Consider the following 72,089-nt stretch of genomic DNA (forward strand, 5'->3'; position numbering starts at 1 on the left):
TAACATTAATTTAAATTATAAACATTAATAGTAAATAATAAAAACAAAAAAGTATGAAATTGTATATGAATACTTCTGTATATGTGAAGGCTATAAAAAAGTGCACATTAAAGACAATTTATAAAATGTATATCAGGTAACATTGACAGTTTTCTTAAAAACAACTATCAGATTTACACTAGTTTAACAACAAACTGGAAAACATGGCAGGTTTTAAATATCACATTTCTAAATGTAAAAATAGCAAGTCGAACATACAAAACTTTTTGTTCGTAAAATGTGCGCCAAAAAAAACATAAGATTATATATGAATACATCCGTATACTTGAGGAATATAAAAACAGGTTCATAAGAGATGGTTTGTAAAATTGTAAGTTAAATTACATCGACAGTTTTCTTTAAAATGACTATAATATCCATAGACTAGTTTAAATAGGAACTGCAATCCAAGGCAGATTTTAAATATCACAAGCATAAATTTTTTTAATGTATAAAAAAAGCAGGTCGCACAAACAAACATTCGTGCATTTTCATGTTTTCAAAGTATATAATTACATTGCAACAAAATCTAATTACTTTCACTGGTTTTTAAATTAAGATTGTTCATAAAATCATGGTATATAAAAGTGAAATAAAAATATTTGTACATTTTAAAATGACTGATAATATACAAATGGTTCAATGTTTTCATTGAAACTGAAACACCTATAGCATATAATAATAACCTATTTAAGGAATATTAAAATTTCTTTTTTTAAGAATATATTTGTAAAATGCATTACATTAAAATGCCAGGAAACATTTAAATATAATGCATATACATACAGTTTAAAATGAAGAATACAAATGAATTCAAAATATTCAACTGAAAATTCACATGCATTTTCATCATAACGAAAATATAATTTGTCATCGCATATGTAAATGTGGTTTTCTAATAGCAATATATAGAATGATATCAAAATTAATGTGCATACGAAAAAAATAATTTTTTTACTAAATTAGAAAGAGTAAATAATCCCCAAATCACCGGCCAGTTATAAAAGCTCAGATTTCTTAATCACAAAAGTTTTCAGCATTTCCATTTTTTCCTTCTACTTGAAATGGTCTTCATCCCATGTTTCAGGGTTATCTACACCCAAAACTCTAAAAAGAAATAAAGAAAGAGTCACATTTTCTCTAGAGAGTATTTTTAATAAAATAATATAGATACATGTGAATAAGGATCGTGTAATTGAGGCTGATGTTTTATAATTTGAAACTTAAATATGCTCAATATATGAACCGCAATTAAAGAAATACAGATGAAATTCAAAATTTGATAATTTCATAAAAACTCTCATTTTGAATATTCAGAAATCATGAAAGCTATTAAGTGTATAAAACCCACACACATGCATATTGCTAAGGGAGAGAGTTGCTCTTTTGATGAATTATACCTTTAAACATTTCAATCTGGGCGGGCAACTGGAAAGAAAAGTTGAAAGTTGGTGTGCTTAGTTCAAAGATCATTCACGAAGTACCAAATTTAGCTTGCTGTTGTTTAAAAAAGTATTTACTGTGGTGAATAAATCTATTTATCTGATTTCAACTCAAGAACTAAGTAATACCAGCACTACGTTTTATCTTATAGACTTTTTTTAATACTTGTGTATGGATACTATAACCTGGACTTATAATTTCGCAAACTCTGAGTTATTTATTATTATGCAAAATTGAGCTACAGAAGTTTAAATGTGAAACTGTATCATGTTTTTTCTTTGATATGTAGTCCTTCACAGTGCAATATTGCTTATTCAGAGGAAATGAAGGTTATTAGGGTTTCAATTTGAAACGCTGGTTACCACTGAGTTCTTTGACTCGTTTTTGTATTTCATACCTAATATCTATTCAAATGGCACGCTAGTACAAGGACACAGCGGTTACTATACATTATGAAAAGATACAACAATCTCAGATGAAGGAAGCAACACTTTTAATTAGTCTTCAATAAACAAATTATACCATTCGTCTTTTCTAATTAAACATGATACAATGATAACTGCAGTGAGAACTTCAGGTATTAGCATTCCTTCGGTGTTTTCTATTCGGAGGAACTTCAAACCATTCATATTAAATGGAGTTCCACCCATTGTAGGTACGAATCTTCGGGATGGTGAAATGAGACTATTTTTCATCAATTTTTTACGCACTTTATTAATAATATCTGATCATTATAACTGAACCACTTGCATTTATACCTGAACCACTTGCACTGTACTTTCTTGATATTTACAAGGCGTATATGACTATTCCTGTTATCGATAGGGCAAAAAAAAAAAGCAAAATATTATGGCATTTTATCATATTATTAGACATTCTATTGCGTCACTTTGAAAGAGGTGTACTCGGTTCATTCAAAGCTTATTAGAAGACTATGAAAAACTGGATATTTTCTCCAGGTAGCAGAAGTATATCTGTCACCCTATACGAAACAAGCAAATTGTTTAGAATTGCTTTTATCAAATCTATGACGCATAAAATTGTCATGAAACGGACCAATGTGATAAGTTTTCTTCCATTTTCATCGTGAATTTTTATTTTATTAAGTAATAGATAGGCAGATATTTTATCCATATTTCAGTAAGTATTCAGTCACTGTAGATTCATCAATTTTGAACCAAAATCTTGTGAGTTCAAACTAGAGACATCTTCAATTATATTCATTGACATTTCTCGTAATCTAAACAAACAAAAAACAAAAAGAAAAACAAACAAAAAATTTAAACTAAAACTATCAGAAACCCCTTAATAATTAATCTAACTGGCTTTAAAATCAAATGGTATCCTCGTCCCCCAAATGAAAATGAAAACATAAAAAGAGACTGAAAGAATATTCTGCTGTATGAACAAAAACGTTGAGGAAAAGGTGTCTGAGGAAAATGAATTCCGAATTTAACGACAAATTTTTTTTTAACAAATTCATTAAATAATAGCATGAGGAATATCTTTATAAAGAATGTGCTTACGTTCGGGATGAATTTGTTGAAAAACGTTCGAAACTAGTTATATTTTCGAATATTTGTACACAAAAGACGGAAAAAACATCTATGAAACCAATATATACAAATTAAGAGGCAAATGTTTCTCAAAACTGGAAAAAAGAACTGTTTTTTTTGCTAAAATGAGGAATAAAGCAAAAATCTTTCAGTTTAGAGATTCATCAAATGATTTGCTTTAAAAATTGTAGATAGCTTATATTACCTAGTGCCTGAACTAAGAGATAAGCGTTATTTCTATCCATTCTTTAAATATTGGGGTTCGACTGATAAATATCAAGAAATTTCCAGTTTTTTTCACATTGGTATGCACTAAAAAACTAAAATATTTCTAAATACATAGATTACTAACTCTCTAGTTCAGGAACTGCAGAACATATTGAGGAATACATTCTGCAGGCTTATATCCTAGCCACTTGCTTCCGCGTTAAACAACCCAAAGGTTCGGTTGTCAAGGCAATCAATTCGTACGCGAGAGGTTTGAGTCCATCCTCGGTGTGTCTCTTTATCATTCCCATCTTTCCCTTTCAATTCTTTTCAAAATTATTCAAATAAAATTAACAACTTGCATATAGTTTTAATTAAAATATTTTCATTTTTTATTGAAAAATTAATATTTATTCTGCTAATATTTAAATTATAAATTTTTGAAAAAAAAAGCAATTACAAATATAAATGGATTTTTTTAAAAATCATAATTATTTCAATTAAATTAATAATTTAGAGATAGTTTTAATTAATATAGTACTCATTTTTATGCAAATATAGATAATTATTTTCTTAATACTTGAAATGAAATTTAAATATTAAACGAAAAATAACTAAATGTGTTTTAAAAAAATATATCAAAATTATTTTAATAATATGAATTAATGCAATGTAATGTTGATTTATATGCGCATGTAATTTTAATTAATATGTCACTCATTTTTTTACACAAAAAATATTCATTCATCTAATGCTTGATGATAATTCCCCAATACTTAAGTATAATTTAATTTTTAAACAAAAATAATAATAAACATAACTTAAATGGTTATAATTATAAAATATAATTGCTCACACCATAGAAATGTTTTATTCCAAATTTCTAGAAATTTCTTCTGCAAACGTTGATTTTCAAATCTTTATGATTTTGACATCTTGCAAACTGATAAATTATAACTGTTTACAAGAGAAACGCTTCTTTAAGTAATCTTCTAGCGAAAAACTTTATTTATTTCAAAGATATTTGTCTTGCGATAGAAAGTTGATCAGCAACGAAAGGATACCTTATTATCTTATTAAAAAATTTCAAATATCTGCCAATACATTCAAAAACTTAATACCTGTTTCTATAGTTTCTTTTCGATATTAACATCGGGCATGTTTGCTTTCATATTATAAAAAATTATTAGTTGCAATTTTTAATTTTTAATATAAATACGGTTCCGTTGCGTTAAAGCAAATAATTTATCATTATTAAAATCTAAAAATCATCCTTTAAGATGATAACACCAATTTAAATTATTTATAACCACTAACTTACATTTATAATTAGTTTTCATTTCAAAATTAAATAATAATTCAAGCAGAAGGGTTACACTTACTTTTGCATAAAAATATGAAAAACATATTAATTAAACCTATCTGTAAGTTGTTGATTGAATTTGAATAATACCGGCAGTATAATGAATCTCACACCGGACTGAATTTTCCAACTCGTGCCATCCCTTACACAGCGAAAGTGGCAATTTTTAATATTTCAGAACACGATATAGAGAAAATAAAAAGAAATAAAGAAAATAAAAGCTTTAATAAAATAGACGACTTTAAAAATGTTGTTAAAGTCACGAAATACACCTCAACTTTCCAATTAAATTTTCAAACGCTTCTCTTAATCTCTTACGCAGTTAAATAAATTAAATTTTTCAAAACAAAACTGTAAATAATTTTAATTTAGAAAATAAATAAAATTACATTTCTTTCTGCCAGAAAATAAGATTCCTGGAGATCATAACGAAATAGAAATTACAATTGCTTAGAAACATTAATTGAATCAGGTACAGAGCTCTTTTAGCTACCACCCTACTTAAGACCCATGAAAAAACGTGTTAAGGCGTGATATACGAAAAAATACGTTGCCTGAAAGGCGAGCCACAGTCTGACAGCCACCAACACTTCATTCCTGGGAAAATGCTATCTTACCAAATACCTACTCAGTTGCTGAAACAGATAGAAGTCGCAGAAAGCTAGATCAAGACCACAGCTGAGATAGAAAAATACCTCCCAATGGAAACTTTGCGCAAAAGTCGCATATATAGTTGTGCTTGACGGCAAGTCGTGTAGACTAACAGAATATCAGAATTAATCATTTTTATTGTAGGACGATGTGTACATGGCTATCGCATGTTGCTCCGTACATAAGATGCATGCATCATGCGGCGGATTCCTTCGACACCGAAATACAAAAACTAGTCTAACGGTATGACAGTTGCTTCATTTCCGATGGTTTTGATGTTGAGAAGTAGCTGACAGAAAAATGTATCCAAGTAAACTCGAGGACAATTAATTTCTGGAAAAGCCAAATATTTATCAGTATAAAATCCTGCAATAAAAGATTTATTTCTTTAAAAGAATTTTGAATTTTTCATAATTAAATCACTTACTCAAGCCCTTCATGTTCGGGAGGAGGTTCGATTGGAAATTCAATATCACTGGAACCTTTACCTAAGAACCTAAAAATAGAAACGTCAATTTTAAAACTTTCTATATCAGATAAGAAACACCCAAGCACAGCAAAATAATTTTTATCTATATGAAGTGTTAAAATATAAATTTCAATCAACAAAAAATAGACATGTTTTGGCTAGAAGTCTCATATTAATTTACAATACATTTTTTCAAAACATACTCTGGTTTCTCAAAAGTAAGTGAAAACATAAAATGCTAATTTCTGTATGCATGAATAAATTGTAAATGGAAGAAAAATGCTGGCATAATTACCAGCTTCTGGAAATATGTGTTACTGTTTAGTTTATGAACATGAAAGCATTTTCAACGATGTAACAGCCATGTAAATCACACAAGAAAATAACAAATAAAGAGGACCGATGTGTAAGAAAAATAATTTGTAAGTATTATAAAGGAGATTTACGTTTATTTTTATACCTAATAATATGAATCAAAAGAATACATGCATAAGAATAGTAACAGGGGTTCACATTAAAAATAAAATTCCGGATCCAGGGGCACCGGATCACGCCAGATGCTCGGATATTGGTGACTTATTTCTTTTTCCAATTAATTTGTTTTAGACTGATGCCTGGCGATATTTGAGTAATTCGAATCAAGTTACTCATTGCAGTGCAAATAAATTATTATACTGCAGGAAATAAAGTTTATGTCCTTTCTCGATAGGTAAAACAAATACTGTTTTAATTTGGAGAATTTAATTCTGTAATTGCATTACATCACCCGATAGTTTATGTCTTTTGTTGTGTTCTGTCCAAAGTTATCATAATTTTAGTGAAAATTCTGTATTGAAATGTTCATTATAAATCCAACACAGCAGTCGAAAAGTTTTGTCCGAACGGTTCTGGGGTATAGCTGGCAAGTGCCCAGTTGATCCTCTTACAATGGATCAATACGCTGTTGTGACAGCGATTAAAATGATTTTGTACTACTCTTGGGCAATTATTACAATTTCATTAAATTAAGCAGCATTCTTTGTTAACCACTTAACTGTTTTATCTTCTTTACTATCTAATAAGATGACACCTTCTATTTTGGGAATATTTTCTTATTTTGAATCAAATGGAAATCCATTGAATACTTGACTTATCTATATATTCGAAGTAATTTTAATATTGAATTACAATCATTATGATTGGTTTATTTTTTGCTTACAACTAACAAAATTCGATAAATCGATGCACGTATGGAGCTCGGGCAAAACAGTTAAGCGGTTAAACATACCGCGGGGAGTCTTAGAGAAATCTCATTAATAAATTTTATCCTTTAAAAAAATAAAAAAAGAATAGACTGCAAAAGGGTGCAAAGTAGAGATCGATCAAAATATCACTGCGTTTGCTGATTGCCTTGGTAGCTCTGAAAAGGGGAGTTGAGATGGAAACATTTTTCAATATCTCAGGACGGACTCATCAGTTCAAATAATGTTGGATGGTAATCTAATAAGAAGTAAAATTGTATATAAATATTTTTATCACAACTCTCTATTCTTTATTTTAAAAAAAGGCATAATGTTTCAATTTTCATCAGAAATTCCGGAAGAATTCAGATGGAACAACATCAACTGTTCATCTTCATGTAATATATATTTCTTCTTCATCATTCAATTCTCACTTGAAAAAATCATCATAATCAACTTTGTTAATGAAGAAATAAAACGATTAAGCTATTCCAAGTGGACTGAGGCATTAAAACCAATCACACTCACAAGGATGGAGGCTCGGAGCCAGTGAACAGCAAATTCCAAAAGTTGATATTGGGGTACATCCGTTTTACATTTATTCTGCCTGTCTTATTTCGGAAAATAAGTATTTTAAACAATTTAAAGAAATATGATTTAATAATAATTGTCAAAGAACTCAGCGAAACTGTGTAAATAAAAGCTAAAATTATGGAACTTAAAAAATTAATTAAAAATTCTAATATATTCAAAATGGACCAAGAATTTGTCCGTGGCTTAGTCAAATCGACCGTTGAGGATGGGACGACTAAGGCAATAAATGAGCAATCTAAATTGGCCCGAATCGAGAAGGAGATTGAGCTAGAAAAATTGGAAAACAGTCATTGCCTGGTGAGTGAACAAACGTGCTTTTCCGTTTTGAAAATGTAATAAGAAGTAGTAAAAAACTAACAATTTCTGTTCCTGAGAAAGCCGAAGCATTGCATTTGTTTTTTACTTTGTTAGAGAAAGCATAAATTATGTTCCAAAAGGAATTCCAGTTCCCAAAGGCTTACAAGTCGAGATATTAATTAATTTACTAGGGATTAACGTTAACAATGTTTTAACGTATGCAACTGAGGAAGAATTGTCGGATTATTAAAAATCAAAATAGTTATTTTTAGCTGCATTTCAGCCGATACGTCCAGAATGTCTTAGTACTTTCAAAAATGCTCAACGCTTACAAAATGAATCACATGTACAATTTGCAGCGCATTTAATTACAATTTTAACGGTAAATACAAGGGCAGGGCTCCCTCTATACAACACAAAACCTCGTTTTCAGTGATTGGAGTGCTCCTGCTATCACTGCTGGCTCTATGGGAAGGGAGACAGTTTTAAGGATAACTCTGGAGGCAGCTAAATGGAAGCCGGATCAGTCACTTCAGACCACGATAATCAAATACAGACAAAATCAAACATTACAGAATCTGCAAGAATCTTGATGATAGATCCATGAGGACATATTCTCTCAACAGCAACTGAGACCTCTAAAGTAGTTTTGTAATAAAATTCTACACTTGATTATAGATGACCAATGCAAAATGCTTTTTTAATAAAAAAAGAAACAGAGCGACTTGTTTCTATGACCTTCTGAGCCATACCGCAGTCATCACCCTTAACAGCCAGACATATTATATTAACTCTATTCGAAAATTAATTTCGCTTCTTTACATGCACAGTTAATCAGTCAGTACACACTAAGTTTATTGTGCAAGAATGCTTTAAAATATTATTTCATTTATCTTGGCAAAATGCAATTGATCAAAAGGAGTTGAAATAGCTAAATTATTACTTTTAATAGAAAGGGACAAAATGAAATTTTGTTATGGAGTCTTTACTGTAACAATTTCAAACTGTAAATTATTTTAACTTATCAAATAAATAAAATTATATTTGTTTTGACCGGAAAATAAGATTCCAGGAGATCATAATGAGATAGAACATTATTTCTTAGAAACATTTATTGAATCAGATGCAGCACTCTTTTAACTAACACTCTACTTAAGGCACATTTGAATTGAAAAATGTTTACAACATGGCATTAAGAAATATGCTGCCAGAAAGGGGAGCCCCGCGTGATAGCCACCTGAACTTCTTCGTTTCTGGGAAAATGATATCTAACCAGACACCTTCTCAGCTGCTTAAACAGATAGAAGTCGCAGAAAGCCACATCAAGAAAAGAGGTGAGACAGAAAAATACCTCCGAATAGAAATATTGCGGCAGTAGCCGCATATGTAATTTTGTTTGACGGCACGTGTTGTATGCTAACACAATATCAGGATGAATCATCTTTATTCTCGGTCGATATGTACACGGCTATCGTATGTTGTTCCCCTATTATGAGACGGATTTCTTCGACAATACAGTAACTAGTCTAACGTTGTGACAGGTGATTCTATTCCGATGGTTCTGATATTGAGAGATAATTGACAGATAATTGTAATTATTTTCGAAATTTTCTCAAGTAAACTCTCCAGGACAATTAATTTCTGGAATTGACAAATATCTGTCAGCATGAAGTCTAGCATTAAAATGGTTTTTCATTAGCAGATTTCTGAATTTTTAATAGTTAAATCACTTACCCGTGTTCTTCATCTTCGGGTGGATGTTCGATTGGAAATTCATAACCAATGGCACCTTTATCTATGAATCTAAAAGTAGAAACGTTAATTTTACAACTTTCTATATCAGATTAAGAAACACCGAAGCACAGCAAAATAATTTTTATAATAATACCTCCATGAACAAAGACAAATTATTCAAAACTTTTTCATATTTTAGATAAATATGAAATGCCTATTTGTAAATCGGCTTCTAATAATTCAAACTTTCCAACTTACTGCATACACAACATAAACAATTTTGGAATGTGAATTCATTAGCATTAATAATAAAGAGAGTAGTAACAGGGGTTCACATTAAAAATAACATTCCGGATCCAGGGGCAGGAGATCAAGCCAGATGCTCGGATATTGGTGACTTATTTCTTTTTCCTATTAATTCGAATTAAGTAATTAATTCCTATTAAATTAATTCGAATTAAGTAATTATTTCCTATTAATTCGAATTGGAGTAATTCGAATTAAGTTACTCATTGCAGTGCAAATAAATTATTATACTGCAGAAAATAAAGTTTATGTCCTTTCTCAATAGGTAAAATTAATACTATTTTAATTTGGAGAATTTAATTCCGTAATTGCATTACATCACCCAATAGTTTATATCTCTTGTTGTGTTCGGTCCGAAAGTTATATTTTTAGTGAAAATTCCGTATTGAAATGTTCATTATAAATCCAACATAGCAGTCGAGAAGTTTTGTCCGAACGGTTCTGGGGTATAGCTGGCAACTCCTAGTTGATCTTCTTACAATTGATCAATACGCTGTTGTGGCAACGATAAAAATTATTTTTTACTACTCTTGAGTAATTATTACAATTTCCGTAAACTAAGCAGCATTCTTTGTTAAACATACTGCGGGGCGTCTTCGAGAAATCTGCGAATTAATATGTAGTTAAAGTAGATGTAGATAAAGCAAAAAAAAATCTTTTTGATAAATTTTATAATTTTAAAAAAATAAAAAAGAATAGACTGCAAAAGGGTGCAAAGTGGAGATCGATCAAAATATCACTGCGTTTGTTGATTGTCTTGATAGCTCTGAAAAGGGGAGTTGAGATGGAGAGCATTCTTCAATATCTCAGCAGATTTCAAAGTTCCGAAAGAGGGACATAAGCCGAGAACGGTGGGAACGGAGTACTAAAACCTATAATCCTCTGAAAACATCGAAACTGTAATTCTTCCATAGAAAAATTCATCTACAAATGCCCAATTTACCACGCACAGGTGGGAATAACATCAACTGTTCATCTTCATGTAATATATATTTCTTCTTCATCATTCAATTCTCACTTGTAAACATCATCATAATCACCTTTGTTAATGAAGAAATAAAACGATGAAGCTAATATAAGTGGACTGATGCATTAAAACCCACCACAGCTATATTATATATATCTTTATATATATATATATATATATATATATATATATATATACAGTGTCTCACAAAAGTGATGGGACACTTCTGCTTTACAAAAAGAAACTGTAATAAAATAAATTTAAAAAACATGTACAAATTTTTTTTGTGGATGTGTTTCATACTTAAATTTAGTAACAATTATTACATAATATACATTTTGTCAAAATATTAAAATATTAATTTAATAAAAATACAATTGTTTAGAACGGAGCAAAAAATAGCTCACATAAGCGATGGGACGCCATTAGATATGCAACAAACATCGTCTGAAATATGCAATGAAAATATTTTGGTGGTTTTATTTTTACTCAAAAGCAATTGGCAATAATTTATAAAATCGTCTGCAGTATTTCTCTCCAGTTTGTTTTGGAATTTTTGTATTTTTTAGCTCTGTGTAGCCACGAATGCTAAACAAAAAAAAAACTTCGCCTGAAATTCGAAAATTAGTTATTAATTTGCATATTGAACGTGGAAATTCTATTAGAAAAACTGCTGAAACAATTAACTTCAGTCATTCAACAGTTTTCAATATCATTAAACGATATAAAAAGAATCATATTATTCAGGATAAAAGAAGACCCTGCCTACCATCAAAGCTATCCAATGGAATAAAGCGAATTATCGTTCGAAATATTAAAAAAAAATCTAAGAAAGAGTGCTCCTAAAGATGCTGCTGATTTACAAGCATTATATTGAGTAATTGTTTATCCTGGGACTATTAGAAGGCTAATTCGATCTGCTGGATATCACGGTAGAGTAGCCAGGAAAAAATTCTTCGTATGTGAAAAGAATAGGAAACTCAGACTAGCTTTCGCAAAATCCAACATAAATAAGAATTCTGATTACTGGAATAAAGTTATATTTGCTGATGAGAGTAAATTTAATATATTTGGTTCTGACGGTAGAATCTTGGTGAGGAGAAAACCCAAGGAAGAATTTCGCAAACAGAACTTGGTGCCAACAGTAAAACATGGTGGAGGAGGAGTTATGATATGGGGGTGTATGTCGTCCGCTGGAGTTGATAATCGTGTTTTTATTCACAGTATAATGGATCAGTACAAGTATATTGACATTTTAAAGCAAAATTTGAAATCTTCAGCACGAAAATTGAACTTTCATAACGATTTTAAATTCTACCAGGACAATGACTCCAAGCACACTGCTTTGAACGTTAGACTCTGGCTGCTGTATAACTGTCCTGAAATAATAAAAACACCGCCACAATCTCCAGATTTAAATCCAATAGAGAATATTTGGCAAGAATTGGAATCAAGAATTCGCAAACACACTATTTCTTCAAAACAACAATTACAATCGGTGCTTCAAGAAGAATGGGGTAAAATCACTCCAGAAATCACAAAAAAATTAGTCGAATCCATCCCAAGAAGATTAAATCATGTTTTAAAAGTACAAGGAAATCCAACAAAATATTAAAACCTTTTAAAAAATAAAATTTTTGGATAAATGTTTGATGGAAAAGTAAGTGTCCCATCACTTATGTGAGCCATTTTTTGCTCCGTTCTAAACAATTGTATTTTTATTAAATTAATATTTTAATATTTTGACAAAATGTATATAATAATTGTTACTAAATTTAAATGTGAAACACACCCCAAAAAAATTTTGTATATGTTTATTTATTTATTTTATTACAGTTTAATTTTGTAAAGCACAAGTATCCCATCACTTTCGTGAGGCGCTGTATATATATAAATCCTAATTAATTTCCGAAGTGTTATTGATCAGTCAGTGCATGACAATTCCATAAATGACGAAGCAGGAGTTGAACTTTCATAGGTTTATTTTCACACATATATGGACACGGACATTTCTAAGCTACCACACAAACTCATCACAACACAAAGGACGGGAGAGAGAGTATGTACATGTCGCCGCGTCGGCGTCTCGAATACATCTGGTTAGGGGAACAGAATTTCCCCTTTTCTCCACCGGAGGGAGTCAAAACTCTAACATCTATCTAATAATTAAATTTAAAACATTTTAATTAAATTAATTTAAACAATTTAAAAAAATGTGATTTAATAATAATTGCCAAAGAACTCAGCGAAACTGTGTCAAGAAATGCTAAAATTATGGAATTAAAAAATTAATTGAGAATTCTGATGTATTCCAAATGGATCAAGAATTTGTCCGTGGCATAGTCAAATCGATGATTGAGGATCGGACGACTAAGACAATTAATGGACAATCTAAGTTAGATTGAAAAAAAATGAAATTGGCCCGACTCGAAAGGGAGATTGATCTAGAAAAATTGGAAAAACAATCATTGCCTGGTGAGCGAACAAACGTGCTTTTCCGTTTTGAAAATGTAATAAGAAGACTAACAATTTCTGTTCCTGAGAAAACCGAAGCATTAAATTTTTTTTTTTTTTACTTTCTTAGAGAAAGCATAAATTATGTTCCAAAAGGAATTCCAGTTCCGAAAGGCTTACATGCCGAGATATTAATTAATTTACTAGGGATTTACGTTAACAACGTTTTAACGTATGCAACTGAGTAAGAAATGTCGGATTATTAAAAATCAAAACAGTTATTTTTACCTTAATTTCAGCCGATTCATCCAGAATGTTTTAGGAAATTCAAAAATGCTCAACGCTTACAAAATGAATCACATATACAATTTGCAGCGCATTTAATTATAATTTTACCGGTAAATACAGGGGCGGGACACCCTCTACACAGCACAAAACCACGTTTTCAGTGATTGGAGTGCTCCTGCTATCACTGCTAGCGCTATGGTGAGGGAGACAGTTTTAAAGATAGCTCTGGTGGATGCTGAAAGGAAGCCGGATCAGTGACTTCAGTCCATGATAATCAATTACAGAAAAAATCAAAAATTACAGAATCTGTAAGAATCTTGCTGATATGTCCATGAGGACATATTCTCTCAACAGCACCTGGGATCTCCAAAGTAGTTTTGTAATAAAATTCGCACTTGATTATAGACAAATGCAAAATGCTATTTTAATAAAAAAAAAAAAAAAAGAAACAGTGCGACTTCCTTCTATGACCTTCTGAGCCATACCGCAGTCATCACCCTTAACAGCCAGACATATTATATTAACTCTATTCGAAAATTAATTTCGCTTCTTTACATGCACAGGTAATCAGTCAGTACACACTAAGTTTCTTGTGCAAGAATGCTTTAAAATATTATTTCATTTATCATAGCAAAATGCAATTAATCAAAGGGAATTGAAATAGCTTGATTATTACTTTTAATAGAAAGGGACAAAATGAAATTTTGTTATGGGGGTCTCTACTGTAACAATTTCAAACTGTAAATAATTTTAATGTATCAAATAAATAAAATTATATTTCTTTTGACCAGAAAATAAGATCCCAGGAAATCATAACGAGATAGAACATTATTGCTTAGAAACATTTACTGAATCAGATATAGCACTCTTTTAGCTACTACTCTACTTAAGACCCATTTGAATTGAAAAAAGTTTACATCATGACACAAAGAAATATGCTGCCAGAAAGGGGAGCACAGCGTGACAGCCACCTGGACTTCTTCGTTTCTGGGAAAATGATATCTAACCACACACCTTCTCAGCTGCTTAAACAGATAGAAGTCACAGAAAGCCACATCAAGACCAGAGGTGAGGCAGAAAAATACCTCCGAATAGAAATGTTGCGGCAGTAGCCGTATATGTAATTCTGTTTGACGCCAAGTTTTGAATGCTAACACAATATCAGGATGAATCATCTATATTGTCGGTCGATATGTACACGGCCATCGTATGTTGTTCCCCTAGCATGAGACGGATTTTTTCGATACTGAAATACAGAAACTAGTCTAACGTTGTGACAGGTGCTTCAATTCCGATGGTTCTGATATTGAGAGGTAATTGATAGATAATTGTAACTTTTTTGGAAATTTTCTTCAGTTAACTCTCCAGGACAATTAATTTCTGGAATAGACAAATAGCGGTCAGCATGAAATCTAGCATTAAAATGGTTATTTCATTAGCAAATTTCCTAATTTTTCATAGTTAAATCACTTACCCGAGTCCTTCATATTCGGATGGATCTTCGATTGGAAATTCATAATCATTTGCACCATTATCTATGAACCTAAAAATAGAAAAGTTAATTTTTAAACTTTCTATATCAGATTAAGAAACACCCAAGCACAGCAAAATAATATTTATCTAAATGAAGAGTTAAAATATAAATATCAATCAACAAAAAATAGACAGGTTTTGGCTAGAGATCTCATATTAATTTACAATAATTTTTTTCAAAACATACTCTGGTTTCTTAAAATTAAGTGAAAACATAGAATGCTAATTTCTGTATGTATAAATAGATTATAAATGGAAGAAAAAGGCTGACATAATTACCAGCTTCTGGAAATATGTGTTGCTGTTTTGTTTATAAACATGAAAGCATTTTCAACAAAGTAACAGGCATGTAAATCACACAAGTAAATAAGAAATAACGAGGAGCAATGTGTAAGAAAGATAACTTGTAGGAATTTAAAGGAGATTTACGTTTATTTTTATACCAAATAATATGAATCAAAAGAATACATGTAGAACTTAATTCCTGCTGCAAAGTTTTTTGCAGTTCTCTTTGTCAGTCATGGCCAAATGCTTATCAAAAACGTAATAAAAATTATAAATACTTTATTTATCTAATCTTCTTTTTTAATATTAAAATAGAAAATCAGTAAAATAATACCTCCATGAACAAAGACAAATCATTCAAACCTTTTTCATATTTTAGATAAATAAAAAATGCCTATTTGTAAATCGGCTTCTCATAATTCAAGCTTTCCAACTCACTGCATAAACAACATAAACAATTTTGATATGTGAATTCATTAGCATTAATAATAAAGAGAGTAGTAACAGGGGTTCACATTAAAAATAAAATTCCGGATCCAGGGGCACCGGATCACGCCAGATGCTCGGATATTGGTGACTTATTTCTTTTTCCAATTAATTTGTTTTAGACTGATGCCTGGCGATATTTGAGTAATTCGAATCAAGTTACTCATTGCAGTGCAAATAAATTATTATACTGCAGGAAATAAAGTTTATGTCCTTTCCCGATAGGTAAATTAATACTATTTTAATTTCGAGAATTTAATTCCGTAATTGCATCTCATCACCCAATAGTTTATATCTTTTGTTGTGTTCTGTCCAAAAGTTATATTTTTAGTGAAAATTCGGTATTGAAATGTTCATTATAAATCCAACAAAGCAGTCGAAAAGTTTTGTCCGAATGGTTCTGGGGTATAGCTGGCAAGTGCCCAGTTGATCTCCTTACAATTGAGCAATACGCTGTTGTGACAGCGATTAAAATTATTTTTTACTACTCTTGAGTAATTATTACAATTTCCGTAAACTAAGCAGCATTTTTTGTTAAACATACCGCGGGGCTTCTTAGAGAAATCTGAGAATTAGGATGCAGATAAAGTAGATGTAGATGTAGATAAAGCAAAAAAAAAAAAATCTTTTTGATAAATTTTATCCTTTTTAAAAAAATAAAAAAAGAATAGACTGCAAAAGGGTGCAAAGTAGAGGTCGATCAAAATATCACAGCGTTCGTTGATTGTCTTGATAGCTCTGAAAAGGGGAGTTCAGATGGAAAGCATTTTTCAATATCTCAGGACGGATTCATCAGTTCAAATAATGTTGGATAGTAAGCTAATAAGAAGTAAAATTGTATATAAATATTTTTATCGCGACTCTCTATTCTTTATATTAAAAAAAAGGCATAATGTTTCAATTTTCATCAGAAATTTCGGAAGAATTCAGATTCTTTCAGATAAACCGAATATATATATATATATATATGAGTGTGGTAAATATACTCAACGAGAGGGCTCTCCTCATCCTTCCAATGATAGCCAGAAGCAGAGTTCAAAGTTTCGAAACAGGGACACAAGCCGAGAATGGTGGGACCGGAGTTCTAAAACTTAAAATTCTCTGAAAACGTCGAAACTGGAATTCTTCCATAGAGGAATTCATCTACAAATGCCCAATGTACCACGCACATGTGGGAACAACGTCAACTGTTCATCTTCATGTAATATATATTTCTTCTTCATCATTCAATTCTCACTTGTAAACATCATCATAATCACCTTTGTTAATGAAGAAATAAAACGATGAAGCTAATATAAGTGGACTGATGCATTAAAACCCACCACAGCTATATTATATATATAGATATATATATATATATATATATATATATATATATATATATATATATATATATATATATATATATATATATATATATATATATATATATATATACAGTGTCTCACAAAAGTGATGGGACACTTCTGCTTTACAAAAAGAAACTGTAATAAAATAAATTTAAAAAACATGTACAAATTTTTTTTGTGGATGTGTTTCATACTTAAATTTAGTAACAATTATTATATATATATATATATATATTTATCTTACAATTGAATTTGAACAATTTTAAATAAATTAATTTAAAAAATTTAAAGAAATGGGATTTAATAGTAATTGACAAAGAACACAGCGAAACTGTGTTAAAAAATGCTAAAATTATGGAACCTAAAAAATTAATTGAAAATTCTAATATATTCAAAACGGATCAAGAATTTGTCCGTGGCGTAGTGAAATCGATCGTTGAGGATGGGACGACTAAGGCAGTAAATAAGCAATCTAAGTTAGAAATTGAAAAAAAGGAAATTTACACTTTTCCAGGCGGAGATTGAGCTAGAAAAATTGGAAAAACAATCATTGCCTGGTGAGCGAACAAACGTGTTTTCCGTTTTGAAAATGTAATAAGAAGTATTAGAAGACTAACAATTTCTGTTCCTGAGAAAGCCGAAGCGTTGAATTTGTTTTTTACTTTGTTAGAGAAAGCATAAATTATGTTCCAAAAGGAATTCCAGTTCCCAAAGGCTTACAAGCCGAGATATTAATTAATTTACTAGTGATTAACGTTAGCAATGTTTTAACGTATGCAACTGAGGAAGAATTGTCGGATTATTAAAAATCAAAACAGTTATTTTTAGCTGAATTTCAGTCGGCACGTCCTGAATGTATTAGTAATTTCAAAAATGCTTATCGCTTACGAAATGAATCACATGTACAATTTGCAGCGCATTTAATTATAATTTTAACGGTAAATACAGAGGCGGGACTCCCTCCATAGAACACAAAACCTCGTTTTCAGTGATTGCAGTGCTCCTGCTATCACTGCTAGCTCTATGGTGAGGGAGACAGTTTTAAAGATAGCTCTGGTGGTGCTGAAAGGAAGCCGGATCAGTGACTTCAGAACATGATAATCAAATACAGAAAAAATCAAACATTACAGAATCTGCAAGAATCTTGATGATAGATCCATGAGGACATATTCTGTCAACAGCAACAGGGATCTCTAAAGTAGTTTAGTAATAAAATTCTACACTTGATTATAGATGACAAATGCAAAATGCATTTTTATTAAAAAAAGAAACAAAGCGACTTGTTTCTATGACCTTTTGAGCCATACCGCATTCATCACCCTTAACAGCCAGACATATTATATTAACTCTATTCGAAAATTAATTTCGCTTCTTTACATGCACAGTTAATCAATCAGTACACACTAAGTTTATTGTGCAAGAATGCTTTAAAATATTATTTCATTTATCTTGGCAAAATGTAATTGATGAAAAGGAGTTGAAATATCTAAATTATTACTTTTAATAGAAAGGGACAAAATGAAATTTTGTTATGGGGGTCTTTACTGTAACAATTTCAAACTGTAAATAATTTTAATTTATCAAATAAATAAAATTATATTTCTTTTGACCAGAAAATAAGATCCCCGGAGATCATAACGAGATAGAACATTATTGCTTAGAAACATTTACTGAATCAGATACAGCACTCTTTTAGCTACTAAACTACATAAGACCGATTTGAATTGAAAAAAGTTTACAACATGACACGAAAAAATATGCTGCCAGAAAGGGGAGCACCGCGTGACAGCCACCTGAACTTCTTCGTTTCTGGGAAAATGATATCTAACCAGAAACCTTCTCAGCTGCTTAAACAGATAGAAGTCGCAGAAAGCCACATCAAAACCAGAGGTGAGACAGAAAAATACCTCCGAATAGAAATTTTGCGTCAGTAGCCGCATATGTAATTGTGTTTGACGGCAAGTGTTGTATGCTAACACAATATCAGGATGAATCTTCTTTATTGTCGGTCGATATGTATACGGCTATCGTATGTTGTTCCCCTATCATGAGATGGATTTTTTCGATACTGAAATACAGAAACTAGTCTAACGTTGTGACAGGTGCTTCAATTCCGATGGTTCTGATATTGAGAGGTAATTGATAAATAATTGTAACTATTTTGGAAATTGTCTCAAGTACACTCTCCAGGACAATTAATTTCTGGAATTGACAAATATCTGCCAGCATGAAGTCTAGCATTAAAATGGTTATTTCATTAGCAGATTTCTGAATTTTTAATAGTTAAATCACTTACCCGAGTTTTTCATCTTCGGGTGGATGTTCGATTGGAAATTCATAACCAATGGCACCTTTATCTATGAACCTAAAAGTAGAAACGTTAATTTTAAAATTTTCTATATCAGATTAAGAAACACCCAAGCACAGCAAAATAATTTTTATCTAAATGAAGTGTTAAAATATAAATTTAAATCAACAAAAAATAGACATGTTTTGGCTAGAGATCTCATATTAATTTACAATACATTTTTTCAAAACATACTCTGGTTTCTCAATATTAAGTGAAAACATAGAATGCTAATTTTTGTATGCATGAATAAATTGTGAATGGAAGAAAAAGGCTGACATAATTACCAGCTTCTCAAAATATGTGTTGCTGTTTTGTTTATAAACATGAAAGCATTTTCAACGATGTAACAGGCATGTAAATCACACAAGAAAATAAGAAATAAAGAGGAGCAATGTGTAAGAAAGATAACTTGTAAGTATTATAAAGGAGATTTATGTTTATTTTTATACCAAATAAAATGAATCAAAAGAATACATGTAGAACTTAATTCCTGCTGCAAAGTTTTTTGTTTTTCCCTTTTCAGTCATCGCCAAAAGCTCATCATAAACGTAATAAAAATTATAAATACTTTTTATTTATCTAATCTTCTTTTTTCATATTAAAATAGAAAATCAGTAAAATAATACCTCCATGAACAAAGACAAATTATTCGAACCTTTTTCATATTTTAGATAAATATGAAATGCCTATTTGTAAATCGGCTTCTCATAATTCAAACTTTCCAACTGACTGAATAAACAACATAAACCATTTTGAAATGTGAATTCATTAGCATTAATAATAAAGAGAATAGAAACAGGGGTTCACATTAAAAATAAGATTCCGGATTCAGGGGCATCGGATCACGCCAGATGCTCAGATATTGGTGGTCAGATATTGGATTATTAAAAATCAAAACAGTTATTTTTACCTGAATTTCAGCCGACACATCCAGAATGTTTTGGCAATTTCAAAAATGCTCATCGCTTACGAAATGAATCACATGTACAATTTGCAGCGCATTTAATTATAATTTTAACAGTAAATACAGAGGCGGGACTCCCTCCATAGAACACAAAACCTCGTTTTCAGTGATTGGAGTGCTCCTGCTATCACTGCTAGCTCTATGGTGAGGGAGACAGTTTTAAAGATAGCTCTGGTGGATGCTGAATGGAAGCCGGATCAGTGACTTCAGACCATGATAATCAATTACAGAAAAAACAAAAATTACAGAATCTGCAAGAATCTTGATGATAGATCCATGAGGACATATTCTCTCAACAGCAACGGGGACCTCTAAAGTAGTTTTGTATTAAAATTCTACACTTGATTATAGATGACAAATGCAAAATGCTTTTTGAATAAAAAAAGAAACAGAGCGACTTCCTTCTATGACCTTCTGAGCCATACCGCAGTCATCACACTTAACAGCCAGACATATTAACTCTATTCGCCAATTAATATCGCTTCTTTACATGCACAATTAATCAGTCAGTACACACTAAGTTTATTGTGCAAGAATGCTTTAAAATCACTTATCTTGGCAAAATGCAATTAATCAAAAGGAGTTGAAATAGCTTAATTATTACTTTTAATAGAAAGGGACAAAATGAAATTTTGTTAGTAAATTTTATATGGGGGTCTCTACTGAAAAAATTTCAAACTGTAAATAATTTTAATTTATCAAATAAATAAAATTATATTTCTTTTGACCAGAAAATAAGATCCCCGGAGATCATAACGAGACAGAACATTATTGCGTAGAAACATTTATTGAATCAGATATTTGTGTTTGACGGCAAGTTTTGAATGCTAACACAATATCAGGATGAATCATCTTTATTGTCGGTCGATATGTACACGGTTATCGTATGTTGTTCCCCTATCATGAGACGGATTTTTTCGATACTGAAATACAGAAACTAGTCTAACGTTGTGACAGGTGCTTCAATTCCGATGGTTCTGATATTGAGAGGTAATTGATAGATAATTGTAACTATTTTGGAAATTTTCTCAAGTTAACTCCCCAGGACAATTAATTTCTGGAATAGACAAATATCTGTCAGCATGAAATCTACCATTAAAATGGTTGTTTCATTAGCAGATTTCTGAATTTTTCATAGTTAAATCACTTACTCGTGTCCTTCATATTCGGATGGATCTTCGATTGGAAATTCATAATCATTGGCACCTTTATCTATGAACCTAAAAATAGAAAAGTTAATTTTTAAACTTTCTATATCAGATTAAGAAACACCCAAGCACATTAAAATAATTTTTATCTAAATGAAGAGTTAAAATATAAATATCAATCAACAAAAAATAGATATGTTTCGGCTAGAGATCTCATATTAATTTACAATAATTTGTTTCAAAACATACTCTGGTTTTTTAAAATTAAGTGAAAACATACAATGCTGATTTCTGTACATTTAAATAAATTGTAAATGGAAGAAAAATGCTGACATAATAACCAGCTTCTTTAAATATGTGTTGCTGTTTAGGTTATGAACATGAAAGCATTTTGAACGATGTAACAGGCATTGAAATCACACAAGAAAATAAGAAGTAAAGAGGAGCAATATGTAAGAAAGATAACTTGTAGGAATTTAAAGGAGATTTACGTTTATTTTTATATCAAATAATATGAATCAAAAGAATACGTGTAGAACTTAATTCCCACTGCAAAGTTTGTTGTTGTTCTCTTTGTCAGTCATCGCCAAAAGCTCATCAAAAACGTAATAAAAATTATAAATACTTTATTTATCTAATCTTCTTTTTTAATATCAAAATACAAAATCAGTAATATAATACCTCCATGAACAAAGACAAATCATTCAAACCTTTTTCATATTTTAGATAAATATGAAATGCCTATTTGTAAATCGGCTTCTCATAATTTAAACTTTCCAACTCATTGCATAAACAACATAAACAATTTTGAAATGTGAATTCATTAGCATTAATAATAAAGAGAGTAGTAACAGGGGTTCACATTAAAAATAAAATTCCGGATCCAGGGGCACCAGATCACGCCAGATGCTCGGATATTGATGACTTATTTCTTTTTCCTATTAATTTGTTTTAGAATGGTGCCTGACGATATTGCAGTAATTCGCATTCGCATTACTCAATGCAATGTAAACAAATTATTATACTATTGAAAATAAAGTTTATGCTCTTTTTCAATATGTAAAATTAACCTTCTCGATGCCAGGCGGGCGGTTTAAGAATTTACCCTTTAACATCCAAGTGGGTCGGTTTGGGGCGGCTGCTAGCCGTTTTAGGGGAGATAAGTATTAAAAGCGGCTACTCTACTAAACATTCCAGGTAGTCCCCGTTATCTTCGACAATCGCGGCTTTTTCACAGTAGTTTTGCCTGTGCCTTAGGGCGGTAGGGGTTGAAGAGGATTTAATAAATAGGTTGTTTGCGTACATTTTGTTATTTTGAAAGGGTTTTAGTTTCTATTTTCATGCGTTGTAAGCTCAAAAATTTGAAAGATTTTTATGGCCATTTTTTAAAAATTTTCCACTGAAGTGCTCTGTTAACGATGAATGGTATATAAGGATACATACAAGTTGTTTATTTTTCGGATAAGCATCAGAATAAGCATCATTTTTCAGTATCAAGACTATTGTAATGATATAAACACAAACTATTGCATTGTCACTGCAGCCTATTCACATCGCAGTTTTCTCACAAAATGTGTAGCGACTCTTGTTACTGCAGATGGAAGTCGTTTTACACTCCAAGCGTCTTATTCTGTCATCAAAGGACTGTGGAATTTCTGAGGCCAAGTACACACTTCCGCTTCCAAAATAGCAATAAAAGACTAGAAAAAGAATATGCGTATTCTTTACTGCCCCTTCATAGAGTGAGATAAGTTATTTAAATACTGAGTTCCTTTTTCAAATGCCACTCTGAAAATTTCTCTTCAATTGTGAATTTCTACTCTTTATTTTACGTGCTGGGAATCGGGTTTTTGGATTATCAGAATAATTTTTGTATTGAAACGCTTATTATTTTTTCATTATGAGTAAAAGAAATCGCGAAAATATTGAAGAAGAAATTAAAGCAATTTTACTTGCTTCTGATGAAAGTTACTGTGATCTATCAGCGAAGATGATGGTTGGCCAAAAAATGATACTTTAGCTCAGATCTCTTTTATTCTAAACAAAGAAGCAGGAGATGAAACTAATGAGGATCAAATAAACGAGAGAGATGGAGATGAGGAGTCAAAAAATGTTATATAATTTACTTATTATCAAAAATTTGCAAATGATTCCCTCGTGCGTAAATTTATGGAAATTTAATATGAAACTTTCTTTCAAAATTTTATCATGACTTAATAATAAAGAAAATTTCACATAACATTTTAAAAGCAGATTTTCAACATGACACTTTATACTAAAACCGTAATATTTATGATGAATGTAATAATAAATGTGCTAAATCTTCATGTTTAGTTCAAGAAGAATGTAATAGTGATGAATGTTTTAGTAAAATGTTCAGGCTGAAAACTGAAGAAATGTATTTTCAAAATATATTCCGCTGAGTAATTTTTTCCCCGAATTTTACTTCATAAATTTTTGCATTTCAGTATTAAATAAAGTTTAAAAAATATGTTATCTCATCTATCGAATTGTTTCGTTATATGAGATATATAAAGTTTGACGTAATATACTCCTTTGGTTAGACAAAAATTTTAAAAGTTATATTTTAAAAGATTATTAAAAAAGAGTGGCAAAATAAAGATATTTTTGGATTATATATTTACTCCACATTCTTTTTCGATTATTTAATGTAAAAGCAAGAATGCATAAAGTTTTGGAAACAAAATGTGAAAACTTCTTGAAAAATTTAATTAAAATTCTAAAACTTTTGTCTTAGTATCACTATCGAAAATGCAAAATAATATTTTAGATTTAAAACTTCAATGAAGATAACCGTTTATACTAAAAAAATGAATGCTAAAGGTAATAAAAAAAAATCTTAGTTAAGTGTTGAAAGAGCGTATTATTTTCGAAACGTCTTTCAAAAAGTGCAGTAACATTTTTTTTTATTCAACGAATGTTTTTATTTTGGTATTAAATGAAGATTTAAAACATTATCTCGTCTATCAATGAATTACATTGACATCTATACTATGTAAACAAATGTACTAATTGCATTGATATATGCACAATGTATGTTCTACATTACTATGTAAAAAAAAAAAAAAAAATTACATGCTAATATATGACATATTATTTAATTTGGCAACAAAAGAAATGTAAAAGCCTAATGAAAATAAGATGAAAAGATGTTTTGAAATTGCTAGTAAAGCCAGTTTTTACTTAAATGGTTTGGAAGCCTAACATAAAACTTTAAAAAAAAACCCTGTTTTCTCAATTATAAAATAAATTTCATATTTTTTGTAAAAAAAAAAAAATACCCCACAAATACGAGAGCGAAATGCTTCACACTAAAAAATATAAATACATTAGAAAAAAACTCTTTAGCTGATGGAAAATGATTCTCGTCGTCGAAAACCGCAAGGCAATTATTCAAGGCAGAGCGTCGACAGATTTATTGCCTCGGAGTGCGAGGGGTAATTGCCCCTCAGCTTGGAAGAGTCCATGTCTTCCAGAGACACGCTGAGAAAGTCTGGATGTTAAAGGGAGTGCCGCTTGAAAAGTGCTTGGATGTTAAAGAGTTAATACCTTTCATATTTGGGAAATTAAATTCGTTATTGCATTTCATCACCTAACAGTTTATATTTTTGCCGTTTTCTGTTCAAAAGTTATCACATTTCTAATGAAAATTTTGTATTCAAATGTTCATTATAAATCCAACACAGAAGACGACAAGTTTTGCCCGAACGGTCCTACGGTATAACTGGTGAGTTCTCAGTTGATCCCCTTCTAATTGATCGATACACTGTTGTGATAGAGTATTATTTTTTACAACTGTTGAGTAATTATTACAATCCCCCTGAATTAAAATTAATTCTGTGTTAAACATACCGCGGGACGTCTTAGAGAAACCTTCGAATTAGGAGTAAAAATAATTGTTTAAATGTTGATAAAGCGAAAACTTCTTTTTGATGAATTTTATCCTTTAAAAAAAAAAGGATAGACTGCTAAAGAGAGTAAAGAAAAGATGGATCAAAATATCACTGCATTTCTTGATTGTCTTGATAGCTTTAAAAGGAGGAGTGGTGATATTAAACATTTTCCAACATCTAAGGATGGATTAAACAGTTCAAATGATGTTGAACAGTACGCAAATAAGAAGTAAAATTCTATTTAAATATTTCTATCTCTTCTCTCTATTCTATATAAAAAAAAAAAAAAAGCATAATGTTTCAATTTTCGTCAGAAATTCCGGTAGAATTGAAATTTTCTGGATGATCTTTTAACACGAAAAAATATTTTTATCGCTTAATTTCCATATTAAATATTTCAAACTTCTGGATTTTTGTTATATCATTCATGATACAACTGCTGATGGTTCAGAGATAAAATATATGTATGCGGATATGTGTGGTAAATTAACTCCACGAGAGGGCGTTCTGCATTAACTGTCCATATTCATGTAATATATATTCCTTCTCCATCATTACATTCTCACTTGTAAAAATCATCATAATCACCTTTGTTAATCAAGAAATAGAACGACTAAGCTAATCCAAGTGGACTGATGCATTAAAACCAATCACACTTTCAACGATGGGGGTTCGGAGCCAGTGAACAAATTCCAAAAGGTGATACAGGGGTACTTCCGTTTTACATTTATTCTGCCTCTCTTATTTCTGAAAATGAGTATTTTAAAGAATTTAAATAAGTGTGATTTCATAATAATTGTAAATAGTGAAAATGTGACAAAAAATGCTAAAATTATGGAACTTAAAAAATTAATAGAAAATTCTGAGGTATTCAAAATGGATCAAGAATTTGTCCGTGGCGTAGTCAAATCGATCGTTGAGGATCGGACGACTAAAGCAATTAATGAACAATCTAAGTTGGATTGAAAAATAAATGAAATTGGCCCGACTCGAGAAGAAGATTGAGCTAGAAAAATTGGAAAAACAATCATTGCCTGGTGAGCGAACAAACGTGGTTTTCTGTTTTGACAATGTAATAAAAAGAATTAGAAGACTAACAATTTCTGTTCCTGAGAATGCCGAGGCATTGCATTTGTTTTTACTTTCTTAGAGAAAGCATAAATTATGCTCCAAAAGGTATTCCAGTTCCCAAAAGGCATACAAGCCGAGTTATTAATTAATTTACTAGAAATTAAAGCTAACAATGTTTTAACGTATGCAACTCAGGAAAAATTGTCGGATTATGAATCAAATGAATCACATGTATAGATTGCATCGCAATTAACTACATCCTTTGAATACTACTGTCAAGTAACAGAAATGAAAAAAGATTTTAAAAAATTATAAGATCTAATTCTTACGGATAAATTGCATGAAACATTGGATTTCAGAACGAAAGAACACCTAGATATATGCGAAGAAAATACACGGCTTTCGCCAACTCAGAAAGGTCGCAAATGTGATTTATTTTCTTCATCTAATGGTAAATCATTATAAAAAGTAAGTAATTCTAAAGTACATATTAATGAAACGAAAGCATCAGGGTGAGAAAAGCAAGCGATGAAAAGTGAGTCATTCTGTCAAAACAAAAATCCAAATGTTCAAAGAGAAAGGATTCATTACGTATGCAAGAGAAAGGTATGCACACACACACTATATTAGTGTGGAATGAAAAAAAACAATTTTTGATTCTTAACTTGTAATAGCGTGGAAAAGTTGCCTTTTGGTACAGATAAGATAAATAAAAATTATAAAAAAATATTGGAGTACATCTTGAAATGCAGCAAAGACGTTAAAGTTTCATAAAAACACACTTTTTGAAACTTTTTAAGGATTTTAGCGTGCCTCGATTATGAAATAAAAAGCTTTCATTAGGCATTGTCATATGAATAAAAGTTTAAAAACAATTTTATTACTGCACTGGCACGGTATTGAGTCGTCGCCAGAGCAGTTGTTATTGAGTTAAGGCGGAGATTTGTCTGCGTCCGATGACAAGATCAACCGGATTCATCAAATAGACAAGAAGCGACAGAACTGCCAAGTTCCTGTGCGGTTTAATATTAAGTTCAAACTTTATACAGAAGACATCTGAAGCTGAATGAAATAGTATAGGGCACTCGGTTATCGACTTTCCCCGGCTTCCTTGAGACATGCAAGCAGTGGAAGGAGTTGCGAGAGTGGTGGCCGAATCTGCTCAAAATGTCTGTGGTTCAATCTTAAGAGAAAGACACATAAGAGCAAAAACTGACGCACGTGTGAATTTGCTAAAATTTAATTTAAAAAAAAACTGTTTAATATAGCAGTGAAGTAGAAACAAACATTTTGCAGCTGCAATATTTGATCAAGGATACAGAAGTAAGAAACGCAAAATAGGACATAAATTTTTTTTATTATTATATTTTGTAATTAATAATTTTCTCCAATTGTAATGATTACATATATATATTTAAAATCATCTTTTGTAACATTATACGAACGAAAAATTCATAAAAATATTTTATCAATGTTTATACTTTTTAAAACTATTTACAAACTTTAAGCTCTTTTAGGTACCTCGAAATATTGTTGTATTGCAACCAGAATTTTAAAAAAAAAATTCTTTTTGAACTTAAAAGCTAATTTTTTACCATTATTCCCAAAACTAAAGTCTAAGAAAAAATTTTAAAGACCCTTTTGAATAAATTCCATTTTTTATAATTTTTTAACAAATTTCAAGTTTTTTGAGGCACCTTAAAATAATCCAATATTTCAACAAAATTTTTAAATATTGTTTTTCAACCTAAAAAGCAATTTTTCCGCATTATTACCAAAGTAAAATTAAGAAAAATTTTCAAATGCCCATTTTAAAAATTTTTATTTTTTCAATTTTTTTTTTTTTTTTTTTTTTTTTTTTTTTTACAAATTTGAAGCTCTTTGCAGCACTTCAAGATAATGAAATATTGCAATAATAATAATAATAATAATTTGTTATTGAAATTAAAGGCAATTTTTCCGCATTATTACCAAACTAAAATTTTAAAAAGAAACATTTTAAGGCCATTTTCGTTCCACCCTAATATATATGGCCATATAAATGCTAAAGTTTGTTTAACTGTAGATATATATTAGAGATTTATGCACAGTTCTTTTTTTATTTCTGACATCTTAGCATATCAGTTTTAATCTCGTCAAAATGTTACAGCTTACTTTATTTCTCATGCATATTTAAAAATTCATAAAATGTTATTACATTTTTATTATTGAGGCAATTAATTCATGACTTCTTTAAACAAGAAATTTTCTTTCAGAGAATGTAGAAATATGTGGGAAATATGAACATTTACCAAGATATCAACGAAAGTTCATCAGAATTATTTATTTAACATTTTTGCCTATTTTTTAAAAATAATATAATTCTTAAAAATTTCGTTAGACTTCTCTAAAACTATATTTGGAGGTTAGTCTTATAAGACAGAATCGATTCCCCAAAAGAAAATAAATAAATTGAAAAATTTCGATGTAAGTTAATTAACAGTGCTAATTGCCTCGGATACGAAGTTTGACGGTTTGAAAGAACCTGTTCCCTCGCTTCATTTCAATCAAAATTGCAACGATATGCTGATAAATAAAATGGCGACGAAAGTGTCTTGTTGTTGACGACTGTACCTGCATTCCTAAATTCATTAAATGGACACCTTTATGCATGAAACACAAACATAAAAGAAAGAAAAAATTAAATCCACATTATATGTTATAAACAACTTATATATGCGTGTGTGTGTTTGAACAATATCAAATAGCTGCATGCAAATTCTATTTTTACAATGAATTCTTTTTGAGGTCAATGTATGAAATAAGTATGAATTTTGATTGTGAAGAAATAAATCAGGCCAACGAATTTCAATAACAGTCCTGATTTCAATGCTTTTTCTTTTTCTTTTTTTTTTCTTTTTGGAAATGGACAATATATGCAGAATATATATATTGTGAATGGACAATATATACAGAAGCAATCTGTTTTGTGAAATTATGCTGCTTTACTCGCAATGCAATTAAATTAGACAAGAAACTGTACAACAAAAAGAATTAAAATTTCCAAGCAAAAGATATTCATCAGCAAATATTGTTGCTAATGATAATAAATGCTATAGACAAACTGTCAGTATAAAAATTGTTTTCCACTGAGACATTTCACAGTTTAACCTCTGAGGATAGTGCTCCAAAATGCTCTGTACTGCGCTCTCCATTATTTTAAAAGTAGTGCACAAGAAATCAACAAAGTAATCTCATGTATGGAAACTTTTAAACAATATGAGACGTATCCATATTCTCTGAATACTTGTACAAAAGTTATTGTTGGCAGATGTAAAAAAAAGAAATAAAAACACTTTGAACTCTGCAGCTTTATCTTAAACAAGCAAGGTAAAAATCCAAAATAAGTTAATAAAAATTACATTAATTTGTTTTGAAAATTCTCATTAATATACGACTGCTGCTATACGATATATATAAAGTGCTGTTTACCAATGTTTGGTACAGGATATGATGGAATACATCTATGAACCTTCTTCTTCGATGATAATTTTTCTACTAAAAAAAAGGCATATTTTATCCTGCCCGTCATCTGATTTTCTAAACAAATCTGTGTGATAAGAGATTCACCAAAAGGCATGGTTGCAGCATGAGGGAACACTAACACACAAAAGTAATGGAAATTATACAATTGGAACCAATTCTGTTAGAAAAAATATTTTTTTTCTTGGATACGGAGTTCTTTGAGAAAAATCCCCGCAATCGCTTCATTGCAAAAATTTTATATAAAATATATTTAAATTTCTAAAAGATAAAGTTTACGTAAGAGAAACTATAGGTTGAGGCGACTTTAAACAATATTGAATAATCGTAGCATGAAAAGCTTTTACACCAATAGCATAGCAGAAAAAGTCAGAAGAATTTATTGCGAAGTTTCATCTCTATTTTTCATCCGAAAAAAAAAAAAAATATTTCAAGCAAACACTACGGTAAAGATACTTTTTAAATTAAATATTTCAGATGGATAAGTATAACCAGATTTTAAATGAAATTTAATGAATAAACACAATTTTTTCTATTATTTTTTAAAGTACAAACTTATTTACGTTTATAAATACTTTTTAACAAATATAAAAATTGCAATGACGTTTATTATTAATTTCGCACAACTGCTTCACTTTTTCAAAAGATGATAGGTAATCCTTTAAATGAATGAATTTCAATACGAATCATATTTATTTTAAGGAAATATTTTATAAGCCAAACTTCGATAAAAACAGCATACATAATAATTCTTTCTCTTACCTAAAAAATTTTGGAACGAGAAGTCTATGCATATGTCTCAAGGTTTAGAAATTAGTTATTACCAAAGATAAAAGTTAACACCTTATATATGCATAAATAAAGTCACAAATACAGTTTAAAAACGTTAGTATTAGGCTTACAAAAGATGTTTACATAAATTAAAGTTAACTATATTGTAATATAATATCACAATTAATCAAATAAACTTAGATGATTATTAAATAAAGATTTCAGCTTTGTGAAATTTAAATAATTATATTAATATCGTTAAAAACTAAAAGCAAGCACACATAAACTTCACTTACTCCCATCCTTTTTTATCACTCTCTAACCACTTTTTAGTCATATAGTCTTCTTTCTCCTGTCTTTTCTTAGCCTCCAATTGCTTAGCTACCGACAAACTACAATTATACGGGAAAAAAATAATGTCAACGTTATTAAAAAACATTCAACATACACACAAATATTTTTTTATTGTAACTATGAAAACCAAGCTTTGGTACAGCCAAGTCTAGTAAAGATGAATTCAAAATAGTCAATAAAACAAAAGATTACGCAGAATACACTTACAAACTTAAAATTCATTTGTTAAGGTATGATGTCAAAGAAGGATGCGTATCTGCTGATAGCCATAATATTGAAAGCATAAAAAAATTACAACCTCCGAAAAATGTTCAAGGATTCCTTGGTTCTGTAAATATTTATAATAAATTCATTGATTCGAAAAAATAAGAGAACTTTTATATAATCTTTTGAAAAATGATACATCGTGACAATGGACAGAAGAATGCCAAATAAAAAAAAAGCTTTTAAAATATTAAAAAAATAAATTGATAACTATAAACCTTAGTTACAACTATAAAACCCTAATTTACCTCTTCATGTTTTTTTTGCCTTTTTTTTTTTTTTTTTTTGTCATGCATCTTAAATAGAGATTATAGCTGTTCTAAAACAGGCTGACAGTTCTAGTAAATTAAATCCTGTATCTTATCATTCAAGAACTTTACACCCTTATGAAAAAAATTATTGTATAACTGAATTGGAATATTTAGCAACAGTGGATACTATTGATAAATTTTATTATTATTTACATAGGAAAAAAAATCCATAATTCCTACTGATCATGCTGCTCTTGTTCGGCTTAAAAATGTTAAAAATTTAACGGGACGATAATTTCGTTCGTCTTTAAAATGAAGCATGTATGATAATGAAGTTAAATATCTAAAGAGACCATCTAATGTTGAAGCTGATATGTTATCCAGGCATCCTTCTGCTCAATATCTCCAGCATTCTGTGCATTTATGGGAACTGGATGAGATAAAACATTATAAAATTTAGACAACTTGGATAATACTTAATTTAAAAATCTCAATGATGTACTTGTAATTAAAAAGAAATTTTTTTTTAAAAAAAATGTACCTTTTTGTCTTAGGAGAAATGTTTTACAAAATGTTCATGAAAAATTTAGGCATCCAAGCATTCAAAAATTGATAAATGTAATTACTCCTTAATAATATTGGCCCCATATTACTCAGGAAATTGCAATTTTGTGATGTTTTTTAACTACATAACAAGGAAAAGGAAAAAAGATTTAGCTTTTTACAGGTTGTACCTGCCATAGATCTTCCTTTAGAATGACTTTCTTTCGAAACAGTTGATTGATTTAATTTTTACAAATCAACTAAAAAATTTCTTCTTATAGTGATTGATCATGCAACTAGATAGTTTTAGGCTATTCCTTCCAAAACTGAAAATTCTGAAATATTAATATATTAAACAGGTTTTCCAAATTCAGGTACCTTCCAAATTATTAACTTATAGAAATGACGTTTTACCTCATCTAAATTCAAGCATTTCCTCAGAAATTACACTGTCAAGTATCTGTTAACCTCTTCACATCATCCACAAACTAATGGGAAATTTAAAAGAATTAATCAGTTCGTAGGAACTAAATTAACGTGTAAGGTCAATTCTTCTTCAACTGAAATTCCTTGGACCAGACTTTCAGAACAAGTAATCAATGAATCTAATTTAACATTCCCTTCTGTAACAAAATTTCCTACCGGATATTTGTTATTCGGTTCTTTACCTTATTCTCCTCCCTGAACTCAAAATCAATTCTATCCTCCAGTAGAAAAGTCTAGAAAATTAGCAAAGATAATACTATAAAATATTTTTATAAAAATAAAATAAGATATGATGCTAAATTCATAGATGCTCCATTCAAACCTGGTGACATTGTTATGTTCAAGGAATTTAACTATCCAAATAAAAGAAAATTTTCTCCAGTATTTTCAGGTCCATATGAAATAGTAACTAAACTTTCAGATGTAAATTATGAAATAACTAAACCAAATGCATTAACGAACAAAGCAAATGATATTGTCCATGTGTCAAAATTAAGAAACTTTTCCCCCTGAAAAATTACAATTAAGTCATGAATAATAATTGAAATTAAAATTTTTTTTAAAAAATCCGTCTAATTGCACTCCACCCACTTTTTTTTTTTTTTTTTTCTTTTTCACATAAACCCCAACTTACATTGGCCCATTGTCTACTCTCGTAAGAGTTAATTTTTTCTTTTTCTTCATGATGATGATGTTGTAATAATTGCCATCACTTTAGGTATTCAAACGTAGCAGTCTTTTTGAGACATAAATATAGGGTCAACCTCCCAATTAATTTCTATCTCTTTCTATTTTTATCCCGGATATATGGTTCTCCTGTGAAAGTAAATATTCCTGAATGGGAGTAGAAAGAGAATAAGAATTACATTCCCCTTCTTCATGTCGTTGTTGTGGAGGTCGATGATGGCTCCACAATTCAAATTGGGAAATGAACTAAATAATGCGGTGTAACTAATTAAAATTAATAAGAAATTGCGGTGTAGCTATAAGTGATGAAACTTTGCTTCCATAAAATGCGGCTTATTTCTATGAGAAGGGGCATAGAGTCACCCCGCTAACAACGGTAAGCATCGCGTTCCGAGCTCTAAACAGTTCTGGCGGGTCATGACCCGCGCAGTTGCAAAAAAAGGAGCAATCCTAGAATGGGCTCTTGCTAACTTGGTGCGTTGGTAGCAAAGTACTGAACAGTCGTAATTTTTGATGGGATGGAAGAACAGCGAAGTTAAAAAAATCAAAAGAGCCTTCTCTATACGGCAAGGAAACTGCTCAAAAATATGTGCTTCCCTTATATACATACATGCATGCACGCACTCACACACACATATATATAATGTCAATAAAAAGTATAATACATACATGCATGCATGCACGAAATCACACACATATATAGTGTCAATAAAAAGTATATTCTCTATACAAATGAAGAAAATTAAAGCTGTAGATGAGTTAAAAAACATAGAGGAATACCCTGCAAATTATAAAACATGTTAGACAACATACATGAAGATAAAGTCAAAAGCTAAAATAAGTTTAACCACTTAGTGTATAGTATAAATGGAAAATACTGTTAGCAGTGCTGAAAAAAAAGATCTAATTATTTGATTAAATAAGTATGAAAAAGAAACTGTAAATGGTTTCTTATTAAAAATATGTAAAATAATGATACCAGTTGCCAATTGTAGTAATGAAACTTCCCTTCCTAAAAGAAATTGTATGATTTTGAGAGGAACTTCTCACACCGATTATAATTTTCTTGATATATGAAATCAACAGTATTTCCACTAAAAAACGATGAAACAACACAATGTTACAACTTTCAATGGCAGATTTAGAGAATAAGGTGCCATAGGCGATGATATATTTCTGGTCTCAAAATATTTAACAGCCGATTTCCTCATATTGTTTAATAAACTACGGTTAATATCACATAAATTTTGAGAAGATGGAAAATCTAGATTAATTTAAAATACTGTTTGTATTAAAAATACATTAATGAAGTAATGATAATTAGGTACAAGACACTTATTTAAATAAATAAGTGATGAAAGAATTTTTTCAAAATTTCTTTTATAATTTTTAATAACCTCAAACAACATAATTTGACTGTAATTAAAATGATTCCTTACGTTCTAGATGTATGTTTTGTGAAACCGATGAAATCTAAAGACTTAACTTGAAAGGAATAATATTTCTTTTGTTTAATAATAAGTTAAGAAAAAAACCTGGTAGAAGGTTCAGAAGACTGGCAAGTATCCTTCTTTCTACCGCCTTGAGCAAATTTAGATTTCTGGGAAAAAAAGAAAAAAAAACATTAATAAGGATATTTCCAGTCCTATGTATTTACTTACACAAGATAGATACTTCACAATTACATGTCAGTTTTATGTAAGTAGGCATGATACTTAAAAAATGTTTAATTAATTACAGAAATATAAAAATTCAGCTTTTTTTATGACTTTATAAGTTATAACAATGACTGCAAATATATTAATTGTTCTTAAAAAATTAAAGGTAAGGTAAATTATAAGCAAAATAAATGCACATTGGAAAGAGGGAGTGAGGTCTCATTTTAAGGTAATACAGCTGAAAGGAGTGATTAGTTTCCATAGGTTATTAATGCATCATTCAAGATAATTACATAAAAAGAAGTATTAATAAACAAAGATTTAAAAAATGCATTACATTTCTCTTTATATGATGCATAAATGCACAACTTATTTTCAGATAAAGATAATATTAATTTTAAATTAATTTTCAGATTTTTTTTCATGTACAAATATATTTATATGCATAAGAAATTCACTCCCAGAATGGAAGATGCTGTTTTTTTTTTTTTTTTAATTTTTCCTTTTGCCAAAATTTGAAACTACAAAAAGAATGAAAACAACTTATTTCATTTTGTTATAGGACACCAACATCATTTAGTTAAAAAAAACCAAATATATTCTTCTTCAAAAATATTATTACTTACAATTATAAAAATATTACAGACTTTAAAAGAAATAATTAATAATTCGAGAACATTTTTAAAAAATATAAACACCAATTTCAATAATACTACAATGATCTCATATTTACATTAATATTTATATAGGCAGAAAAAATTTCAAGATTATACCAATTTATGAAGAGAAAAGACTGACTTTTGGGGAAAAAAAAACATATTTCAAAATTATCAAGATGTTTGGAATCTAATTTAAATGCAATTGTTCTGTAAGCAATAATCCATGTTACATTAGACAGAAACATAGATTAGAGTTGCAACTCCACACCACCATTCTCATGGTCAAATATAAACATTTTTTGATTCTCATATGAAGCTATAGATGAGTAAAATCTGCTGCAATTAAGTGTTTATTAATGGAATTGTACATAAAATGTTACATTTACATATTCTAACAAACCATTTCACATGATCTGAAATTTCAGCTTTAATGTCAAAATAAACATTTCAGAAAAATTTAAAAGTATTCAGCAAAACCTGATAGATTTTAGTTATTAAATAATTATAAAATTCATCTACCCTCAATTTCCTAATTCGAAATTCTTTGAAACTTTGTTGTCAATACTGGAAAAGCCAATTAAAAAATATAAATATTAAAGTATAAAATTCTTTCATAAGGGAAAAAGGGACTTCAGAGAAGCATTAGCAAATCATACCACACCAATTGAAAAATTTTCTGGAAGGATGTATTACACAATATAGTACAGATACATATTTCTTGCCATTTAACTAAATTATACAATGCACGTCCTGATTTTTGGGATAAGATATGATGAAAAAATTATTTTATTTAGAGTATTCTGCATTCTTCATTTCTTTCACCTAACGAAATGCTGTTTTAATAAATATATTATTATTTCTGTAAATGCAAAGTTTAAAAAAGAAGTCAACATTATTTGTTCAGATTTTAAAAAGTAAAGGGTAAGAATACTGTACACACAATTTTAGGACCATTATAGTATATTCTAAAATTTCATTTCTTAAAAGGAAGACAATATTACTCAGAAATATGAAATGCAAAATAATTAATTAAACTTTCTGAAGAAAGTTGATTTAGCCTGAAAATAAAATAATTCATATAAAAATAATAGCACATTTTAACCTTTCTGCTGTGAAAGCTTTAAAATATATTTTTGACATCTATTTAAATATTAAATATTTCTCATGTTTTACAAAAGAGAAAAGAGGAAAAAATTATTCATCAAAAGAACAGCCTATGACACCCTAAAAGTAAATGATACCTCATCAAATCAAATAATAATATAAATTCCAACTTCAAAATCAAATAACAGCATATATATCAAACCTTAATAGATAATGTATTTTGAGTATACAATAATACTAAATTTTAGATGTAAACTACTTTTTGTAAATTAATTTAACTTTAAAAAAAAAATTGTTCTGAAATAAGCAATAATTTTTTTTCTCACTAAAGATAACATTTTACATTAGGTATTTTGATTTCTGTCAGAAAATTCAAAGATTCATCAGAAATAGAATAATATCAGCTGTTTTGATAAAAAATAACTTTGTTGAAAAGATATAAATATATTTTTTAATTACCTTCGAAGACGAAGCAACAACATTTGGTTGTACTTCTGTCAAATCACTCTTTTCGATTTCCTCTGAATCAGTTTGGGGGATCCTTATTGGTGAAGCAGAGAAATTCTCATTTGACAAGTTCATCTGAAATGAATATAAAAATTATATTGTTACACATAGTATATAAAGTGAAAAGTTTCATTTTTGCACTCTAATTCAGACTTAAAGAACATTACTTTCGAAAATGAAGCAGCTATATTTGGTTGTCTCTTCGGCAAATCAGTTTTTTGGATACATTTTGGTATAGCACCCCTTTTCTCATTTTCCCGCCTTACCTGAAATAAGTATTGAAATTATTTTACTATACACAAAATAGTATAAGCATAGTATATTAAGATTAAGATTTTATTAATGGAATTGTACATAAAACGTTACATTTATATATAGTAACAACCATTTCACATGAAAAGAAATTTCAGATATAATTTCAAAACAGCCATTTCAGTAAAAATCTCAAAGATTGAAAAACTCGATAGATTGTAATAATTGAATCATTGCAAAGTTCATTTACTCTCAAGTTCTTAATACCAAAGACTTTGAAACTTTGTTGTCAAAATTGGAAAAGTCAATTAAAAAATATCATTAACAAAATCCTACCATGAGAATTGGAAATTTCCAGAAGGATGTGTCACACAATATAAAATAGATGTATATTTCTAGCCTCTTAACTAATTTATACAATGAACACCCTTATTTTTCTGATAAGAGAAAATGCAAAAATTATAATATTTAGACTATTCTACATTCTTCATTTCCTTCATCTATTGAAATGTTTTTTAATAAAAAAATTATTATTTCTGTAAATGTTAACTTTGAAAAAGCATCAGTATTATTTGTTCATAATTTAAAAAATAAAGGTTTAGATTACTGCACACTTAATTTCAATTCACACTTAACTATCATAGTATATTCTAAAATTTCTTTTGCAAAAATTAAGACAGTATCTTAAAGAAATATGAAATGTTAAAATTGACGAAACTTTCTGAAGAAAGTTGAATTAGCCTGAATATAGTATTGCAATGATTTTAATATACATAGCATAGGTGAAATGTATCATTATTATAGATTAACAAAAATTTAAACTTTCCCTTTGAATTAAATTATAATATTAGATTTTTTAATAAGTAAATTATTATTTCTGTGAATGTAAAGCTGTAAAAGACATGAACATTAATTGTTCATAATTTTAAAAGCAAAGATTTAGACTACTGCACACTCAATTTCAGGCCAATTATAGTATATTAAAATTTCTCTTGGTATAAGTAAGACAGTAAATATGAAATTCAAAAAATTAACCAAACTTTCTGAAGAAAGTAGCATTAGCCTGAAATTAAAATATTTCATAAAAAATATTGGCACATTTTAACCTTTCTACTGTTAATGTAATAAAATAAATTTTTGACATTTAATTTAATATTAAATATTTCTCATGTTTTATAAAAGAGAATAGAGTATAAAATTATTTATCAAAGGAACTGCCTATCACAATCTAAAAGTAAATGATCCTTCATTCAAAAAATAATTTAAATTCCAACTACAAAAACAAATAACTGCATCTGTATAAAACCTTAAAAGATAATGCAATTTAAACATACAATAATATGTAAATTTTAGATGTAAACTACTTTGTATACATTAATTTGACTTTTTTAATAAAAAAATATTGTTCTGAAATGTGAACTAATTTTTTTCTCACTAAAGATAACTTTTTACATGAATTATTTTAATTTCATTCAAATTCAAATTTTAAAATTCAAAGTTTCTTCAGAAATGAAATATTATCAGCCATTTCGATAAAATATAACTTCCTTGAAAATTTTAAAAAATATTTTTTAACTACCTTTGAAGACGAAGCAACCACATTTGGTTGCATTTCGGTCATATCACTCTTTTGGATTGCCTCTGAATCAGATTTGGGGACCCTTATTGGTGAAGCAAGCAAATTCTCATTTGAGATCTGTAATTAATATAAAAATTATATTTTTACAATAATAGATAAGTGAAATGTTAAATTTTTACAGTCTAATTCAGACTTGAAGTGCATTACCTTCGAAAATGAACCGGACATATTTGGTTGCCCCTTCGGCAAATCAGTTTTTTTTATATTCTTTGGTATAGCACCTTTTTGCTCATTTTCCCTGCTTATCTGAAATAAGTATTGAAGTGATTTTACTATATATAGCACAGGTGAAATGCACCATTATTATAGATTAACTCAAATTTAAAAATTTAAATTTTCCCATTGAACTAGTTTATAATATTAGCATTCTTTATAAAGAAAAAGTAGCATTGAAGTAAAAATTATTAAAAATATATTTTAATGATCTTAGAAGATGAAATATCAATATCTGATTGTCCTTTGGATATATCAGTTTCTTGGATTTTTTTTCAGTGTAGCATCCCTTTGAATGGTAACCTTGTTCATATGAAATGAGTATTGAAATGATATGGACACATAATGTTTTAAGTGAAATGTTTTATTTTTACAGAAGAATTCTAATTTCTCCCCTTGAACTCTTCTGTTTAACCAAATTATACAATTTGTTTTTTTGTGTGTATAAGAAAAAGAAAAAAAGAAAGAAAGAAAGAATATAGTAAAATTTATTAATATAAATTTCAAATACCTTAAAAGTGCAAAATACCCATTTTGATTGCCTTTGGATAAATCAGTGTTTTGGATCTCTTTCGATATAGCATTGTTTTGCTCATTTCCCATGCTTTTCTCAAATGAATATTGAAAAGATATCATAATTTATAATATTTTGTAAAATTTTTTATTTTCACAAATAAGCTTAAATTTAAAAAAGTGTTTTTTTCTGTTGAACCAATTATAATATTATTTTTCTTTATAAAAGAAGGGAAACATAGTTGCAATAAATACTAAATTTTTTTTAATTACCTTAGAAAAGGAAACACTTGATTGCCCTTTCGATACTAGTTTCTGGACTGGTTTCGAAACAGCTTGTGAAGTCGTTTTTGACAAGGCATCCAATTTTTTGCTTTCCATATTTATCTAAGATGAATACTTAAATTAATGATTACACTTCAATATTGTAATTTCATTGAACATATTATATTCAGGCAAAAATGATCATAATACATTTAATATTCTTATAAAGTGAAAAAACATTCCTTAACAGTATGAAATCTTACAGAAGAAACACAATTTTTCTTTTTCACTTAATTTTCCTGAATTGAAGATTGAGCAAAAAACTTTAGCTGTTAATGAACATCTCAATTTTTTAAAAAGATTTTTGTATATTTTTTAAGCATTCTATTTTAAAGTTCATATATTTAAAATTTCGAAATCACTAACTTTTGCTTTTATGATAGCTGCAAAAAAAAAAAATCATTGCCAAAATCATAAAGCAGAAGTGAAATTTTCAAAAGCAAAAATGAGCCAGAGTGATATTAATAATGCATCCAAACAGTTTTTTTTTTTCGAGCAATGTGAAAGTATAATTCATTTTTTAAACATAAAATTAAATCTTCTTCACTTATTTATTGCAATTTTTGGCATATCTGTCAACTGTTTTCCAATTAATTTTGATTTACAGATTAATCAAATTGATTACATTGATGTTGATTATGATATATGTGTAAAATTTTCATACGCAAAATGCTTATGATAATGCTCATTGCTCATTTACTATAATAATGGGTTTATAAAAAATATAAAATTAGTTGTGAAGTTGCTCTTTTTTCCATTTTTATAGAGCAATCAAAAGACAAGTGTTTTGAAAATTGGCACAATTTTAAGAAAGAACTGCACAATGGGAAGAATTATAAAAAAATCACCAGGACTCCCAGATGTAAACTAAGAATATAGATCCACTTTATATAGAGCTTTGAAACCTAGAGCTATTAAAATATTTACAATAACTCATTTAACAATGATTGGGGGAATATTTTATGAATGGAATGGTGGAAAATTAACACTCTGTTTGTTGGACTCCATACATTGTTATTAGATGATATTGTAACGGGTTTGTTATTGAATACAAGCTATATGGGAATGATTCAAGTATTTTACAATCTAAAGAACTGGAAATAGAAATGATAAAATGAATCAATGTTCCAATAATTGTGAAATCAGGTAAGCAAATACAACGCAAAACAAAATTATCAAAAAAAGATATTAAAAGCTAAAATTCAATAAAACTTCAATAAAACTGATGTCATGGGTGTTTCCACATCAAACGTGCAGAATTTAAGGTGTTAATATATATGTATATAATTTTTAATTCACTCTTAAAATTGTTATTTGCATTTTCTGGGAAAACTGTAAATTTCAATTCTCAGGATTATGGAAAATCTCATTTATTAAAAGTTTTCAAAGTTATTGAAATAGAGTGTTGCCATACTGTTCTGTATTCCCTAGGTATGTTCTAAACTACAAATATAACTTGCATATTTAAAATTATTTATTTCAGAAAATTTTTAATTGAAAAATGATATACATATATAAATTCATTTATGTTTTGCATAAAACTTTCGATGTATCCAATTAACATTAAAAGTTACTGCAAATATTCTCTTCATAACACAGATAAATCAGTAAAAATATACTATTGAAGAAAAAGTGAGATACATTCATTAAGGTTTTTACATGAAGAATGGGCATAAACATCAATTTTTACTTAATTTTGCTCTAATATGGCTAAAATTTATAGCATTTTAGATCAGATAATTAAACTGTATGCCAAAATCATTCCTTTTGATTTTTAGACAGTTTTTTAAAATATAAAACAACTATATAGGAGGTAACCAAATGGAATATTATCATTTATGCAGCTAAATAAAAATTAATAATACAGCTTACATTGCTAATTTTTCTCTGTCTTTATTAAATTAAATAACAAATTAATGTAAAAGGTTTTTTATATCTGAATGTTTTTATGGATATTTAAACTCGGAAAAATTATATAAAAACACTTTAATTGAGATCGGTTTCTGATTCCAAAATAACATCCCAAGTATAGAAATTTAAATGGTTACACTTTAAACTACCAAACAAGAATGCTAAGACTTGTAATTTGGAAATAAATAAATCAATAAATAAAATAGAAAAACACACATGAAGCATTTAAAATTTTACAAGCTTTGAATAGTAACCCTCTTATAATTGAATAAATGCCAACAAAGGTCTCTCCCATATAACTGTAGATATGCATTAAGTAAATTGTACTTTTTTTTTTTTTTTTTACCAAATGAAAAATTATATACTAAATTTTGCGATAATTCCTTCCTTTAAAAAAAAAATCGTGATATAGAGCAAATTGCATCAGTTGTATAATCCAATATCCAATCTGAATGAAATTAGAAATCATTTTATTAAATCTCTGATCAGTTAACAACTTCAGATTATACCTTGCCTTTTGTTTACATTGTATGGGAAAGACATCTCTTAATTACTAATTTTGATCGTCCTGGCAAAGCAATCTTAATATAAAGAAGAAAAAAAATCTCCCGAATTACTGAAGAAAAGGAAACAAAAAATTCTTATTAGTCAATTTTTAAATAATATGCATAGGAATATGAACTTTCTTATTAGAAGTGAATACAATGTTGTTCGTTTTGAAAACATAATTCATTACGAAACAAATCATAAACAAGTAATACTTTAACGGTAAATTAGATTAAAAAAGCGGAAATAAAAATAAGGGGCAATCAATAATATTACTAACTGAATACATGAAATAGCAATACCCGCAGTTACCTAATGACTCCTCACATTTCTTACAATTCGACGATTAAAGTCGCTTGTTAAGTTCGTACAATTTTGCCTCTAATTTTTTTGTAAATTAAGAATTCAAATAATAAGTCTGAAAAATAAACGAAAGAAATTTGAAATTATATCTATATATTTCATACCTTTCAAATCGAGAAAAATACTATTCTCTGTTGTCGAAATATAACCGTTTATAGAAACGAACAAGATTGAGACAGACTACAATTTAAGGTATCGTTGCCAAAAATTGAATTTTTTCTTTGGCGATTACTTGCCTATTGTGGTGAGCCTATTAAAATTAGAAGCGAACATTTGGCGAACTTTTGCGAATTCATCCTGGGAATTCGAAATCTTTCAATTTCGGTACAAGGACGAAAGTCCGATCTGACATCCTGATCCGAAACTCGAAAGGAAATTTTGCAAGAGGTTGTTTTTAGCAGAATGGCAACGAAGTTTTTAGCAAAGTATTACAAATTATATGTGAAATACTCTTTTATAGAATTCAAAATTTGAGTTTCGAAATGAAAAGCGTTAAAATTACCATATTGAAACACGTTTGTCTTAGTGTTTTTATTATTTCATAAATTTTAAAAACTAAACAATGATAAAACATTTTTTAAGCAAAATATAAAAATTAGAAAATATATTCAAATATTGATTTTCCTAGCTTTAGCAGCTACAAACACTCGTATCAATTTCTTTATATTCATTTTATCCAAAATTTCGCTCTCTATGGATATAATTGACAAGCCCGATAATCTCTCCTCCGCCATGGTAGATCGCATGTTGTTTTTTTTTATAATTTCTAATAATTTTAGGTTTAAAAAAACTTTTTTTCCAGTAGCCACCGAAACTGGCAGGGTTCATAAAATCGGTAAACCTATTGCAATATTTGGGAATTTATCGGTAAGATTGTTTTCTTAAATATAAATTAAAGCATCAATAGGTGACTTATTCTCTTTGGTAAAACATCGCAAAGATTTTATTTCTTCAATGAAGTTTAATCCACCAATGCGCTTTTCATTAACATTTTTAGTATCATATTTAATTTTTTTTCTAATTCTTTACAATGTTTTAAAATTTCATTGTCACTATAGTTTTTTTAAATTAGGTATATAGTGTACTAACTTGAAGTAATTGTAATGTTCTTTAAATTGATTGAATCTTTCAGTAATTGAAGAAATAGTAGTGTCTAATATTATATTGTAAAATTCAACCTTAAATTTTTGTTTTGCATTGTTGATTGGCTCGTCGGTTTGTTCATCTTGAAATATTTTTTATAAACCTGTTTCGACTTTGCGGAAAATCAGTATCCACCTCCAAATCATCAGCAACGATACTTGCAATGGCAATTCCATGTTCATACACTTCATCTGATATACGATTATTTAGTTCTGATATAAGATTTTATAAATTGTCTTTGCAATGTTTTAAAATGTCTTTACAATGTTGTAAATCACATTTAGAATTTTGCATTCTTTTATTTACCACATTTACTAAATTTAAAATATCGTGCCAGATGTTAAAGAAAATGAATTTAAACGAGGAAACCTTCTAAATCAAATTTTTTGCTTGAATTCTTTACTCCATGTCTATTGTTTGATCTTCTTGAATATTTATTAACGCTCTCAAAATTTCCTTCAAATCGTTTTTCAACGGCCTTAAAGCTTGAATTGTATTTCCCCATCTGTTGTTGGAGAGTGGCTGTAAAGTTAGATTTTCAAGATACTGTTGCAAAATAGACCAACGTTTAATGGATGAAGAAAAGTAGTGGTAAAGCTCCTGCACTACTCTGAAGAAATTAACTGTTTCGAAGGAAATTTCAGCTGCATCTTTTAGCCAACTTCTCTCTCTGCAAATGTAGAGAATGGGCAGAGCAGGGAATATAGAGTGTAGTTTGAATTATTTTCAATAATTTTTTGTTGCAATGCTTTGTGCTTTCCTCTCATATTATCACCATTATCGTAAGATTAACCTCGTAAATCTGATAAATTTAGTTCTAATGATTTTAAATGTCCATTTATGAATTCAAACAGACCCTGTCCAGTAATGTAGTCAACAGATTGAAATCCTCAAAAATGTTCTTCAATTTGGGCTTTATTGGTTTCCTCGTTCTTATAAATAAATCTAATTACAACAGTCAAGTGTTCGGTAAGAATGACATCAGATGTAGAGACGAGAATTAATGAGTAATATTTTGACGATTTTATCATATGTAATAAATGCTTTTTAATTTCTTCTGAAATAATGCTTATAGTTTCATTTTGAATTTGATCCCCTAAGCAATGAGCACTGTTCTACGTTTTGAGATGTTTGAATTTTGTGGAGATGTTCAGCGATTATTGGATCAAATTTTGATATGGTTTCAACCAACTTCAAAATATTTCCATTATCACTATGACAGAACTCTTTCGAAGAACTTCTAAATGCAAGGTATTGCCGGGCTAAATATTGAATAAGATAAATAAGCCGTTCAATAACTGATTGCCAGTAAACCTTTTCTGCATCATAAAGTGTTTGTTGAGCTGCATCAATGGTACATAAATTACGCAAAGACATTTTGAGTTCACTCCATTTTGAATTATGTTTAAGGTGAGATGCACTGCTTTCATGTGTTTTCAAAATGTGGTTAAATGTGCCCAATCATTACATCCATCCTTAATAAGCTGGGAATGCTTCTCTCTGAATATTTTACATGGGAAGCAGAAAACTGCGTTTCGGGAATTTGAATATATTAAATAATTTCTAAATACTTTTTCTCCATTCGGTAATGTTTTATAATAGAACGATTCTGAAAACTTTCTGCCAGAATTATCTCTCGGAAAATGTTTGGTTATGAAGCGGGGAGAGCCATTTTCAAATAAATAATCTCCAATTTTTATAGAAATTGTATTAGGCCAGATAGCTGGATCGTTTAATTCAAAATCAAAATCTTAGTTTTGAGATATTACGTTATTACCAGGCGAATTTTCTACGTCAACATCTAAATTTTCTATGGGTACAATCGTGGCTTCTTCTTGATCACATTCGGATGAATTTACATTTTGAAATAAATTTTCATTATGAAATTCCAAACCAGTTGTTGGTGTTGATGGTCCTGTTCAATTGCTTGTCCGGCTAATCCTATTGTGTTTCTGAGATATTTATTTAGAGATCCCGCCAGTTTGTGGTTAGGTTCCTCTCGTTGCAATTTCCTTTTTCTATTTTGTGCTCCAGACTTTTTTTTTTTTTTTTTTTTGAGAATATGTTTCTAAAAATATATTTATTGCACTAAATAAAAAAAATGTAATTTTCATTCAATATACAAAATGCATCATATGAATTTCTCTCAATATACTATTTGAAAGTCGGAAGCCCATTTATGTCATTTGCTACTAAATAAAGATTCAGATAAAAAAAACTGATTTGACTGAAAATTTATAAACATTTTTTTGTCATTTTTTTTTTTTTTTTGAGGAAAATTTATTTCTGAGAATTTAGTGTGGATTTTTTTCTTCTTTCTGTTGATTAAAAATATTTAATTAAATTAAACCAATATTAATACAAATTACTAAAAAGCATTTGTTGTAAAAAGCTATGTATTAAAATATTGAAAACATCTCAGGTACATAATAATTATAAACTTTTAATGAATAAGAGCTATAATCATTAGTAAGTCTTATCCATTATTCGGAAATTGTAATTCTATATCAGAAATTGATAAATCAAATTCTGCTCAATTAAGGGTAAGATTTATCTGGGTTTTATAGAAATAAATAAAAAGTTGCTTTTTGAATTATTTTGTTAATTTTAAAGATAAAAGTTTTTTTTAATGAATTTTTTTCTTTTTATGAATCGTTACTGCTATGAAAATAATACCAATTGTTCAATTACCTCTAAATAATAATCCTATTTCTTAGAGTTATTATAAATAAAAAACGATTTGAAAACAATTAATCACAGTACCTTGTTTGTGAAGCAATTCACAGAATGTACGCACTTTATGAGCAGCGTCTACGTATATGATTAAAAATAGGGGTATTACCACAACCCCTGATGTATCGGGGGTTGTGGTATTACCTGTTAATTCAAGGACACAGACGGATGGTGGCGCCGCCACCATCATTCCAAAAGAAAAAAGGCAAACTAAACAACAACGTTGAGCCGCAACAGCTTCACAGCACATAAAAAATAAATATATGCCGATACAAAACATTCCCAATCCCTGTTGTTACATGTTACAAATTATTAGATTTTAAAATTGCAAGCGTATAATTAACAATTTTTATTTAAGTAACATTTAATTAAAAAACTATAAGTGCTATACATTTTGGCGCCCCCTTGTCTCAGGCGCCCTTGTGCGGTGAACACTCTTGCCACCCTCACACGGCGGCCCTGCACTTTTACAAGAAAAAAAATAGTTTGATCACAAAACTTTACAGTAAATACTGAGCGAAACAAAAAAGAATTATCAATAATGTTTTTTATTTATATTGTTTTATTTACTTTTCGTAAATTGTAAAATTGTAGTGCTACAAAAAAAAAAAAAAACTTTGAAATATCAACTAGAGGGGAAATAATATGAAAGGACCGTCTGAGAGCCAAGGGTAGTGATCTGCTCCTACCTATTTCATGAAAATATAATACATAGTAGTGCTCGGGTAAACGGATGGTAGAACCTCGGAGATGACGGCATTGTTCGCAAACGGAAGTGACTTTAACATAATGAACTAACATACCGCGTTTTGTACCATCGTATAAGAAATGTGTATGAATTTTGAAAGTTTTCCTTTATACCAATTAATTCCAAATTTTATTAGACATATCTTCGATTGTGTACACAAGACTGCTGTATTTGAAATGTTATTTTTTCATGACACTGATTTTTTTTTAAAATTTTGAGATTTACATACAATTGCACATACAAACCCCAATATGTCATAAACTGAACGATTTTGAATTATAATTATTTTTTATATATACGATTCATTAAACTTCATGTACCTAGCACTTTTCATTTTTCAACTACCATGTTCACATAGTCGCAGTTATTTAAATAAATATTAAATAAAAAAATTAATTTACCATTATTATTAATAATACGATTTTCATAATATAATTCTACTACATTTGTGAATCTTATTATTGAAAATATAATATTATTTCAAAATTTCTCAAAAATAATATTTTGTTCTTCCTCTACTTTAGAATAAGGAAATTTTAGATATTACTTTTATATGTTTAAGTTTTTCGAAGAACAAATGTGAAATTTCTGTTTTGTATTTTTGGTTTTTGAGCAGCCCTTCTCTGAATATCTTATTTGCTAAAGTTCTCTAATCTGTATTTTTCTATAAATTTTTAATTTTTATAGATTATAGTGCATAAGAAGCAGAATTTTACTGCAGGGAGAGATTAAACTTTAGAACCTGAATTGCGGAACACTTTTATCAACGATGGTCAACGTCCAGGAAGTGAACGAAAACGTATGATGAACACTTTCAATAGCCGTAAGGTTATCGAAAAGCGAGTTCAATGAAGTTCGAGGGTTTCCATGAGAAAGATCACTTGCGAACTGGGGAAAAGGGAACCATCAGTGCAACGACTGGCAAAAGCCGCTGGATTTAAGCCGTCCAAGTTTCAAAAAGTTGAGCTCCTCACTGAAGAAAACAAACTTTGCGGCTCCAGACCTCTAAAACGTTTGAAACGGGCCGCAAGTCAGCGCTGAGAGAGATTCCTTTTCACTAATGAGAAGCTTTTTTTTCCGTCCAAAAGCTTGTAATTCTTAGGACTGTAGGATCTACGCTTCAAGCACTTCAGAAATTATTACACATCGCAAAAATCAAAAGTTGATGATTGTCTGGGGCGGAATTTGCGCAAGCAGCAAAACATCTCTGGTGTTGTGGATGAGGGCGTTAAAATAAATCAAAAAGTGTACCAGTGAGAGATTCTAGAAGCTGTTGTATTTCCGTGGGCCAAAACGCACTTCGGCAAATAACGTGGTTGTTTCAACAAGACTGCACCAGCTCTCAAGGCTAAAAAGACAGAAGACTGGTGCAAGGCACATTTTCTGGACGCGATATCATCTGGAGAGTGGGCACAGTACTCGTCGAATCTCAATCCCATGATTATAGTGGAAGGTCCATTTTGAAGTTTAGAACTTGCTCTAAACGAAATGAAAGTTTGGATTCTCTAAAGAAATGGCTTCTGCGTGAATGGGATAAATTAAAGGTGGAAGACTTGGAGCCCATTGCTGAAAATTTCAATAAACGTTTGATCCTTTGTATTACTGAAAACGGCAGTAGACACTTTGAATTATTAAGCTCGCTTTTATTTCATCTCGGGAGGCATAATTTATGTACTAGAGGCACGGACAAATACCCTCACAGCGCTGCACAAGAGCAAAAGACAGCGAAAAACCACAAGAGAGAGAAAATAATTTTTCCTGGTGATTATATACTATGAGATTCTGATAGGGCTTTCTTTACATGTTTCGGTTAAAGATAAGGGAAATAGTATCTTTTAAAAAAATTCTCATAGCATGACATTAATTTTATCCCTTCACCCAAAGTGTGGAAACTTACAGATTTCAGCAGTTATCAGAGCTCGTGTAGCATTAATTAAATAAAAAAGGGTGGAATTGGATCAGGAAATAAGACACCATTTCTGAATGAATATGGGTTAGATTCAGATTAAAATTTGGAAATTAATTAGAATTTAATTTAGATTTAATAATATTATTGTAATCCCCCCCCGAATACAAAAGGCCATTTGACACACAACTCTACCTTATACAGTGGTGTTCAAGTAAGACATTAATATTTAAAAGCATATTAAATGTGACACCTAAATTTCATTTACCTTTACATTAATATAAAAATTCATTTAAATAAGGAAATTAGAATAAACATACAACATATTTGTGAAAACTTTATTTAAAAATACATAATCAACAATACTAAAATAATAATAATAATATAGTGTGTAATGTATAGATATATATTAATTCGGAGGTTGACCCTATACTAACGTCTCAATGAGACAGCTGCGTTTGAATATATGTTGTGATGGCACCTATCACAGCATCATCACAAAGAAGAAAAAGAAAAAACTAAATCTTACGAGAGGAGACAATGGTCCAACCTAAGTTGGGGATTTATGTCAAAAAAAGGAGGAAATAAAAGAATTTAAAAAAAAATTAAATTTAAATTATTGTTTATGAATTAATTTTTCTGTTCGACAATAGGCTCTTAATTTTGACACACAAGCAATATCAGTAGTTTTGATCGTCTATGCTTTTGGTTAATTATTTCATAATTTGCATCTGAGAGTTTAGCTGCTATTTCATATGGACCTGAAAATTGCAGGACATAATTTTCTTCTATTTGGATAATTAAATTCCTCGTATATTACAATGGCACCAGATTTGAACAAAGAATCTATGAATCTAGCACCATATCTTATTTTATTTTTATCATGATATTTTATGGTTATATCTTTGGGTAATTTTCTAGCTTCTTCTACTGGAGGTTAGAATTGATTTTGAGTTAAGGGAGGAGAATAAGGAAAAGTACCAAATGACAAATATGCAGGAGGAAATTTTGAAGTAGAATGGGGTGTTAAATTATATTCATTGATTACTTTTTCTGCAAGTCTAGTCCAAGGAATTTCAGTTGAAGAAGAATTGATCTTATACTTTAATTTACTTACTATTAACTGATTAACATGTAATAACGAAGGAAGACCTTATAACTCTCGTCAACTCAAGGAAGCAGAGATGTGAAGCTGTAATTAAAAATAAAGTCTGGCCTACAAAGTACTGATAAATCACTGCAGTCAACAGCATTTAATGTATCTCAATAATTATTGCCGTTGAACTTAAGTTTTGCAAATATTTAAATTTTATTTTTCTATTAAAATCAGTATTAAATTCTCTTTAAAGTGATATACAAGAAAGACTTTATATTTTGTGAAACGAAAAAATTTTCGTAAACATACAAAGTTCTTTGAAGAACTATATTTTTCATTGGACCATATTTCTTTAAAAAGTTAACTGATAAAGGAATCTAAGCGTGTTCCGTAACACGATTGTATGTACCATGACGGAAGAGCATATCACGGTGTACCGGCTCCGTGATATGCTGAAGGATTCTGTAATCCTATAACTTCAAGAGAATGGATGCCTGCAGTGCATCATTTTAATGTAGGATGGCGAGCCTTCTGTTATTGATCGCCACATCAAACGATTGCTATGACAGAATTTCGCAGATGCATGGGTGATAAGTCTTCATTTTCCAGCATCATGGTTTCTACGTTCTCCGGATATCAGCCCCTGATAGCTTTGATTGTTGGGTTTCCTGAACGACATTATCTGCATTCAAAGGCCAGCATCTGTGCTAGATCTGATAGACAGAATTCGGTGACTTGTTCTACTCATTCCGGAAGGCATACTTTGATCAGTTGATGCTTATGATTCAGCGATTATTGTTCATTGTTAAGCACGAAGAGAGGATAACTGGACAGTTTCAATGCAAAGTTTTGATATTATTTAACATTTATAAAGCATATTAAATGACTTTCTGTAGAATACTGCAACACCTAAGGCTGACGTTTTGAAAAAAAATTATTATAAATGTCAAGTGTATTATCCGAAATTCAAATTTTATTTCATTCGGACAAATAGAACACATTCTAGAGCTCTCTCAAGTGAGAAACATTCCTTCCTAATCATGTATATTCTGAAAGGAATAAGCATTGAGGTTCTCCCATGTATAAGAAATGTATGGGAAGAGGAATAAAAATAGTTTAAAAACAAACGAAAGACTTCTTAAGTTGAAATGTAATAATGCGGTTTTTCTTTAACTATTAGATATTTATAATTATCAGGCTTTATACAACTTTAGATACAACTGCTTTAGATTAGTTAAGTTGATTGAAAACTCCTACAATCTCTTTTTAAGTATTTGCATTGCAAGAAATTGGAATAAATGTTACTTTAAAAGTGGTTTCAGCATTAATGCAGTGTTTATTTATTATTACTGAAGCAGCGTTCAGCCTTCAATCACTGTTTATTTATTATTATTGAAGCAGTGTTCAGCATTAAAGCAGTGTGCAAACAATGCAGAATTGAGATGATTCAACACTGAATGACATTAATGGATTGCATGATACTTAGATTATTTCAAGATTTATAAGTGTTAAATAAAGTGGAATTAGTAAATATACAGGCCATCGCTTTTACTAGGAATTTAATTGAGGAGAAAAATAGTATACGATATTTTTCAAACTGAAAGCTATTTTTAAAAAATTAACGTTCACTAACGATAATACATTTTCACTTTACAAGCATTGAAAAATTATTTATCTAATTAGAAATAAAATTTATTTGAAATAAAATAAAAAAAATGCCTACAAAACCCAAATTAATTTGCAATATTAATAATTGCTTCAACATTCCACATTCATGCCATTCAGTGTGGTCAGCATTTCTGCCGTTCAAATTTCGCTGACATTCCCAGGTTTTTTAAGAAATTTTGCTGACATTCCCAGGTTTTTTAAGAAATTTCCCTGACATTTGTCAAATGTTTCTAATATCTTCAGAATGATGTCGCTTTATTTTTTCTAATTAATTATTGCACAATATGTTCTTAACTGTATTTAATTTTCAGAAAAGAAATCCTGTCATTTTCACTTATTGAATTTCAGATAAGCTTCAATTATGTAAAATCCTTTCCTTTTTCGTCAATAAATTAACCAACAATAGAAGATACATTCCATCTAGACAGACTTTTAGCCAACCAGTCACATCTCAGAACCGTTTGTCAAATTTACTCACGAAAAATGCAGTACAAAAATATATGTGCATTGACGGAGTGCTTTTAAGAATGATATGATTTGTTTCCTTCCAGTGGGATCTCCCCTAGTCACACTATTTACCAACATGAAAATCGGAACTGAATTATAATTTTACTAACAGAAAAAAAGTCATTTACAAATTCAAAATGAAATCTCTGCATCAGAATAAGAAAAATTCTTCAATGAAATCAAAATTGCATTGACATTTAAAATACAAACACAATAAAAAAAATTGTTTGCACGCTGGCTAAGTGCTTAAAAGTTAGTCCTTATCAATTTTGTTCTTCATTACATAAAAAGAAAAATGTTTTAGACGTATAAATTTCAAAAAATATAATATGAATGAACTTTTACAAATTTTTGTGGTAAGCCGTTTCATATAACCGTATAAGAAAAACGCTCCCTTCTATTTTTAAAAAATCTTTTGAAAAAATTTCAAGAGGCATGTGAATGTATAATATATCAAACAAATTAATTTCTCGTTTATTTTTAAATTATAGAGCATTTTGTTGAATGTATGGGGAATTTTGGAATAAAATAAAATAATAGGAAATGTTAAAAGAAAATATTAGCAATAACGTCCATTCCATGCTGTCCTTATCATAGATTCATACAAAGAATTTAATAATCCGTGTTCACACCTAAATGATAGCAATTTATGGATATAATAGCAATAAACTCCATAATTCAACAAAAAGATCTCCAAGAAAAGGGGGAAAATTATTATTGTAAAATATTTCTTTAATAAAAATAAACTGATTTGGAATCATAATAAGTGTTCAATATTTTAGGAACAATTTTGAAATCATGAAACAGTCGTAATAACTTAAAGAATTATAGATACATATATGAAAGTAGCAGGAAAATATTTAAATTCTGATAAAGCCTAATATATCAATAATAGAGCTCAACATGCCAATTTTTTTATGTACTTCTGGACCAATCTTTCTGCGAGAAAGTTTGTGATATATGTATAAAATTATATATATATGTCTGACATATGCTTGCATTCAAACTGATTAACTATGAAAATAATAGAAATGCGGGAAAAATTGATTATTATAAACTGATGTTCAGGCAATGTAAATCAAAACGGAATCGTTATGCATAATACAAACTCAAAAACATGCATATGGTGACTTAATATAATTACAGTCTCGTCAGAAACACTAAATTAGCAATAAAAAATATGATTTCTTCAAACTTTTTAGCTAGCTTTCACCACAATTCAAGGATAATATTATTATTAATAATAATAAAGGTTGTTGAAGAAAGCTACGTCTATCACTTTTAGGTGATTTTAATCCTTGCAGTAAAACAAAGAGCAATTCTTCTAAACCTAAATGTAAATGTTTAAAAGTAGAAAAATAATTTAAAAATCATTAAAACATTCAAAATTACAGGAAAGGAAGTGAAAACAAAATGGTTAAATATATTGGTTAAAAATCATCTCTTACTGCAACTTTCATCTCACCATTATATTCAAGCAAACATAGTTAAAAGGAACATGTGCAAAAGTGTAGAATGCTACGGATATTATTAATTTAATTCTACAATAGGAAAAAATTTTCCTAATTGTTAGTTTACTCATGTAAGACAATTTAGATAAAAACTCAAACACACACACAAAAGAGCTTTTAATAGTAATTTTAGCCAAAAAATACAAAATGTATATGAATGTTTCTGTTTAATTGAAGAATATATATCCATAAACCAATTCAACAATAAATTGCATGCAGACATTCTAGCACTAACCAATTACAATTTTCATAAAATTTTAATTCATTGGTTTTTGTAAAAATGTCCAACATATACATATATTATTTCCAAAATTAATTGCAGTAACTCAGAAAATATCTAGTAAAACTTTTTCGTAAAAAAAATAACGAAAATTCAGAAAATTGTACGAATAATTATTTAAGTCTCAAATATTTATAAACAAGTCTATATAAGATATTTCTTAACACATAAAAAAGTTTAGTAAAGTGTAAATCAGGTAACATTGATAGTTTTTGTAAAAATGACTATCATATGGATAAACAAGTTCAGCAATGAATTTTGGAATTACAAACCTTAAATAGTAAAAATTACTCATAAAATATAAACCAAAAAGAATAAAATTGTATATGGATACTTCTTTATATCTGAAGAATACAAAAAAATGCACATTAAAGACAACTTGTAAAATGCATATTAGGTAACATTGATAGTTTTCTTAAAAATAACTATCAGATTTACACTAGTTTAACAACAAACCGGAAAACATGGCAGTTTTTAAATATCACATTTCTAAGTATAAAAATACCAGGTCGTACATACAAATGTTTGTTTTTCGTAAAATATTAATAAAAAAACTTAATATTGTATATGAATACTTCAGTAGAGTTGAGCAATATAAATAAAAGGTCCATAAGAGATAGTTCGTAAAATGTAATTCAAATTATATCGACAGTTTTCTTAAAAATGACGATAATATCCATAGACTAGTTTAAATAGGAACTGCAATACAAGGCAGATTGTAAATATCACAAGCATCAATTTTTTTAATGTATAAAAAAAGCAGATTGCATAAACAGATGCCGTGCATTTTCACGTTTTCAAAGTATATAACTACATTGCCACAAGATCTAATTACTTCCACTGGTTTTTAAATTTAGATTGTTCATAAAATTATGCTTAATAAAAGTGTAAATAAAAATATAATGTAAATTTTAAAATGACTCATTGTGATTCAATGTTTTTATTGAATTTGAAACACCTATAGCATATTATTATAACCTATTTGAGGAATATTAAAATTTCTCGTTTCAGAAATTCTATATTTGTGAAATGCATTACATTAAAATGACAGGAAACACATTTAATTATAATGCAAACTCATAGAGTTTAAAATGAAGAATAAAAATGAATTCAAAATATTGAAATGAAAATTCCTAAACATTTTCATCATAACGGAAAGAATTAGAATTAATGTCATATCAGAATTCATGTCCATACAAAAAAAAATCATTTTTTTACTAAATAAGGAAGAGTAAAGAATCCCCAAATCACTGGTCAGTTATCACTGGCCATGTACATACAAAAAAAAAAAAATCATTTTTTTACTAAATAAGGAAGAGTAAAGAATTCCCAAATCACTGGTCAGTTATAAAAGCTCAGATTTCTTAGTCATAAAGGTTTCAACATTTCCATTTTTTCCTTCTATTTGAAAAACTTTTCAGCCCATGCTTCGAGGCGATCAAGTTTTACACCCAAAACTCTAAAAAGAAATAAAGAAAGTGTCACATATTATATAAAGAGTATTTTTAATCAAATAATATACGTACATTTGAATAAGTATCGCGTAATCGAGGCTGATGTTTCATAATTTGAAACTTAAATATTCTTACTATATGAATAACAATTAAAGAAATACAGATTAAATTCAAAATTTGATAATTTCATAAAATCTATCATTTTGAATGTTCATCAATAATGAAAGCTATTAAATGTATAAAGCCCACACACATGCATATTGCTAGGGGAGAGAGTTCTTCTTTTGATCAATTATACCTTTAAACACTTCAATCTGGGCAGGCAACTGGAAAGAAAAGTTGAAAGTTGGTGTGCTTAGTTCAAAGATCATTCAGGATGTACCTAATTTAGCTTGTTGTTGTTTAAAGAAATATTTACTGTGGTGAATAAATCTATTTATCTGATTTCAACTCTAAGAACTAAGTAATACAAGCATTACGTTTTGTCTGATAGACTTTTTTTAACACTTGTGTATGCTTACTATAAACTGGACTTATAATTTCGCGCAAACTCTGAGTTTTTTATTATTTTGCAAAATTTAGCTACAGAATTTCAAATGTGAAACTGTACCAAGTTTTTTCTTTGATATTTAATTCCTTCGCAGAGCAATATTGCTTATTTAGAGGAAACGAAGGTTATTAGGGTTTCAATTTGACACGGTGATTGCCTATGATTTTTTTGACTCGTTCTGGTATTTCATACCTTATATCTATTTAAATGACACGCTAGTACAAGAAAACAGATGTTACGACACATCATGAAAAGGTACAACAATCTCTCATGAAGGAAACAACACTTTCAATTAGACTTCAATAAAGAGATTGTACCAGTCGTCATTTCTAATTTAACTTAATACACTGATAACTGCAGTAAGAACTTCCTGTAATAGTATTCCTTCTGTGTTTTCAATTTGGAGGATGTTTTATCCATATATCACGAAGTATTTAGTCATTATAGATTCGTCAATTCGGAAAGTCCTGTGAGTCCAAACTAGAGACATCTTCAATTATATCCATTGACATTTCTCGAGATTTAAACAAAAAGAACCCGAAAACTTAAAACAAAAACTATCAGAATCCCCTTAATAATAAATCTAGCAGGCTTTAAAATCAAATGGTATCCCCCTCCTCTAAATGAAAATAAAAACATAAAAAGGGTATTTTGCTGTATTAACAAAAAACGTTTTGGAAAAGGTCTCTCAGAAATATTAGTTTTTAATATAACGATCGATTTTTTAAAACAAAATCATTAAATAATAAAGAAGAAAGGAGTAAAGAGAAAAAAGAATAAAGAATACCTTTATAAAGAACGTGCTTACGTTCTGGATGAATTTTTTGAAAAACGTTCGAAACTACTTATATTTTCGAATATTTGCATACAAAAGATGGAAAAAACATCTATAAAATCAACATATACAAATTAAGAGGCAAATGTTTTTCAAAAAAGGAAAAAACAACTGTTTTTTTTTTGCTAAAAAAAGATACAAAAAAAATCTTCCAGTTTAGAGATTTATCAAATGATTTTCTTTAAAAGTTGCAGATAGCTTATATTATCTAGTTCCTGAAAAAGGAAAAAACCGCATTCTTATCCATTCTTTAAATACTGGGGTTCAACTGATAAATAACATAAAATTTCCAATTTTTTTTTCACATTGGGAAACACTAAAAAACTATAAAATATTTCTAAATACATACATAACTAATTCTCTAGTTCAGGAACTGTAGAACTGCCTGTATTCTACAGGCTTACATCCTATTCACTTGCTTCCGCGTCAAACAATCCAAAGGCTCGGTTATCAAGGCGATCAATTCGTACGTGACAGGTTTGAGTCCGTCCTCGGTGTGTCTCTTTTTCATTTTTTTTCAATTCAATTTTTTTTTAAATTATTCAAATATAATTAACAGCTTACATATAGTTTTAATTAATATGTTTTTCGTTTGTAATTAAAAAATTTATATTTATTCTGCTAATATTTGAACTATAAATTTTTAAATAGAAAAGTAATTACAAATATAAATGGATTTTTTAAAAAAAATCATAATTATTTCAATTATATTAATAATTTAGAGATAGTTCTTTTAATATGTTACTCATTTTTATGCAAATATAAAAGAAAAATAATTAAACGCTTTTTTAAAAATTATTACAAAATTATTTTAATAATATGAATTAATGCAATGTAATGTTAATGAACATGTGCATAAAATTTTAATTAATGTCACTCATTTTTTACGCAAAAAAAAATATTCATTCATCTAATGCTTGATGATAATTTCGTAATACTTAAGTATAATTTCATTTTTAAAGAATAATAATAATAAACCTAACTTAAATGGTGATAATTATAAAATATAATTGCTCGCCAATTTAAATTATTTATAACCAATAACTTACATCCATAATTAGTTTTCATTTAACAATTAAATAATAATTCAAGCATAAAGAGAGAAAACACTTACTTTTGCATAAAACTATGAAAAACATATTAATTAAATCTATCTATAAGTTGTTGACTGAATTTCTATAATTCTGAAAAATTAGGAGAGAAATGAAAAAGAGGCATGTACGATCTCTGACCTATCGCTTACGTAATGGCAGCCTTGACAACTATGCCTCTGATTTGGTAAAGGGAGAAATGGGAAGAAATTACTAGTAAACAAGCTATGCAAAATGTTCGAAGGTATTTTCAGGAAATTGGTATGCTATTGCGCTTTATATTTTAGTGATTGAACATTCTATAGGTATAATACCGGTATACTAAATCTCACATCGAACTCAATTCTCCAACTCGTGCATTCCCCTTGTAAAGCGACAGTGGCAAATTTTAGTATTTCAGAACACAATATAGAGAAAATAAAAAGAAATAAAGAAAATAAAAGCTATAATAAAATGGACGAGTTTAAAAATGTTATTAATGTCACGAAATGCGCCTCAGTTTTCCAATTAAATTTTCAAACGTTTCTCTTAATCTCTTACGCAGTAAAAAAAGTTAAATTTTTCAAAACAAATCTGAAAATAATTTTAATTCTTAAAATATATAAAATTATATTACTTTCTGCAAGAAAATAAGATTCCTTGAGATCATAACGAGATAGAAAATATAATTGCTAAGAAACATTAATAAAATCATATAAAGCAACCTTTTAGTTATCATTCTACATAAGATCCGATGGAACTGAAAAACGTGTTAAGGCGTGAGATACGAAGAAATAAGCGAACTGAAAGGGAAGCCACCGTCTGACAGCCACTTGGACTTCCTGGGAAAATGCAGTCTAACCAGACACCTTCTCATATGCTGAAACAGATAGAAGTCACAGAAAACTAAAACAAGACCATAGCTGAGATAGAGAAATACCTGCCAACGGAAATTTTGCGGCAGTAGCCGCATATGTAGTTGTGCTGGAAGGCAAGTGTTGTAGGCAAACACAATATCAGGATGAATCATCTTTATTGCTAGACGATGTGTCAACGGATGTCATGCGGCGGAATCCATCGACACCGAAATACATAAAGTAGACTAACGATATGACAGGTACTGCGCATTGCCGATGATTCTGATATTGAGAGGTAATTGACTGAGAATTGTAACTATTTTGAAAATTTTTCAAGTAAACTCACCAGGACAATTAATTTCTGGAGTAGCCAAATATTGTCAGTATCAAATCTTGCAAAAAAAGATTATTTTTTAAAAAATTATTTGAACTTTCGATAATTAAATCACTTACTCAAGCCCTTCATAATCGGGTGGAGGTTCGATTGGAAATTCAATATCACTGGAACCTTTACCTAAGAACCTAAAAATAGCAAAGTTAATTTTAAAACTTTCTATATCAAATTAAGAAACACTCAAGCACAGCAAAATAATTTTTATCTAAATGAAATGTTAGAATATAAATTTCAATCAATAAAAATATGTTTTGGCTATAGGTCTCATATTTATTTACAATAATTTTTTTTCAAAACCTACTCTACTTTCCCAAAATTAAGTCAAAAGATGAAATGCTAATTTCTGTACACATAACTAAATTGTAAATGGAAGAAAAGTGCTTACATAATTATAAGCTTTATTAAATACGTGTTGCTGTTTAGTTTATGAACATGAAAGCATTTTGAACGATGTAACAGGATTGTAAATCACACAAGAAGATAAGAAATAAAGAGGAGTAATGTATAAGAATGATAATTTGTAAGTATTATGAATAAGATTTACGTTTATTTTTTATAGCAAATAATATGAATAAAAAAATACAAGTAGAATTTAACTCCCGCAACAAAGTTTGTTGTTGTTCTCTCTCTCAGCCATCACCAAAAGCTCATCAAACAAATAATAAAGATTCTAAATACTTCAAACATTTACCCTTTTTTTAATACTAACATAGCAAATAAGTAGAATAACACCTCGAAGACAAAATACAAATTATTCAAACTTTTTTCATAATTGAGATAAATATGAGATGTCTTTCTGTAAATCGGCTTCTTATAATTTAAACTTTCCAACTCACTGCATAAACAACACGAACAATTCTAGGATGTGAATTGATTAGCATTAATAGAAATAGAGTAAAAACACAGGATCACTTTAAAAGTAAGATTCTAGATCCAGGGGCACCGGATCACGCCAGGTGCTCGGTATTGATGACGAATTTCTTTTTCCTATTAATTTGTTTTAGAATGGTGCCTAACGATATTGCAGTGATTCGCATTCAATTACTCAATGCAATGTAAATAAATTATTATACTATTGAAAATAAAGTTTATGCCCTTTTTCAATAGGTAAAATTAATACCTTTCATATTTGGGGAATTAAATTCCGTTATTGCATTTCATCACCTAACAGTTTATATTTTTGCCGTTTTCTGTCCAAAAGTTATCATATTTTTAATGAAAATTTTGTATTCAAATGTTCATTATAAATCCAACACAGCAGACGACAAGTTTTGCCCGAACGGTTCTACTGGTGAGTTCTCAGTTGATATCCTTCCAAGTGATCGATATACTGTTGTGACAGCGCATTATTTTTTACACGTGTTGAATAATTATTAGAATCCCCCTGAATTAACATTAATTCTGTGTTAAACATACCGCGTGAAGTTTTAGAGAAACCTGCGAATTAGGAGTAAAAATAATTGTGGAAATGTAGATAAAGCAAAAATTTCTTTTTGATAAATTTTAGCCTTTAAAAGAAAAGGATAGACTGCTAAAGAGAGCAAAGAAGAGATGGATCAAAATGTCACTGCGTTTCTTGATTGTCTTGATAGCTTTGAAAGGAGGAGTGGTGATGTTAAACATTTTCCAACATCTAAGGATGGATTCAACAGTTCAAATGATGTTGAATGGTACGCAAATAAGAAGTAAAATTCTATATAAATGTTTCTATCTCTTCTCTCTATTCTATATAAAAGAAAAAGGCATAATGTTTCAATTTTCGTCAGAAATGCCGGTAGAATTCCAATTTTCCGGCTGATCTTTTAACACGAAAAAATATTTCGATCCCTTCCTTTCCATATAAAATATTTCAAACTTCTGGATTATTGTTAAATCATTCATGATACAACTGCTAATGGTTCAGAGATAAAATTATATGTATGCGGATATGTGTGGTAAATTAACTCCACGAGAGGGCGTTCTGCATTAACTGTCCATATTCATGTAATATATATTCCTTCTCCATCATTACATTCTCACTTGTAAAAATCATCATAATCACCTTTGTTAATCAAGAAATAGAACGACTAAGCTAATCCAAGTGGACTGATGCATTAAAACCAATCACACTTTCAACGATGGGGGTTCGGAGCCAGTGAACAAATTCCAAAAGGTGATACAGGGGTACTTCCGTTTTACATTTATTCTGCCTCTCTTATTTCTGAAAATGAGTATTTTAAAGAATTTAAATAAGTGTGATTTCATAATAATTGTAAATAGTGAAAATGTGACAAAAAATGCTAAAATTAGGGACTATTAATATAATTATGGAAAATTAATAGAAAATTCTGATGTATTCAAAATGGATAAAGAATTTGTCCGTGGCGTAGTCAAATCGATCTGTGAGGATCGGACGACTAAGGCAATTAATGGACAATCTAAGTTAGATTGAAAAAAAATGAAATTGGCCCGACTCGAGAAGAAGATTGAGCTAGAAAAATTGGAAAAACAATCAGTGCCTGGTGAGCGAACAAACGTGGTTTTCTGTTTTGAAAATATAATAAAAAGAATTAGAAGACTAACAATTTCTGTTCCTGAGAATGCCGAGACATTGCATTTGTTTTTACTTTCTTAGATAAAGCATAAATTATGCTCCAAAAGGAATTCCAGTTCCCAAAAGGCATACAAGCCGAGATATTAATTAATTTACTAGAGATTAAACCTAACAATGTTTTAACGTATGCAACTGAGGAAGAATTCTCGGATTATGAATCAAATGACTCACATGTATAGATTGCATCGCAATTAACTACATCATTTGAATATTACTGTCAAGTAAGAGAAATGAAAAAAAAAAAAGATTTTAAAAAATTATAAGATGTAATTGTTACGGATAAATTGTATGAAACATTGGATTTCAGAACGAAAGAACACATAGATATCCGCGAAGGAAAAACATGGCTTTCGCCAACTCAGTTAGGTCGCAAATGTGATTTATTTTATTCATCTCGTGGTAAATCATTATATGAAGTAAGTAATTCTAAAGTACATATTAATGAAATAGAAGCATCAGGGTATGAAAAGCAAGCGATGAAACGTGAGTCATTTTGTCAAAACAAAAATCCAAATGTTCAAAGAGAAAGGATTCATTATGTATGCAAGAGAAAAGGGGAAAGCTTTGATTTCACTCGTATATATATATATACACTATATTAGGGTGGAATGAAAAAATTAATTTTTGATTTTTAACTTGTAATAACGTGGAAAAGTTTCCTTTTGGCATAGATGAGATAAATAATAATTATAAAAAAATTTTGGAGTACATCTTGAAATGCAGCAAAGACGTTAAAGTTTCATAAAAACACACTTTTTGAAACTTTTTAAGGATTTCTGCGTGCCTCGATTATGAAATAAAAAGCTTTCATTAGGCATTGCCATATGAATAAAAGTATAAAAACAATTTTATTACTGCACTGACACGGAATTGAGTCGTCGCCAGAGCAGTTGTTATTGAGTTAAGGCGGAGATTTGTCTGCGTCCGATGACAAGATCAAACAGATTCATCAAATAGACAAGAAGCGACAAAACTGCCAAATTCCTGTGCGGTTTAATATTAAGTTAAAACTTTATACAGAAGACATCTGAAGCTGAATCAAATAGTATAGGGTACTCGGTTATCGACTTTCCCCGGCTTCCTTGAGACATGCAAGCAGTGGAAAGAGTTGTGAGATTGGTGGCCGAATCGGGTCAAAATGTCTGTGGTTCAATCTCAAGAGAAAGACACATAAGAGCAAAAACTGACTCACGTGTGAATTTGCTAAAATTTAATTTAAAAAAAAACTGTTTAATGTAGCAGTGAAGTAGAAACAAGCATTTTGCAGTTGTAATATTTGAAGTAATAAAGGATACAGAAGTAAGAAATCCAAAATTGGACATAATTTTTTTTATTATTATTATATATTGTAATTAATAATTTTCTCCAATTGTAATGATTACATATATATATTTAAAATCATCTTTTGTAACATTATACGAACGAAAAATTCATAAAAATATTTTATCAAAGTTTATAATTTTTCAAACTTTTTACGAACTTTAAGCTCTTTTAGGTACCTCGAAATATTGTTGTATTGCAACCAGAATTTAAAAAAAAAAATTCTTTTTGAACCTAAAAGCAAATTTTTCACCACTATTGCAAAACTAAAGTCTAAGAAAAATTTTTAAAGACCCTTTTGAATAAATTCAATTCTTTTACAAATTTCAAGCTTTTTGAGGCACCTCAAAATAATACAATATTTCAACCAAATTTTTAAATATTATTTTTCAACCTAAAAAGCAATTTTTCCGCATTATTACCAAAGTAAAATTAAGAAAAATTTTCAAACGCCCTTTTTAAAAATTTCTATTTTTTCAATTTTTTTTACAAATTTCAAGCTTTTTGCGGCACTTCAAGATAATGAAATATTCCAATAATAATAATAATAATAAAAATAAAAATTTGTTATTGAAATTAAAGGCAATTTTTCCGCATTATTACCAAACTAAAATCTAAAAAAGAAACATTTTAAGGCCATTTTCGTTCCAAACTAATATATATAGCCTCATAACTGCTGAAGTTTATTTAACTGTATATATATATTAGAGATTTATAAACCGTTTTTTTATTTTTTATTTCTGACATTTTAACATATAAGTTTTATTCTCGTGAAAATGTTACAGCTTACTTTATTTATCATGCATATTTAAAAATTCATAAAATATTATTACATTTTTATTATTGAAGCAATTAATTCATGACTCATTTAAACAGGAAATTTTCTTTCAGAGAATGAAGAAATATTTGGGAAATATGAAAAGTTACCAAGATATCATCGAAAGTTCATCAGAATTATTTATTTTACGTTTTTGCCTATTTTTTTTAAATTAATATAATTCTTAAAAATTTCATTAGAGTTCTCTAAAACTATATTTGGAGGTTAGTCTTATAAGACAGAATCGATTCACCAAAAGAAAATAAATCAATTGAAAAATTTCGATGTAAGTTAATTAACAGTGCTAATTGCCTCGGATACGAAGTTTGACGATTTGAATGAAACTGTTCCCTCGACTCATTTCTATCAAAATTGCGACGGTATGCTAATAAATAAAATGGCGACGAAAGTGTCTTTGTTGACGACCGTACCTGCATTAATAAATTCATTAAATGGGCACATTTAGGCATGAAACACAAACATAAGAAGAAAGAAAAAATTAAATCCACAGTATAAGTTATAAACAGCTTATATATGCGTCTGTGTGTTTGAACAATATCAAATAGCTGCATGCAAATTCTATTATACAATGAATTCTTTTTGAGGTCAATGTATGAAATAAGTATGAATTTTGATTGTGAAGAAATAAATCAGGCCAACGAATTTCAATAACAGTCCTGATTTCAATCCTTTTTCTTTTTTCTTTTTGGAAATGGACAATATATACAGAATATATATATTGTGAATGGACAATATATACAGAAGCAATCTGTTTTGTGAAATTATGCTGCTTTACTCGCAATGCAATTAAATTAGACAAGAAACTGTACAACAAAAAGAATTAAAAATTCCAAGCGAAGGATATTCATCAGCAAATATTGTTGCCAATGATAATAAATGCTATAGACAAACTGTCAGTATAAAAATTGTTTTCCACTAAGACATTTCACAGTTTAAACTCTGAGCATAGTGGTTCAAAATGTTCTGTACTGCGCTCTGTCTTATTTTAAAGTAGTGGACAAGAAATCAACAAAGTAATCTCATGTATGGAAACTTTTAAACAATATGAGACGTATCCATATTCTCTGAATATTGTACAAAAGCTATTGTTGGCAGATGTAAAAAAAAGAAATAAAAACACTTTGAACTCTGCAGCTTTATCTTAAACAAGCAAGGTAAAAATCCAAAATACGTTTAAAAAAATTACATTAACTTGTTTTGAAAACTCTCATAATATACGACTAAATACATATAAAGTGCTGTTTGTCAATGTTTGGTACAGGATATGGAGGAATACATCTATGGATCTTCTTCTTCGATGATAATTTAATTTCTACTAAAAAAAAAAAGTCATATTTTATCTTGCCCGTCATCTGATTTTCTAAACAAATCTGTGTGATAAGAGACTCACCAAAAGGCATGCTTGCAGCATAAGGGAACACTAACACACAAAACCAATGGAAATTATACAATTGGAACCAATTCTGTTAGAAAAACTATTCTTTTCTTGGATATGGAGTTCTATGAGAAAAATCCCCGCAATCGCTTGATTGCAAAAATTTTATATAAAATAAATTTAAATTTCTTAAAGATAAAGTTTACGTAAGAGAAACTATAGGTTGAGGCGACTTTAAACAGGATTGAATATTCATAGCATGAAAAGCTTTTACACCAATAGCATAGCAGGAAAAGTCGGAAGAAATTATTGCGAAGTTTCATCTCTATTTTTCATCCGAAAAAAAAAATATTTCAAGTAAACACTACGGTAAAGATATTTTTTTAATTAAATTTTTCAGATGGATAAGTATAACCAGATTTTAAATGAAATTTAATGAATAAACACAATTTTTTTTTCAATTATTTTTTAAAGAACAAACTATTCTATGTTTATAAATACTTTTTAACGAATATAAAAATTGCAATGACGCTTATTACAAATTTGGCACAACTGCTTCACTTTTTCAAAAGATGATAGGTACTACTTTAAATGAATGAATTTCAATACAAATCATATTTATTTTAAGCAAATATTTTATAAGCCAAACTTTGATAAAAACAGCATACATAATAATTCTTTCTCTTACCTAAAAAATTTTGGAACGAGAAGTCTATGCATATGTCTCACGGCTTAGAAATTAGTTATTACCAAAGATAAAAGTTAACACCTTATATATGCATAAATAAAGTCACAAATACAGTTTAAAAACGTTAGTATTCGGCTTACAAAAGATGTTTCCATAAATTAAAGTTAACTTAATTGTAATATCATTTCACAATTAATCAAATAAACTTAGATGATTATTAAATAAAGATTTCAGCTTTGTAAAATTTAAATAATTATATTAATATCGTTAAAAACTAAAAGCAAGCACGCATAAACTTCACTTACTCCCAGCCTTTTTTATCACCCTCTAACCACTTTTTAGTCATATAGTCTTCTTTCTCCTGTCTTCTCTTAGCCTCCATTTGCTCAGCTACCGACAAACTACAATTATACGGGAAAAAAATAATGTCAACCAGTTATTAAGGAACATGCAACATACACACAAATATTTTTTTATTGTAACAATGAAAACCAAGTTTTGGTACAGCCAAGTCTAGGAAAGATAAATTCAAATAAGTCAATAAAACAAAAGATTATGCAAAATACACTCACAAACTTAAAATTCATTTGTTAGGGTATGAAGTCAAAGAAGGATGCGTATCTACTGATAGTCATAATATTGAAAGCATAAAAAAAATTACAACCTCCGAAAAATGTTCAAGGATTCCTTGGTTCTGTAAATATTTATAATAAGTTCATTGATTCGAAAAAATAAGAGAACTTTTATATAATCTTCTGAAAAATGATACACCGTGACAGTGGACAGAAGAATGTGAAAAAAAAGCTTTTGAAATATTAAAAAATAAATTGATAAATATAATGCTTAGTTACAGCTATATAACCATAATTTACCTCGTCATGTTTTTTTTTTTTTTTTTTTTTTTTTTTTTTTTTGTGATGCATCTCAGATAGCCATTATAGCTGTTCTAAAACAGGCTGACTTTTCTAGTAAATTAAATCCTGTATCTTATCATTCAAGAACTTTACACCCTTATGAAAAAATTATTGTATAACTGAATTGGAATATTTAGCAACAGTGGATGCTCTTGATACATTTTATTATTATTTACATAGGAGAAAATCCATAATTCCTACTGATCATGCTGCTCTTGTTTGGCTTAAAAATGTAAAAACTTTAATGGGAAGATTATTTCGTTGGTCTTTAAAACTAAGCATATGTGATTATGAAGTTAAATATTTAAAGGGAACAGATAATGTTGAAGCTGATATGTTATCCAGGCATCCTTCTGCTCAATATCTCCAGCATTCTGTACATTTACTGGAAATGGATGAGATAAAACATTATAAAATTTAGACAACTTGGATAATACTAAATTTAAAAATGTCAATGATGTACTTCTAATTAAAATGGAAAAATTTGTTTAAAATAAATGTACCTTTTTCTCTAAGGAGAAATGTTTTACAAAATGTTCATGAAAAATTTAGGCATCCAAGCATTCAAAAATTGATAAAACTAATTACTTCTTAATAATATTTGCCTCATATTACTCAGGAAATTGCAATTTTGTGATGTTTTTTAACTAAATAACAAGGAAAAGGAAAAAAGATTTGGTTTTTTATAGGTTGTACCCGCCACAGATCGTCAGTAAGAATGTCTTTCTTTCGAAACAGTTGATTGATTTAATTTTTACAAATCAACTAAAAAATTTCTTCATATAGTGATTGATCATGCAACTAGATATTTTTAGGCTATTCCTTCCAAAACTGAAAATTCTGAAACTTATATTAATATATTAAACAGGTTTCCCAAATTCAGGTACCTTCAAAATTATTAACTTATAGAAATGACGTTTTACCTCATCTAAATTCAAGCATTTCCTCAGAAATTACACTGTCACGTATCTGTTAACGTATTCACATCATCCACAAACTAATGGGAAATTTAAAAGAGTTAATCAGTTCGTAGGACCTAAATTAACGTGTAAGGTCAATTCTTCTTCAACTAAAATTCCTTGGACTGGACTTTCAGAACAAGTAATCAATGAATATAATTTAACATTCCCTTCTGTAACAAAATTTCCTACTGGATATTTGTTATTCGGCACTTTACCTTATTCTCCTCCCTGAACTCAAAATCACTTCTATCCTCCAGTAGAAAAGTCTAGAAAATTAGTCAAAATAATACCATAAAATATTATTATAAAAATAAAATAAGATATGATGCTAGATTCATAGATGCTCCATTCAAACCTGGTGACATTGTAATGTTCAAGGAATTTAACTATCTAAATAAAAGAAAATTTTCTCCAGTATTTTCAGGTCCATATGAAATAGTAACTAAACTTTCAGATGTAAATTAAGAAATAACTAAACCAAATGCAGTAACGAACAAAGCAACTAATATTGTCCATGAGTCAAAATTAAGAAACTATTACCCCCAGAAAAATTAAAATTAAGTCATGAATAATAATTGAAATTAATATTTTTTTTTAAAAAAATCCGTCTATTTCCACTCCACCCACTTTTTTTTTTTTTTTCCTTCCTTTTTCACATAAACCCCAACTTACATTGGCCCATTTTCTACTCTCGTAAGAGTTAGTTTTTTCTTTTTCTTCATGATGATGATGTTGTAATAATTGCCATCACAATAGGTATTCAAACGTAGCAGTCTTTTTGAGACAAGAATACAGGGTCATTAATTTCTATCTCTTTCTATTTTTATCCCGGATATATGGTTCTCCTGTGAAAGTAAATATTCCTGAATGGGAGTAGAAAGAGAATAAGAATTACATTCCCCTTCTTCATGTCGTTGTTGTGGAGGTCGATGATGGCTCCACAATTAAAACTGGGAAATGAACTAAATAATGCGGAGTAACTAATTAAAATTAACTAAGAAATTGCGGTGTAGCTATAAGTGATGAAACGTTCTTCTATAAAATGTGGTTTATTTCTGTGAGAAGAAATATGGAGTCACCCCGCTACCAACGGCAAGCATCGCGTTCCGAGTTCTAAAGAGTTCTGGCGGGTCATGACCCGCGCAGTTACAAAAAAGGAGCAACCCTAGAATGGGCTCTTGCTAACTTGGTGCGTTGGTAGCAAAGTATTGAACAGTCGTAATTTTTGAATGAATTGAAGAACAGCGAAGTTTAAAAAATCAAAAGAGCCTTCTCTATACGGCCACGAAACTGCTCAAAAATATGTGTTTCCATTATATACATACATGCATGCACGCACGCACGAACACACACACATATATAGTGTCAATAAAAAGTATATTCTGTGTACAAATCAAGAAAATTAAAGCTGTAGATGAGTTAAAAAACATAGAGGAATACCCTGCAAATTATAAAACATGTTAGAAAACAAAAATGAATATCAAGTCAAAAGCTAAAATAAGTTTAAACACTTAGTGTATCATACAAATGGTAGATATTGCTAGCAGTGCTGAAAATAAACTTCTAATTATGTGAATAAATAAGGATGAAAAAGAAACTGTAAATGGTTTCTTATTAAAAATATATAAAATAATGATACCAGTTGCCAATTGTAGTAATGAAACTTCGCTTCCTAAAAGAAATTATATGATTTTGAGAGGAACTTTTCACACCGATTATATTTTCTTGGTAAATATGAAATCAACAGTACTGACGCTATAAAACGATGAAACAACACATTGTTACAACTTTCAATGGAAGATTTTGAAAATAAGGTGCCATAGGCGATGGTATATTTCTGGCCTCAAAATATTTAACAGCCGATTTCCTCATATTGTTTAATAAACTACGGTTAATATCACATAAATTTTGAGAAGATGGAAAATCTAGATTAATTTAAAATACTGTTTGTATTAAAAATACATTAATGAAGTAATGATAATTGAGGTACAAGACACTTATTTAAATAAATAAGTAATGAAAGAATTTTTTCAAAATTTCTTTTATAATTTTAAATAATCTCAAAGAACATAATTTGACTGTAATTAAAATGATTCCTTTCGTTTTAGATGTTTGTTTTGTGCAACCGATGAAATCTAAAGACTTAACTTGAAAGGAATAATATTTTTTTTGTTTAATAATAACTTAAGAAAAAAACCTGGTAGAAGGTTCAGAAGACTGGCAAGTATCCTTCTTTCTACCGCCTTCAGCAAATTTAGATTTCTGGGAAAAAAAGAAAAAAAAAAACATTAATAAGGATATTTCCAGTCCTATGTATTTACTTACACAAGATAGATACTTCACAATTACATTTCAGTTCTATGTAAGTAGGCATGATACTTAAAAAATGTTTAATTAATTACAGAAATATAAAAATTCAGCTTTTTTTATGACTTTATAAGTTATAACAATGACTGCAAATATATTAATTGTTCTTAAAAAATTAAAGGTAAGGTATATGATAAGAAAATAAGTGCACACCGGAATGAGGGAGTGAGGTCTCATTTTAAGATAACACAGCTGAAAGGAGTGATTAGTTTCCATAGGTTATTAATGCATCATTCAAGATAATTACATAAAAAGAAGTATTAATAAACAAAGACTTAAAAAAAGCATTACATTTCTCTTTATATGATGCATATTTTCATATACAGATAATAGTAATTTTAAATTAATTTTCAGATTTTTTTCATGTACAAATATATTTATATGCATAAGAAATTCACTCCCAGAAAGGAAAATGCTGTTTTGTTAAATTTTCCCTTTTGCCAAAATTTGAAACAACAAAAAGAAAGAAAACAACTTATTTCATTTTTTATAGGACACTAACATCAATTAGTTCAAAAGAACCAGACATTTTCTTCTTATAAAATATTATTACTTACAATTATAAAAATATTACAGACTTTGAAAGAAATAATTATTGATTTGAGAACATTTTTTAAAAATATAAAAACAAATTTAAATAATACTCCAATGATATCAATGTACATTAATATTTATATAGGCAGAAAAAAATTTCAAAATTACACCAATTTATGAAGAGAAAAGACTGAATTTATAAAAAAAAAACATATTTCAAAATTATCAAGATGTGTGAAATCTAATGTAAATGCAATTGTTCTGTTAGCAATGATCCATGTTACATTAGACAGAAACATAGTTTAGAGTTGCAACTCCACACCACCATTCTCACGGTCAAATATAAACATTTTTGTTTCTCATATGAAGCTACAGGTGAGTAAAAAGTTACTGTAATTAAATTTTTATTCATGGAATTGCACATAAAATGTTACATTTATATATACTAACAAACCATTTGACATGATCTGAAATTGCAGCGTTAATGTCAA

The 72,089-nt window shown here is 29.0% G+C and overlaps 1 protein-coding gene and 1 long non-coding RNA gene across 2 annotated transcripts; both read right to left on the reverse strand.

Annotated features, from left to right (window-relative positions):
* Positions 1-1,094: 1,094 nt before the first annotated feature.
* Positions 1,095-40,492, reverse strand: LOC129959318 (uncharacterized). The gene is made up of 13 exons (XM_056072137.1): positions 40,385-40,492; positions 39,533-39,631; positions 39,326-39,442; positions 37,662-37,760; positions 37,447-37,569; positions 35,102-35,166; positions 31,278-31,373; positions 21,707-21,775; positions 19,538-19,606; positions 15,063-15,131; positions 9,574-9,642; positions 5,687-5,755; positions 1,095-1,146 (listed from the first exon to the last, which is right to left on the reverse strand). The coding sequence occupies exons 1-13, from the start codon at positions 40,490-40,492 to the stop codon at positions 1,095-1,097; spliced, it is 1,104 nt and encodes a 367-aa protein (XP_055928112.1).
* A 15,673-nt stretch (positions 40,493-56,165) lies between these two features.
* LOC129958210 (uncharacterized) lies at positions 56,166-70,945 on the reverse strand. Its single transcript, XR_008783179.1, has 4 exons — positions 70,895-70,945; positions 67,127-67,222; positions 60,067-60,135; positions 56,166-56,306 (listed from the first exon to the last, which is right to left on the reverse strand). It is a non-coding gene; the product is annotated as an uncharacterized LOC129958210 (long non-coding RNA).
* Between the last annotated feature and the right edge of the window lie 1,144 nt (positions 70,946-72,089).

Source organism: Argiope bruennichi, chromosome X1 (genome assembly GCF_947563725.1).
Source record: "Argiope bruennichi chromosome X1, qqArgBrue1.1, whole genome shotgun sequence".
NCBI classification, from domain to species: domain Eukaryota; kingdom Metazoa; phylum Arthropoda; class Arachnida; order Araneae; family Araneidae; genus Argiope; species Argiope bruennichi.

Excerpts from the sequence above, each read along its gene's own strand:
- LOC129959318 (XM_056072137.1), bottom strand. The coding sequence starts at position 40,492 with ATGGAAAGCAAAAAATTGGATGCCTTGTCAAAAACGACTTCACAAGCT. Across the intron at positions 19,607-21,706 it reads TCCGAATATGAAGGACACGA|GTTCATAGATAAAGGTGCCA; the intron begins GTAAGTGATTTA and ends TTCTACTTTTAG. Across the intron at positions 5,756-9,573 it reads CCCGAAGATGAAGAACACGG|GTTCTTAGGTAAAGGTTCCA; the intron begins GTAAGTGATTTA and ends TTCTATTTTTAG.